Consider the following 72089-nt stretch of genomic DNA (forward strand, 5'->3'; position numbering starts at 1 on the left):
AGCGATCTTTAGTGGAGGCCAGGACAAGGGCAAGGCCAAGCGTGAGGACCAAGACAAGGGCCCCTCCACACAAAGGGCAAAAAGAACAAGAAGGATCGACGCTGACCGACCAACTCCTCTTTGGTCGTCGTGATCGATCGTGTGGGCAAGCAGCCCCAGTAGGGCTTGCCTGACCACTTCGACAAGCTCATGGAGAGCCCATGCACCAACCACGCCTACCCCGTCAAGCACCTCTACAAGGACTGTGAACTCCTCAAGTGCTTTCTGTGATAGGTCGGTGGACCAAAAGAAGGAAAGGGCAAGGAGGTAGCGACCAAGAAAGGAGGCATGGTGGGCAAGGATGGGGATGGCTTTCCCAACCTTAAGGAATGCCTCATGATCTTTGGGGGATCCGATGCCATATACTCCAAGCACTAGCACAAAAGTGCGCTACAGGGAGGCATGCGTCTCTAAAACTACCATCCCCTCCTTCCTTATCTAGTTAGAATCTCCGATCACTTTTGATTAGATGGACCATCCTTCCCACATTGCTAGACCGAGTCGCTACCTCTCATCGTCGACCCCATTATCCGCAAGAAGTGCCTCACCAAGGTGCTGATGGACGGAGGCAATGGCCTTAACATCCTCTACGTTGACACCCTCGACGCCATGCACATCCCTCGATCGGAGCTCCACCCAGTGAGCTCTCCCTTCCATGGCATGATCTTGAGAACGTAGGCATACTTGCTTGGGCAGATCAACCTGCCCATCATGTTTGGCGACCGAGCCAACTTCCGCTCGGAAGTCCTCACCTATGAGGTGGTGGACTTCCTAGGGTCCTACCACGCCATCTTGTGGCGGCCATGCTACGCCAAGTTCATGGCAATCCCCAACTACACCTACCTCAAGTTGAAGATGCTGGGACCAAACTATGTCATCACTGTGGGCAGCACCTTTTTGCACACCTACATGTGCGACCATGAGCATTACGAGCTCGCCACTGCCATCATCAACTCAATCGAGCTCCCTTAGCTTAGAGCGTCGTCAACCCTAGCAGTCCTAGACCACAACAAGCCAACCTCCTCGACTGCCTTCTGCCCACTCGAGGAAACTAAGGTAGTGGGGATTGACCCCACCAACCCAACCAAGACAGTGCGGATCAAGACCCAACTCCCAGCCAAATAGGAATGCGAGCTCATTGACTTTCTATGCACCAATCATAATGTCTTCACATAGAAGCCTTTTGACATGCTAGGCATACCATGGGAGGTCGCCGAGCATGCACTATGCCTTGTCCCAGGCTCAAAGCCCACCAAGCAACGCCTGCATTGCTTTGACGACGAGAGGCATAGGGCCGTAGGTGAGGAGGTTGCCAAACTCCTAGCAGCCGGATTCATCAAAGAGGTATACCACTCCCACTGGCTAGCCAATCCTATTCTTGTCAAAAAGAAGACTGAGAAATGGAGAATGTGCGTTGATTATACTGGCCTCAACAAGGTATGTCTGAAGGACCATTTTCCTTTGCCACGCATAGACCAGATGGTCGACTCCACCTTAGGATGTAAAATCCTCTCCTTTATGGATGCCTACTCAGGCTATCACTAGATCACGATGAAAGAGTTTGACCAGCTTGTAACTTCATTCATCACCCTGTATGGTTCGTACTACTACGTAACCATGCCTTTCACTCTAAAGAACACTGGTGCCACCTATCAATAGTGCATGCAGCAATGCTTCGTCGACTAAATCGACCCGCTCGACCAGCCTGACCAAATTGAGCGGCCAAAACCAATAATCACCATCTATGTTGATGACATAGTTGTCAAAATAGCTCAAGCTTGCAACTAGATCATGAACTTGACTGCAACGTTCACAAACCTCCGAAGGTTCAACATCAAACTGAATCCCGAAAAATGTGTTTTCGGGGTTCCAAAGGGGAAGCTGCTTAGGTACATCATGTCTGAACGTGGCATCAAGACCAACCCCAAAAAAATCATGGCTATCTCCAACATGGGCCCTATACGCAACGTCAAGGGCGTACAAAGGCTCACCGGCTGTTTGGCCACCCTGAGCCAGTTCATCTCCTGGCTAGGTGAGCGGGGGATGCCTCTCTACAAGCTTCTCAAAAAGATGGATGCATTCGTCTAGACTGAGGAAGCACAATAGGCTTTGGAGAGCCTCAAAGCGTCACTAACGTTGGCCCCAATCCTTGCCACTCCCGAACGGGTAGAACCCCTCCTCCTCTATATCGCGGCAAGCAACCATGTGGTGAGCGCTGCCCTAGTTGTCGAAAGGGAGGAGCCGGGACACCACCTTAAGGTCCAACGACCCGTATACTTCATCAGGGAGGTACTCACTGACGCCAAGATTCGGTACCCCTAGGTGCAGAAACTACTATACGCCGTGCTGATGGTGACCTGGAAGCTCCTACACTACTTCACCGACCATGAAGTCTCGGTTGTCACTTCATACCCACTGGGAGACATCATCTGGAACCATGATGTCGCGGGATGAATATCCAAGTGGGCACTCGAACTAATGGGCCATCAGGTATATCCCCCGCATCGCTATTATGTCTTAGGTCTCATGAATTTTGTCACCGAATGGACGAAGGTCCAGCTCTTGACCCTAGATGTCACCCACGAGTACTGGACGATGTACTTCGATGGGTCTATAATGACACCCGACTTAGGGGCTCGAGTGATTCTAATCTCCCTAGGCGGGAGCAGGCTTTGCTACGTGATCCGCCTCCACTTTTTGGCCTCAAACAATGTCATGGAATATGAGGCCCTCATCAATGGACTACGCATCGCTATCGAGCTTGGTGCTACATGGTTCTACGTCCGCGGTGACTCAGAGTTGGTTGTCAACCAAGTCATGAAGGAGTCCTCTTGTAAAAGCCCCTTCATGGCAGCATACTACTAGGAGGTGCACAAGCTCGAGGACAAATTCCAGGGGATCGAACTACATCATGTCCCCGAAAGGACAACGATGCCGCCGATTTTCTCACAAAATTGGTTGCCAGGCGGGTTCCATCTCTAGATGGGGTCTTCATCAATGACCTTCATGAGCCATCCACCTACGTCCTAGAAGGTTTGATCCAAACACACCCCAATGCCAACCTAGCACCCAGGGGCTCTGACTTCAGTACCTCCATGACGACGTCGCCCACCGATGTCGCTGTGGTAGCACTCGATCAAGCCGATTGGTGAGGGCCGCTACACGCCTACCTCCTCAAGGAGGTTCTCCCACCCGAAAGGACTAAAGTGCGATGGATCGCTCAATGCACCAAGATGTTCTTTACATTTGGTAATGAACTTTACAAGTGAAGTCCATAAGGAATACCGACCAAGGGAAACAACTCCTCCTCGAGGTCCATGCCAAAATCTATGGACATCACATGGCCTTGAGGTCGCTAGTCGGAAAAGCCTTTCAACAAGGTTTTTACTAGCCCACTACATTGTTAGAGGCAGAGGAGGTCATCCGCAGGTGTGAGGGATGCTAGTTTTACGCTCGGCAAACTCATTTTCTGGCACAGGAGCTCCAAACCATCCCTATCACCTAGCCATTCGTGGTCTAGGGCCTTGACATGGTAGGACCCCTCAAAAAGGGTCCAGATGGCTTCACTCACCTACTCATAGTGGTGGACAAATTCACCAAGTGGATAGAGGCGAAGCCCATCACCAACATTCACTCGGAAGAGGCGGTCAAGTTCTTCCTCGACATCATCTACCATTTCAGCGTTCCTAACTATATCATCACTGACCATGGAACTAACTTCACTGGGAAGAAGTTCTTTGACTTCTGTGATGGATATGACATTAGGATCGATTGGGCCTCGGTCGGACATCCACGTACTAATGGTCAGGTTGAGCGGGCCAATAGCATGGTCCTCCAAGGACTCAAGCCATGCATCTTCGATCGACTCAATAAGTACATCGGGCGATGGGTTGCAGAGGTCCCAGTGATCCTCTAGAGCCTAAGAACGACCCCAAACCAATCCACAGGGTTCACACCCTTCTTCCTAGCCTACGGACCTCAATCATGGTGCCCCTAGAGTGAAGGCCTTGAACTGAGACTAAGTCATGGAGGCTTAGCAGGACGCGGTCGACCTACTCAAGGAGGCTCACGAGATGACCGTCATCCGCTTCACTCGCTACCAGCAAACTCTCCATAGGTACCATGAAAGAAAAATCAGAGGGAGGATCCTCGAGGTCAGAGACCTCGTGCTCCGAAGAACCCAATCAACCATGGAGAAACACAAACTCTCTCCGCCATGGGAAGGACCCTATATGGTAACCAAGGTGATCCAACAGGGCGCCTACCGACTGAAGGATGACAACAACAACGTTCTCACCAACACTTGGAACATCAAATAGTTACATCGTTTCTTCCCCTAAAAATTTGGTCTTACCGCTTTCTTTCATTCAATGTTTTGCTCCTACAAGCACCCTAGCCCAAGCCCTCTCGGCCTGAGTCACTCGGGGGCTCCATGAGGGTGCGATGCTACCTCTCTTTTTTACTATCGTATAGTAAAATACTTTTTATCCGAACGAAAGGGTAGTCTGTTCCTTTAATTACCCTACGTAACTTTGTTTTAAACTCCTGACCGATCACACCCTACCATGACCTATGGTTATGAGTAGCTGACCCTCGTGGGCCATGCCTGGGTTCTTAAAGTTGCAGCCTACAGGTTGAACAGACAGGTGCAAAAAGGAAAGGATAAAAACAAAGCTATGCTAGGATACAAACAAAGAATGGACGGGACATGCTTCCCCTTATAAGTGATTCCATCACAAAACAAAACTAATGTATTCAGGAATACAAAAAATTGTTCACACAGGGGCTCCCCCATAAACTTATCCTTTACATTTACTAACTACTTCTACTCTAAATTCTATTGTGACTGACCAGCGACATCGGCTGACAGCTCGATCGATAAAGATAAGGGTTGCTCGCTCTCCGACAAGGCGATGTTCGGTTCGGTTGGAGGCAGGACGATGCTCGCTTTCGACCTAACCTCCACTCCATCCATAGGCTAGATGATGTCTTCTTGACACACACCTTCTGCCATGCTCGCACGGCAAGCCTCCATCACCCATTGTGCGAAGACTTGCTCGGCCACCATCTATGCGTGATGGCATCCACGCTCTAGCCATCGGCGTACCCTATGTAGATGGTGGCAAAGTCCAAATCTAGGTGGTGTGTCACCAGTGAGGTCAGCACCCCCGATGTCCCATAGAACATCCTGTTGGAGATGAGCACCTGAACCTCATTCGGGACCTCCTCCAGCTGGATGGCGGGTGTGTTGGTGCTCGGCGCCGACCCAAACACCTCAGAGACAACCACCTGGGTGACATTGTGGATCTGGTCAGGCTCCTCCTTGAGAGCATGTCGCTCTTTAAGGGACTTGGCTAGCGCCTCCGTGCTCTGACCGATCACCGCTCTAGAGAACCAAGTTTTCCGCCTAGTTCTAGAAAAAGGATGACAAGTTCAGAAGCAAAGGAAAAACCAAGGCATCAACCATAGGTGGAATAGGTACATACCGAGGTGGGTGTTCTCAAGGATGGAGAGTCCTTCCTCCTACTGGGTCACCTTCTCCAGTAGTCGAGCGTTCGACTCCTCTGTCCCAAGCACCCGCCCTTAGAGCACGAGCACTTCTCGATCAGCCTCCGACCAGGCCTTCCACTCTGACTCTAGGGCCTCTAGGGATTTCTGGAGCACTGCCTCAGTCTCCGTCACATGGACCATTGCCATCGTGAGCCCCCGCTCAGCAACGGTCGCTCGTTCTACAGTATAGCAGATCCATCGCCCGTGCTCCCATCGCCTTAGCGGCTCGGTCTTGGGACTCATGGTGGGCAGACTCTAGCTGGTGCTTGAGCTTGTCGATCCACCATGACATCGTGGCTTCCCGCTCCATCCGACCATGCTCCTCATGAAGGAAATGAGACTTGTGGATCGACGTCGCCTCTAACTCCTGTAAAGCAAGAAGCAAGCATGCTGAGACAACTAGTGGAAGACCAAGGAGTTGAGGACAGACACTAAAACACAAAAGGCTTACCTCAGCGATGCGTGGTAGGTTGATTGAGACTGTCTGAAGGATGAGCTCAACCCACTCCGAGGCCTTCTTGAGTTTTGCCTTGGTTTGGGCGAGATCGGACTCCATCGATAGTCCTCTCTCCTCCAAGAAGTGCCAGAGCACCACCTCCACCCCATCGCGCAGGATGAACCAATCCTTCCTTGGGTCGCTAGGGTAGGGCCACACCAGCTTGTAGGTCACCCCAACCTGCTAGAAGATCCAGCCACCATAACATCATGCGATGACCGGACCACCGCCATCTCCTATGATGGTGGGATGGCTGGTGGCTCCACCCTTGCCCCTACCTCACTGGGGTAGGGGATCTCCACTAACTCAACCCTGTAGCACACCAGTGGATGTTCTGCCTCTGGCCTGTTCGCGTCACCTCCTAACACCTCTAGCTCTGACCAGGAGGGCGAGCCGTGCGTCCCTCTGCCAGGTGAGGCAGGAAGCTAGGTCTCCCTCCTCTCTTCCGCCATAGCTGGTGCAGGAGGGATCACAAGGGTCGCCTCTGACCTAGCCTCTGTCATCGCCATGGGGATCACCACCATCACCACCGCTACCACCGTCGCTGTGCTCATGGCCGACCAGGAGGGCGCAACCCCTAGAAGGGAAGGATGCACCATCGCCATCCTGCTTTCCCTACCACTTGACGCAACTCACTGCAGGCTAGGTCTCTACTCCTCCTACACTGGAGGTGAGGCGATGCTCAATCCCATCAATCCCTTTCTACTATCAAAAAAGTATAGGTTAGTCGTGCTCAAAGAACTCAACTGTGAGATCAAAAGAAACATAGGTACATACATAGACGAAAGGGGCAGGGCCCTGAAACCCTAACCCGCTGGCAACAAAACCGCTCATGGGTCATGACACGCGCCCCCTAGTATCGATCGAGGGAGGAGTTGACCCAGTCAGTTCCCGATCGACCCACGAATGGCCGCAACCATCGGCTCATGGCGCACCCACTAGAGCAACTGATGGGGCATCTCCCCATTGTGGCTTATGTGCATGCCCTGACCCCAAAGATGCGGGGGTATGGGCATGCTCCTCCGACCGGCTGGCGCGCCCCGCCACGCCCGGAGCAGCAGGGGGCAAAGGCAATGATGCCTCCAAAGGGCACAGTGACCATGCCCGCTTCACCTCTCGCTCGATCATGGTGTCCAAGCTTGCGTCATGCTTCCTTGATGCGGGAATGTTGCCGCACCTCTCCGCATCCTGCCCACTACTGGCAGACACAGCCATAGGCACATGATGCTCCACCAAGGTTGCAATGATGCCCTAGTCTCCGTCATCCTCGAAGGTGCTTGCATCGCCACCCATCTCCGTGGGCTCCTCTGACTCAAGCTCCGCCTCCACATCACTCTGATTTTCACCAGCCCGCACCCACCACCTGATCTCCTTCTCCTTCTTAGCTCTCTTCTTCTTTTTGGCAACTGCTGCCTCTTTCAGAGCGACTTGCTGAGCTATGCCCTTCAGCCCTATTTGAAGATGCGGCCGGGATTTGTAACTGGAAAGTCCCTACAAAACGGATGACTCAAAGTCAAAATACAGGAGAGCAAAAGGAAAAGACATAGAATAAGGAGAGAGGGGAGCATACTAGAGTGGATAGCTTCACGGTGTGGAGGGGTCTAGGCTTTCCTTCGAGGGACTCTTGGGCCCTCAGTTATAGCACCCAGTCGAGTCAACTCCAGACTTTGTCCTTCACCAACTCCTCCGACGGCGCATAGTTGGGATCTGTTGGGCCAGAGTACATCCACATCGGCCGCCTCCTCTCCATCAATAGGGTGACCCGATGGCAAAAGAAGGTGTGGAACACCCATAGCCCATCGAGGCCATGCTGCACCAGCTTCTAGAGCTACGCCTCGATAACCTCTAGCTTGTTCTATCGACTAGAGGGACCCCATGACCAGCTCTCCCGTCTCTCTGGCCTTTTTCTAGTGAATGGCATGAATGGTGCCTCCGTTGGGTTCCTAATATAGAACCACTCCCCATGCCACCCCTGATTGGAGTCATAGGGGGAGTGCGTGGGGTAGGAGCCCAGCGGCCTTGACTTCTTCTACAGCATGAAGCCCCCAACTAGCGTAGTCTTGAGCGGCTTCCCCTCTGACAAGGCTCGCCCGATGAAGATCTATTGGAAGAAGTCCACAAGTGGCTTCATCCAAGGAAGGCCTTGCAGACGGTGACAAGGCCAACGACGTGCAGCACCCTAGCTGGATTGAGGTGCTATAGGTCTAGGCCCCACTCATTGAGGAGCCCGAGCAAGAACCAGTGCACGGGATATCCTAGCCCATGCTCGTGGAAGGCGAGGAAGGAGACAACCTCATCAGACCGAGGTCACGGAATAGCCTCCCCCAACATAGGAGCCCTCTAGTGTGCCACCTCCTTCGGTGGAAGCAGCCCCTTCTTGGTGAAGGCGGCTAGCACTGCCTCATCTACATTGGATGGCCTCTAGTTTGACATTGTGCTATGGATTCATGAACAGATCTATGAGTTCTCCTCTCCCTTGCTTTACCCTATTTTCTCCTAGGAACCGCCGTGGTGCGTGAATGGGCTTGGCGAAAAGGAAGAAGGAGGAGAGGCAGTAGTTGGAGAATAGGTGAAGGAATGGGACAAAAACCCTCTCCCTTCCCCTATTTAAGGAGGAGACGCAATAGTTGGAGAAAGGCGAAGGATTAGAGCAAAAAATCCTCTCCCTTCCCCTATTTAATGCAGATAGGCATGCGGTGGGACGTGTCCTGACTGATGGGACATGCCCTGCCCAACAAAACAATGCCTGGTTAGATGGGATGTCACCTGGGCATGGCTCACCACTACCGCATGACGAGTGCAGGAAACAAGGCGCAACCGCACGCAAACGGCCCTCCACCTTCCCAGGTAGGGCTTGGAAGGGCCCACCGATAGGATCTCCATCAAGGAGAGACCAATGGGCTACCTGAGTTGATTGGATGGCTCAAGCAACTACCAAGAGATAGGTATGGGGCAATGGGATGCCCCATGTGGGCTACTCTGACTCCATCATGAATGACGGACATGGATCCCATTCGGACATATCCGATAAGAGCTCCTCAAACCCATCAGTCAAGTCATCAAGGTAACTTTACCAAACATTCTTACTTTATTTTCTGATGCATGATCAATCATTCATCCATTCTCATGCATGCATTCACACATTCATTCATACAATCATTCATTCCTCCCATACATCCAAACCATTGCATATGCAAATTAATGTATCACAACGCTTCGTGTTGCATCACAAAGCGGTAGTTGCTTCATTCAACATGAGCAACGACCGACTAGGGTTCGAAGGCCGGTCCATGAAGGGCTCGAGGCCACCTCATGTCAAATAGAGCTAGGGGAGAAAATAAAGATGAGCCCCAGCGGCCCTCGCCTGATCTGCTCATAAGTGAACAGGGTCATCTCAACCTTCTCGTTCGATCCTAACCTCGAGCCATGCCCACAGAATCTCCATTGAGGGGAGGCCAATGGGCCACCTAAGTTGGTCTCTAGAATAACCCTAGCATCTGCCGGGAGGTGGGTTAAGGAGCAGTGGAATGCCACATGAGGGCTATGCCAACCCCATCACGAACGACGGACCCAGATTCTGCTCAAACACGCCTGTTAGCGAGCTCACCAAGCGTGTCACTCGAGCCATCGAGGCAAGCGACATTAGCTCAGCCCCTCTAGTTGCAAAAACCGTGGATGGGGTAATGCATGGAACTAAACCAACCCCTACCAAACCCAACGGGGCTTAGGGGCATAGGTCGCCCAATGCCGACTCAAGAAATCAACTGACCGCGTAGGTCATGGGTAGGACAAACATAGGCAAACACCCCAAATGGTAAAAAAATAGGAGTCTACGGCCCCAGGAAAGAGTGCCAAGATACTTAGCCTCCAACCGACTCACCAGTCGGATGCAGGCTCGGGGGGCTACACCCACTGGGTACGCTCACGCGCACCCGCTGGCAAGTCGAAACCCCCCAGACAATTCTACCCAAATTGCCAAGGGGCTCGGGGGCTACACCCACTAGGTGTACTCGTGTGCACCCACTGACAAAACAAAAAAATCCCCCACATAATTCTACTCGAATCACCCGGGGCTTGGGGGCTCTTGTCGGGTTCATAAACCAAGGGTCCCTAATGAGCCCACTTCGTTGCAAAAGCTCGGTGTGGGGGATATGACCCTCGGTATCCATAAGACAAAACATGGGCCACACCATCAGAGGTGGCCCATCCCACAAGATCAAGGCATGCACGGCACTGGTCGACGTACACCACAAGATATTGTATAGTACCAAATAGGATGCTTTTCTTGTAACCCTACCCTCTAGAGTATATAAGGAGAGGCAGGGGTCCCCTAGTGGACATCGAGCTACCTCATATTTAATACAATACACCAAAGACACAAGACATAGGGTATTACATCAATCAGACGGCCCGAACCTGTCTAAATCGTTGTCTCTGTGCCTTGTGTCACCATCCAGTTCCTATCACGTGCACCTCCACCGATCAATCTACCTTCGTGGGATACCCCTCGTAGGACTGCTGGGCATCTTTTGTCGATAGTTGGCGTGCACCGTGGGGCTCGTGCGTGCTGATCCCTAGCGAACTAGATGGCGTAACTCAAGATCAACATCCTTCATGGCAACTCAGTGGATCATGTCGACATCCTTTGACAACCATGGTGCACATCTTCATACGCGGATTGACACCACCAAGCTCTGACTACATCCATCCTACTCCAACACAAGATCAACTTCGTTCCAGTTGTCAAGCGAGCCGCTAAGCGAGCTGCCCGCATCGTCGACCAGATAAGGCCATACGATGCCGACCAGACTTTCTGTCTAAAGCTAAGTCATGCTTTAATATTTTTCTAAATATTCTCTAATCTTCGTATATCACCATAATGTTTCTCCGAGCTGCTTTCTCCATGTTTGCACTCTGAACAATTTTCTTTCATGTTGATGTTGATGTTTGGATGTCCCAGAGACGACCCTGTCTTTGGCTCCTCCCTACATGTGCACGAGCGTCTACCCTCTGCATTGTGGGTGGTCGACAGTGGCTCCTTAGCAACACTTTGTTCTTCCTACACGCACACGGGCTCCGCGCTCCACATTATAGTTAATGGGCTAGCTAGGGCTAGAGACTCAGCTACACACTAACTGGTCAAGCGGTTTATATTACATATAAATACATCTCCAGAATAACACTAAGTGTTCACACCAACTAATCGTCGAGCTGCATATGCTATTTTATCACCATTGCTCATTCTTCTCCAGTGTTCATATATTTTTACATCATGTACTACCCGTTCTACATATTTGTATTGCAGGATCATCGTCTAGGTGATCGAGCAACCTGGTGCTCGGACTTCTCTACCGATCAACTGGTCAAACCGCTAGGTTCATGGACTTCGTCGCCGACTAGTTGATCAGACTGTTCGCTGGTCATTTTCTACTCAATGTTCGCTTCGCTACCGACTAGATGACTGAACTGTTCATCGCTCATGCTTCATCACCAGCTACACCGGGGACTCCTCGGGGCTCAGACATTGCCAACAACGCCGGGGACTCCTCGGCGCTCGGACATCGCCAGCTACGCTGGGGACTCCTTGGGGCTCGGACATCGCCAGTTACGCTGGGGACTCCTCGGCGCTCAGACATCGCTAGCTACACCAGGGATTCCTTGGTGCTCAGACATCGCCAGCTATGCTAGGGACTCTTCAGTGCTCAAACATCCCTGAAAGGACCTAGGATGCCATCTAGAGGGGGTGAATAGGCATTTCTGAAAATTAACACCTTTAAATGTGGAAATAATTAGAAAAGGGAGTTTCCAAAATGGAAACTCCAAATTAAGAGTAATACCACCCCTCACAAGTTAGCCACAGAGTAAACAAGGTATAAAGAATATATCTAGAAGCTACAACCCTGCAACACAAAATTAGAACAGAGAATAAATATTTTCAGTACTAAGCTCTAATACCGAACGTGTCCGATATGAATACCGGACGTGTCCGGTATACATGATTTCTGTAGATCAGCCCCGAACTTGCTCCTTTTGAGCACGACACATCGGAACTCCCGACTGTCGAAACCTTCGACTCAAGTCGGAACTCCCGATGAACCAACCCGAGAACAACAAGAATTTTATCGTTGCTGGGCACATATCGGACACGTCCGGTATTGCCGGATCAGCAAAACACAGGTTAGCACTTTTGTCTCTCAAATACTCAAAACTCACATGAGTTGGCTTGAGCACTTATGAAACATTATCTATCAACATGATGCATCCCTCTTAACAGTACGACATTCCTATTAACTCAAATTTAAAAGTATAACGAATTTAAACCTTTTGAATTGATTTCTTTCAACCGAAGCTATGTATTCTGATCTTCATCAAGTGAGGATGCCAACATGTCAACTTTGATCTTTTTTACTAGAGCGTAGCCATCTTGAGCACATGACTTGATTCCATTCACCAAATTCTTCAATATTCCCAAATGTATCAAGTCACTTCCATCAAACATTCCAATAGTGATTTGATCCTTCACAATAACATGACCATCATAGCTTGATTAGTACCCCAACTAAATGCAAGTACTTCCTTCTTCACCCTAGCTAGGTTCTTCGGCCGCTAAGCCGTCGCTTGCCCTTCACCCTTGCTTAGTACCTCGAAGCCTTTCCTTGCTATCTTCACCATTTCAAGCCATCAAGTCACATCTTGTGTTGAATCAACCATTCATTTGTATTGTTATCTTTTTCATTTCAATTTAGCAAGCTTCAAATATGAGACCATTCCATATGCAATCCCTCATGTCTCATTAATTAATTCTTACGAGCTTGCTTTCACACAGTACATGGAAATCCCACAATAAATAAGCCTTTGCATGAATTCCATTTGCATTGTTGTCTTGTGCTTGAACTAGATTATTTATACAACAATACATCATTTTGGCTTTCATTAAGTACCTATGAGATAACCTATTACCTATCCACACTTAGCAAATGGGTTAGACCTTTAATCACATTGTCATTCAATCATCCAAAGCCCACTAAAGGGCTAGATGCACTTTCAATCTCCCCCTTTTTGGTGATTGATGACAACTTGATTAAAGCTTACAAAAGAATATAAACATTTAAACTTTTGGGTTCAATGATTTATGAGACGCTCCCCCTTAATATGTGCTTATGATTAGAATTCACAAAATGACCTCAAATGTCAATTGCACATACTAAAACATATAGGAGACTCCCCCTAAATCATTGCAACCGTGGGGTGCATGTGTGTGTGACAAGATAAAACCGTGATGCATATGACAAGATATATGACACAAGAATAAATATAAAGGCATCACATCAAATATTTTCATTCTAGCATGCATAGTCCTTATGAAAATAATACAACACATGTATGTCACACATAGCACTCATTACACATTTTCTCAAGTCCATAGGCCACTAAAAAATACATAAAGATCATGTCTCAGGAGATACATAGATAAAGCATAAGTGAGTCTCATCTCTCATAGGATACAATCTATCTCAAATCCAAGATACATCAATGAAGCTCAAAAACAAAAACTACAGCCTGTAGTACATATCTTTAGGTATAAAGATAAGCAAATGAAACAAATATCTTGAAGCTTTAATCAGTCTCTCTCCCCCTTTGTCATCTATCACCACAAATGTCCAACAATGACAAACTAAGGACAAAAAGGGGCTGCAAGCTATCTCTAAAAGCTATGATTACTCATCATCATCTTCATCTCTACTAGCATCCTCATCATCTGAGCATGTAGCACCGGCTGGACGAGAACCACCCACACCATATGGGTCATAGAAGCTACCCATGATGTCACTCCACCAGTCTGAAGCATACTCGTCTGCAGCACTAGGACGTGGCTGAGAGTAAGTAGGCACCCAAGCCTATAGTGGTAAAGTGGTAGGGTGTTCTGGAGCCTACTGCTACTACTGCTGTCGCTGAAGGAACTTAACAAACTCTATGTCATACCTACCCTGCTGCTGCTCCTCAGTCTTAGGCTCACTAGCTGCCACATCTAAAAGTGAAGACCTAGGAGGATCAAGTTCAAGTCTAGAAGCAATTTGCTTCAAAGTCCGAGTATCCTTCCTCCTAGCCTCCCTCTCCATCTGCTGATAGGTCAGTATGTCCTTGCACATCCCAAAGATAGCACTGAACATCTTGTGAAAAGGAGAAGGAGGACTGCGGTGATGTGAAGAAGAATGTGAAGGAGCATGTGATAAAGGAGAAGCTCATCCAGCTGCTGCACCACCTGTAGGTGAATCTGCCTCTAGTGCTACTACTGCTCCTCCTCCTAGTCCTGCTAGAGGTACCCCAACCTTAGGCAAGTCTGCAACAATCTTTAGGGCCTTATGTACCTTGTCATACTCAAAGGTATGCCCTATGACCTGCTCAATCATGTGCATGATGTAGGGAGCAAAACCATAGCCCTTGAGGGGCCTCTTGCTGACACTCCTGATCTTGCACCATATAAAATCAAAGATGCTAAAAGGTCGTGCATCAAGTGCCATCCTATGGAGCAGGTTTCTAGAGTAATCTGCAATGTTTCCCTTATCTCCACCCTTGCAATCAATGGTCTTCCTGAACATCCTATCTAGGTATCTATAAGTAGGGTGAAGACCTAGAACCTTCCCCACCGCTCCTCTCTCACCCCTTGGTGGGTACATGTAGGCAAGCTACTCTGGAGGCAACACCTGCTCTATGTGGATCCTATCTTTCTAAAGATCATCATCTGAGAAGCCAAGTAGAGCTACAAAAGCATCATAATCAACACTGTACCACTGGCCCTCAAGCATCCAGTGCATACGCCTCTCATCCTCCTCAACATATAGGGTGGCGTAGAACTGAGCTACCACCTTTGTGTTCCAGTCATGCTAGAACTCCATAATCTCATAAACCCCTGTATGCTCACAAATGGCAATAGCGTGATCAATGGAGGCCTTCTGCAAATCTCTAACGTACTACCAGTCAATCCACTGAGACCTGGCAATCACTAGGTTCCTAGCGAGGATCACACTAGTGTAGAAGTCCATATGAAAGGCTGTCTAAAATCGATGATCAAACTGAATCCTTGACAAGCCCCTTGGATCAATTCTTCTTTCATCTCTGGCCCTTCTGGTCATGCCTTTACCCTGATAGTCAGCTCTGGCAACATAAGAGGGTACACTAGGTGGATGTGGCTCAAGTAAACCATAGTGCATACCCTGACCTAGCTGGTGCTAAGCTAGAGGTACTTCCTGCTCCTCCTTAATCTCTTGCTCATCATCTGAGCTGCCACCATCTGAATCTCTGTTAGTGCTTTTCCTCTTCCTGGTACTAGGCTCCACTCTATACTCTTCTGTATCTATATCAAAGGAAGAACTGTTGTCTCCCTCTTTGTACTGTGGAGCACCCCTAGTAGCTCTGGAGAGTCCCCTGCTGTTGTCCTGCTCCTACTGACTAAATCTGGGGTGCATATCCTGTCTTGCCTTCTTATGTTTCTCCAAAGCTGGATCATGCCTTTGCTTAGACCTAGGCTCTTGTCTTCCACTCATAGCTGTTGTCCTGTATCCAAAGATTTGCAAGGAATTTTAGATACACGCCCAAACAATTGCTTATTTTAGTCAAAATATGGAAATAAGAATAATTATCCTATGCTTTGCAATCACCTCAACCAAACTAGGTCACAAGGTTCACAAAACACAATAGACAATTAAACTTAATCCTATGAATCAACCGCTGAGAAGATTGAAACAAGAGAGCAAAGCCTGCTCTGTTGTCCCATACCGAACACGTCCGGTATGAGCCGACAGCAACCCTAACCAGGGTCCTTCACTCAATCTTCAACCAATCAAATTTAAACTCTAGGCATTGCTTCTAGATAGGTAATGTAGCATCTCTACTGAAGGGATTTTAAAATCATGCCCTAACCACTTATATCGGATGAGGTCCGGGATTAGGGTACCTTGAGAGAGTGAATGAGGATGCGATTGGAAATCCAAGTCCCGGAGTCTTCAATCTTGATGCAAATCTCCTCTAATCCAATCTCCCTCTCTTCCTTTTTATGGTGGAAACTTGAAATCGCCAATGAAGGTCGAGGAGAGGCGACTGGGTTGGTAGGAAGAAGAAAAACCTAACTTGGCCAAAGGGGTATCGGCCATTTTATAACCCCGCTCATACCGGACACATCCGGTATGCGTACCGGACACGTCCGGTATTTGCGGGTTGGCATTTCTTTTTCCAAATTTCATTCACTTGATTCTAATCCCCTTCTCTATCATTTCTTGATCCAAAAACATGTATGTCCTTGATCCAAATGAGGTGTAAATACATTTCTTATCCAAATGCCATGAGTGTCACTTTTCTTTTCCAAATATTTGGCATATATAGATTTTGATTACTTGAGAGAGAGATATTGTGAGACATAGTAGATTGTGGACTTAAGAAAGCCATGTCATGTGTGATTAACCAATCAAACAATCAAGGAGAGCTATAATTATCACATGACAAGGCTAGGTCACAAAGACCAAGATTCAAATAGTTTTTCAAATTTACACCACCTACACATGCTAGTTATGGGTTTTGAAAAACATCTTTCCTATATCACACAAATGCACATTCTAACATATAAAGGCCTTAGATGCACTTACAATGCATGTATGTAAACACATATCTTTGCCTTGAGCCCACAAGAATTCCACTTAAGAAGATATATAGCATGATAGTCTTTATGTTGACCTTAATTGTCAAATAATCATGCTAGATATGAAATCAATTTTCATCCAAAGGACTACAAAGAATACTAGATAAATTTGTTAGTCCACAATGGTGCAAAATAGAAACTTAGCTCCCCCTAAATAAGTGCTTCAAGTAATTTGAATGACTTTCAACAAGCACTTTTATTCTATTAAGAAATTGGGAGCCAATTTTCCATTTGACCATAAACCAAATAAATTGACATATTTAAAATTGAGTTCAAGGGATGCTCACAATCCACTTAGATTTGATAAATCATAAGCTTCTGAGTAAGTTAAGGATATATAAAAATATATGGATCAAAGACTCAGTTGCAATCCAATTAGTGTTCTGGTTCCTGTAATACCGGACACGTCCGGTAGGTGCAGGACAGAAACAATTAATCTGTTGCTTGTGATTATTCGTTTAGCTCTATTATTTATTGTATACCTGCATCTCAACAAATGTATTGCTCTACTAGAGAGCTATTAAAAGCACCATATGGCAAACATGATAATTATCAAGTAAAATTAATTAGTCACTTTCAATTTTTCACAAATATGCCTATTTGTGAGACATTGAGCACAAAACAAATAAAGTGGCTATCCTATAAGGTTTAGGTACTTGTTACCAATGGTGAAGATGAAGTAAATGATATATTCATTAAATTATCTTTGAGTCAACTATATATGAGATTATGATAAGAATTGGTTGATAGATTGAGTGAATATTATCAAATTGCTTGCTCAACCACCCCGATGCCTTCATCTCATCACCAAGTACCTACATCATTAACCTAAGCACACTTTGGTACCCAACCCTTGTTGGGTCCTTTTGGGTTAGTCAACAAGTGCTTAGGCACCCAAATGGCTTTAGAACTAGTTTGTGGTGAACACATCACCTTGCAAGTGCTAACTCCATTTGTGGTTTTCCTAAGCATATCATTATAAACAAATGTGTTTGGCTTAGGAGCGTTACCATTTGGGCATTCATAGCTCAGATGCCCCTTTCTTCTACAAGCATAGCATATGCGGCCTTTGTTTGCTCTATGCTTGCTTTGCTTGTATGGACATCTATCAACCTTGTGGCCTATCTCATTGCATCCATAACATCTTCTTGTTGCAACTTGGGCTTCCTTTCTTGCCTCTTGATACATTGGGCATTTCTTGGTAGGATGTCCCAATTTCTTGCTCATGAGACAAGTGCTTTGTCCATCACTTTTCTTTTGGTTGGCCAACTTGTTTGAGGCCTTTTGTTCGACTGCTTCACACTTGTCGGCCCATTTCTTATGTGGACACATGGCCCACTCATGTCCATATAATCCACAACCATAGCATAACCTTTTTCCATGTTTCTTGCTCTTGGTTGTGTTGGCCTTGCTTGAGATGTGATTCTTTTATTGGGTTTTGGAGGAAGCAAGGTTTGAACCCTTCTCAAGCTTCTTCACCATGTTATCACGGTTATCTTGAGAAGGTTGTGCTTTCTTCTTACCCTTCAACTGAATCACATCTTTCTTTAATCTTTCCATCTCTTCTTTGAGCTCTATGTTTTCTATGAGATTTAGCTCAATCAAAGATTGGCTTGCTTAAGGAGCACATTCATTAGTACAAGAAATATTTAATTGAGATGGTGTACTAGTGAGTGAATGTGTGAGAGGTTGAGAAAATTTTACCGATGTGATCACAACCTCATGAGCCACCTCAAGCATGATGTTTGATTCTACTATTTCATCATGAGAGCACTTTAGATGAACATAGTTTGCTTGTAGCACATTATACTTGCTTGATAGTTCATCTAGCCTTGCCTTGAGCTCAAAGTTTTCCTTCTCTAGTTGTGAAACACTAGAAGAGGAGTTAATAACTAAAGCATGCTCAAATGACAATTTTTCATACCTTTCACTTAGAGCCTTTAGTTCTTCCATCTTAGAGATGAGAAACAATTCTTGGTTTTGAAGTGATTGCCCTTGCTTCTCAATCTCTTCTTCAAGTTCATCATTCTTTTCAACTATCTTCATGATAATGAACTTGTCCTTGCGGTTGAGATGATCAAGGTTGTAGTTGTCTTCAACTTCAATATCACTCTTATCTTGATCATCCACTTGTGCTTTCTCCTTCTCTTGATCTTTCTTGTTACTCTTGTTCTTGCTTTTCTTGGCCATGAGACACAAGTGATGAGTATCATGAGATACTAAGGTTGACTCATCACTTGGTCGCCATTGGGCTTGAGCATCGTTGCAAATAGCTGCTTGCTGCTCTGCTGCCTCGGCCATACTGGACACGTTCGATAGGCATACCAAACACGTCTAGTATGTGCAGGCAGACAACAAGTCATGTGCTGCTTGCACTTCTTGATCCGGCTCGACGCTCTTGAGGTCTTGTGAGGCTTCTTCGCTGCATGAAGACACATTGGACATACTTTCCATTGACTTGATCTCAAGTGCATCATCACATTTGGATTTTCCATATAAATCAAAAAGTCTAGTCCAAATGAGATGAGCACTCTTTGGAGGTGATTGTCCATTGAAAATTGCCTCATCTTGAACCTCTGCACTCAATGTACTCAAAATAATATTAATAGCTTGAGCATTGAGTTGCACGCATATCTCTTCCTCTTTTGACAAATTTTTGTAGTTGCTCCAATCAACTATAGAAAGAGATATGCTTGCATCCACAATATGCTCAACAAGAGGACTAATATCTCTAAAAACATTGAGTACATGAATTGACCAGGGTAGAAAGTTTGAACCATCATTTTGGAGAAGCACCGGCTTCAACTCGATAGGCATCGACATCCTTTTCTCATGGTGGTGAAGCTTTAGGTGAGAACCTTACTCTGATACCAATTCAAAAGACCTAGGATGCCGCCTAGAGAGGGGTGAATAGGCGTTTCTAAAAATTAACACCTTTAAATGCAGAAACAATTAGAAAAGGGAGTTTCCAAAATGGAAACTCTAAATTAAGAGTAATACCACCCCTCATAAGTTAGCCATAGAGTAAACAAGGTATAAAGAATATATCTAGAAGCTACAACCCCGCAACACAAAATTAGAACAGAGAATAAAAATTTTCAGTACTGAGCTCTAATACCGGACGTGCCCGATATGAATACCGGACGTGTCCGGTATACACAATTTTTGAAGATCAGCCCCGAACTTGCTCCTTTTGATTTCTATCTTCAAACCAAACTGCAGGCACCTACTAGAGATGACAATATACACAGAGAGCCTGCACAAGAGCTGGAGCAACACAAATATCAAATGAAATGTGAATTGAGACACGATATTTGTTTTACCGAAGTTCAGACTCGTTTGAGTCCTACTCTCCGTTGAGGGGGCTGTGGGCGACCTAGCGAAGGTCAACCCTAGAGGGTACCATGAAGGTCACTCTAGCCGGAGTCTTTTCTAACTCCTTTTCCTCCTTCCACTAGTTGATTCCGAGGCAGCAAAATTGACTGTTACAAACTTTCCAAGGCACACCACAATCTCTCGGGTGCTCTCCGGTGATGCCTAACCGTCTAGGACCGAAGAGTCCAAGAGTAACAAATGTGAATCATGAGATTGAAAATATGCACAAGTACTCAAGTGGTTGGATTGCTCTTTTTTTGAATTTCACTCAACCCATAATTTGATTTGGCAAATTTGATCAAACACTCACTAAGAGAGGGTTGGGAGAGTTGGCAAAGCTCAAAAACATGCTAGAGGATTAGCAGAATCACCAGCCTCCAAAGGTGGAGGCTTGGGGGTATTTATAGCCCCTTGGAAAAACTAGTCGTTTTATAGCCGTTGCCATACCGGACAGACTTACACTGCGCCAACGGTAACTAAGTTACAGTGATGTTGTGAGGTGTCGGAACTCCCGATGAACGTCGAAACTCCCGACCATCGGAACTCCCGACTCATGTTGGAACTCCTGACCCTCAGCATATTTGAAAACTAAGTAACTAAGTTGAAGTATGTGAGGTGTCAGAACTCCCGACTCATGCTGGAACTTCCGACTATCAAAACTCCCGACACACATCGGAACTCCCGACCCTCAAGACATTTGAAAACTAGCCGTTGGCCTCTGGTTGTCCATACCGAACACGTCCGGTATGACCAGGATAGTGAACCATCTAAGTTAGTTAAGCGTGACACGTTGGAACTCCCGACCGTCAGAACCTCTGGCTCAAGTCGGAACTCCAGACAAACCAACCTGAGAACAACAAGAATTTTATCGTTGCTAGGCACATACCGGACACGTCCGGTATTGCCGGATCAGCAAAACACAGGTTAGCACTTTTGTCTCTCAAATACTCAAAACTCACATGGGTTGGCTTGAGTACTTATGAAACATTATCTATCAACATGATGCATCCCTCTTAATAGTACGGCATTCCTATTAACTCAAATTTAAAAGTATAACAAATTTAAACCTATTGAGTTGATCTCTTTCAATCGAAGCCATGTATTCCGATCTTCATCAAGTGAGGGTGCCAACATGTCAACTTTGATCTTTTTTACTAGAGCATAGCCATCTTGAGCACATGACTTGATTCCATTCACCAAATAGTTGAATATTCCCAAATGTATCAAGTCACTTCCATCAAAATTCCAATAGTGATTTGATCCTTCACATTAACATGACCATCATAGCTTGATTAGTACCTCAACTAAATGCAAGTACTTCCTTCTTCACCCTAGCTAGGTTCTTCGGCTGCCAAGCCGTCGCTTGCCCTTCACCCTTGCTTAGTACCTCGAAGCCTTTCCTTGCTATCTTCACCATCTCAAGCCATCAAGTCACATTTTGTGTTGAATCAACTATTCATTTGTATTGTTATCTTTTTTATTTCAATTTAGCAAGCTTCAAATATGAGACCATTCATATGCAATCCCTCATGTCTCATTAATTAATTCTTACGAGCTTGCTTTCACACAGTACATGGAAATCCCACAATAAATAAGCCTTTGCATGAATTCCATTTGCATTGTTGTCTTGTGCTTGTACTAGATTGTTTATACAACAACCCATCATTTTGGCTTTCATTAAGTACCTGTGAGATAACCTATTATATGTCTACACTTAGCAAACAGGTTAGACCTTTAATCATGTTGTCATTCAATCATCCAAAATCCACTAAAGGGTTAGATGTACTTTCAATCCCTAGCTACGCCGGGGACTCCTCGGCGCTCGGACATCGCCAACTACATCAGGGACTCCTCGGTGCTCGGACATCGCCAGCTATGCTGGGGACTCCTTAGTGGTCGGATTCTTCGTGCAAGCATTGCCAACTAAGCTCAGAACTCCCTTGTTGGTCGGATCTTGGTACGTCTCATCGGTGTGCTATCAAGTTGCTCCATGCTGTTTAGATCAAGGTGCTGATCTTGGGCAGCATGTCTAGAGTCTTGATACACGCATGTTAGATGACGTCGACAAGCTTTCATATTTCTTTTCTTTGACCCTGCTACAAGATTCATTCTTCATCTTCCAGCAGGCTTGGGGACTAAGTGGCTACACTTCATCTGGTGGTGAATGTAGTGCTTATTTCTTGATTTACCCTCCTTATTGATGGAGTCTAAGTGGCTACACTTCTTCTAAATCGAAGAATTTTTAGATTTTGAACTTGAGCTCCTTACATCCTTATGGCAAGCCTAACTTGGAATACGCTGCTCGGCGATAGTTCACACTACTTGGTGACGGTTCACGCTACTCAGTGATAGTTCACACTGCTCGGCGATGGTTCACACTGCTCGGTGATGGTTCACAACTACTCAGCAACTCATCACGGTGGTGGGACCCTGAGTTTGACTGCTTGGCTTTGTTCGCACATGCTCGGGACAAGCTCAAGACGGCGTTGCATAACGGATACAAGGCGCTCGGGGACTAGCTATGGGGGATATGACCCCCGGTATCCATAAGACAAGACATGGGTCGCACCATCAGAGGTGGCCTAGCCCACAAGATCAAGACGTGCATGGCACTGGTCGACGTGCACCTTAAGATATTGTATAGTACCAAATAGGATGCTTTCCTTATAACCCTACCCCTCTAGAGTATATAAGGAGAGGCAGGGGTCCCCTAGTGGACATCGAGCTACCTCATATTCAATATAATACACCAAAGACATAGGACGTAGGGTATTACATCGATCAGACGGCCCGAATCTGTCTAAATCGCTATCTCTGCGCCCTGTGTCACCATCCGATTCCTATCACGTGCACCTCCACCGATCAATCTACGTTCGTGGGATACCCCTCGAAGGATTGCCGAGCATCTTTTGTTGACACTCGGCTCAGCAGACGGCATTACAAACGATGCACAACTCCTGGACCGGCCCAAATACCTAATGACAGACCAGAAGAATGATCCAGTCTCTGACCGGAAGGCTTCCGACTCCGACTGACTTCTCCAGCCGGAAGGCCAGGCCAAGGAGGGGACGACACTCGCTTCCGACTCTGACCGACTTCTCTAGCCAGAAGGCCTGACCAAGGAGGGAACGACGCTCGCTTCCGACTTCGACCCGCTTCTCTGACCTGAAGTACACCGAACCTCTACTTACAGCTCTTTCTCCGACCGGCGCGGTCGGAGCCGACTGGGAACGACCGAACGGGGACGCCTGCTCGGTGAGGACCCAAGAAATCAGGTGGAGCAGATTAGGTAAGGTGCTCAAGTCAACCGCAATACCGAGGACCGTACCCTACATACATGCAGGACAGTACTGTCGGGTAATGTCAGAAGGGTACTTTATAATCTTCCAGACATATCAGAACACGAACAGTGTTGTGGGCGCCAATATTTATCCTATAGTATGGTAGGCGTCGACATTTGCCATACCAGAAGAACACGATGGAGCCTGCCATATGCATCTGGACGTCAACAGTATTATGGGAGCCGACAAACCGTCTTGTACCCGACGGTGTGGGCAATAAGACTAGATAGCACACACACTCTCTTTCTCTCACACTCTCTCTCACTTGTAAGGCCGTCCCCTTCATCTATAAAAGGGGATACGCCCTCTCCCAACAAAGACGGACAAAAAACGGATCATTATGACTCTCCCTCTGCTAGCTTTAGACATTCCGAGCACTCGAACAGCTTCAAGGCTTTAGAACTCTAAAGCTACACAGAGCATTCGTTCTAATACTTAGCGCACGTAGGAGCTCCCGTCACTCTCGACCCTTCGGTCCAGAGTCCGACCAGACCTCTAACACCCCCCATCTTACTCCCACTCGTTTGTAACCCCACAGCAAACTTCGAGCACTTGGGCTTAGGAATAAAGTCACCGATCGACTCAAACTAGAAGTAGGGCACGTTGCCTGAGCCAGTATAAACCCTGCGTCCTTGAGTGCTAGGCCACATCCGATCACAACGTACGACAAAATTATAAATATTTACATATTAATCACTTTTCGCACCGGCACTATCGGACTTGCTCTTCTGGGTCAGGTTAACTAATCAATGCATTGACGACGGTACTTGTACTATCAAAAGAGCAAGAACACCTAAATTCTCACCCAACAAGACCAACTTTGAGCAAAAAAAAAAAGAGTTGGAAGAAGAGGTGGGGCGAGCCGACACATTGCACGATTTGGAATTAGAATGGGTTAAGACAACAACATTCACCCTTCCAACTCTAATGGATGGGATTGGAATGGGCTAAGACACCAACACACTCCCCTTTAACCTCCCCCGCCAACCAATAGCGCTTGTCGGCGCTCTAGGTTGTCAATTGTCAATGATGGCTCATTGCCTGTTCACCTCTCATCCCAACTCATGCGGGGCTTCTGACTACTTATTTGAGCCTGCTTCCATACCGCTACGAAAACAATACGGTACTAATCAATGATATCATAAGCACGCGGAGGAGTACATATATATAATATATAGGTACGTGATTGTAGAGCTGTAGCCGTACATGCAGATCAATTAGCGAAAGGTCCAAGTCCATGCATAAGGCCCAGACCGACTATATTTTAGCAAAAGAGCAAGAACTCAGCCCTAAATCCCACGTCCGCCCACTCACAACCACGTGAGTTCACTATTGGGCCTTTTAAAAAAGGTTCACTATTGGGCCAACGTGTCATTAACGTAAACGGAACCACGATTTTTTTTTTCGAAATTTCCAATTATTAATTCCCGGGAAACTCTGCTAAACTCGTTCTGTCGTCTCGCTCTCCACATCCGTCCATCCTCCAACTCCAATCAACTCCCCATGCTGCAATCCGCGGCAACAAAAAAAAAGGCGCCTCCTTCACTAGAAACAGACTTATAATTTAATCAAACTGGATGGAGATGCTTCGGCAGACTGAGTGTTTGGTTGGTTAGGTTAGAAATTGTCTACTTCGTATTTTTCTAGAATTATTCTAGAATTTAATGGTGCGTTGTCTACTTCGTATTTTTCTAGAATTTAATGGTGCGATTCTTTTTCAGTGGTAGGCGACGTGTCCGTCGACAACGAGGCGCCTGTGGTGACTTTACCGATCTCGATATTTACCGGTCCAACTCAAATTTTTAGAGGTACTCATATGAGTAGGGTGTGTGTGCATGTGTTCATAGAGGTGGGTGTGCGCTCGTGTATGTAAACGTCTGCGTCTGGGTCTCGCAAAGAAAAAACTAGAGATGCTTTGACTTTAAAAAAATTAAAATAACTTGTAATTTGAATGGAGGGAGTGTACTTTCATTACAAATCTTGCTGTAATTGTGCTGTGCGCGGCTCCCATAATCATTCATTCCATCCGAGAGGTTGTTAAAGGTCGTGACATTAGCTTTTTTTCAAGTGTGCCTAGTGTTAAATGGTGACAAGCGCATTTGAACCTAGCTAAGTTGGTTGCTTAAAACTATTGGGAAAAAAATCATGTGTTGAGATTCAGAAAAAAAAATGCGGCATATATCAGGCCTTCCTCCACGTCCATCACTGGCACTACTAAAAAGCATTTTTTTAGGAACGGTCAAATTTGATTTCTAGAGGTGATTTTTGCGACCGAGATGCTAGCGTCGAGACGTATGGCTCCCATGACTTATCCGAACGTAGCTCCCACCAACCAACTGTTAAACGATTGCACCAATTGTGGCTGGCGTCGTGGGCCACCAATGGGAGCCCAATCTCATGTTGTTCGTAGTAACAGAACAACGAAGCGTTATCCCTGCCCTGCTTGCGTAACAAAGAAGGGGAGACCGCGCGCATCCCCCGGCACACCCTGTCCATGGGCCCCGTTGCGTCCCCTCAGTAGTCTAAGAAGGATGCAAGGCAGCATAGGACGAGAATAAGACACTGAGACGAGCCAGTAGAAGGCGAGGAGGGAGATACAATACCCAATCTAGTTTTAAAACATCTGGATGCAACACTTGCAACATACGTATACAGATAGATGAAACACTTGAAAAACACTTGAAATAATTGTAAACATACGCAACATCCAGATAAAATACTTAGAACAAATGTTGAAACATATGCAACATCCATATAAAACACTCTTGCAACATACGTTTGAAAAAATAGATGAAACATTGGGAATAGATGTTTGCAACATACGTGTACAACCATTGCAACATATGCAACATCCCTGATATACTTTTGCAACATCCATATGAAACATTTGTAACACGCCTCTGAAACATCCGCAACACTTAAAACATACGCTTGCAACATGCATTTTTACGTTTTTTTCTTCCGAACGACGCAGAGCAGAGCGCGAAACGGCTGGTTCTAGCTAGCCGGCGGCTGAGGATGGTGGCACAGCCTAGCAGTGGCCAGCTACGCCTGCGCCTGGTTTGGGCCCGGCCAGCGACGACCCCCTCTTCTGGTCGCTTGGCCACACACGGCGGCCGGAAGGAGCCATCGATCTCAGCGAGGTCGGAGAGGATGCCCACGAGGAGCGACGGGGACGGCGGCGCGGTAGCAGGGTGCGAGGACGGGGAGCAGCGCGCGCGGCGGCGGCCCATTGAGGTGGGTGGTAGGGAGTCGATGTGGGCCGAGTTGAGGAACGGATGCAGAACGTGTGGTCTCATACAAACAGGCAGCGACTGCGTTTCTCGTTTGGAGGAAGAAGAAAAGGAGATGACGTTCGGGCCCCGTGTAAGAGGGACGAAGGGAATAAATACAGTGGTCGGTTGGGCTGCTAGCCATTTAGCTAGGAACGAGCGTGGAGCGGTCCATGTGGTTACCGTTTTTGCAACCGGCTCTACCCAAGCATTTCTAGAAATCTATAATCTCTATATAGTAGTAGTTCATACCCACGGGCTCTCATGCAGCCAGTTATCTATATCTAATAATAAAGAGGTAAATTTTTTTTGCCATTTTTTCGTTCATCCAGTTTTTCGTCCACTTCTCCTTAACTATCGGACAATAGAGAGTTTTTTTTTCTGTCCGGACTTATATATATAACATGTGTTCATATATGTTAGAATAGCTTTTCTCTGGCGCGATACAAAGTCCGATTAAACATACTGGGTCATGTATGTGATCTAGACTTATAAGCTACTAAATAAATGTTTCCCTCCACGTCTGGAATTTGGAGTCCATCTCCATCACCATCACGGAGTCCATGAATATTTCTTTTTTTTCCAATGTGATTGTTACTTGTTTCCCTTTAGCGCACCGTGTCCGACTTTTTTTTCTGTAAATTTGTTTTTTTTCTTACGCTTCTACACGGAGTCTGGTTTCATAACGTGCCCTTTTTTTCCATTTGCCACGTCATATATGTTTTTTCTTAAAAATATATGAAACAAAAAATAACTGCAATCAACTCTTTCCATTACTAATTTGTTGATATAATTACTATTAAAAATTAAACTTATTTTTATTAAAATTAGATTAATCGATGCTCTAACTAATCAAACAATTGGATAATATTGAAAACTGAAGTTATGTGTTATGATATATATCTATGATGAATAAATATTTTGTCTTTACAGAAAAAATATACTAAGATTGTATTTTAATTCGGTATATAATATTGGTAACATTTACTTATATTATGGATATCATGGTGATCATAGATAAATATAGCTTTTAAATTTTATATAAAAATAATAAAACATAAATAGATATGTACCATTTTCGTCATTTTTTTCCACAAATCTGTTGCAACGCACAGGCATATTTGTTGTAACATTAAAAAGATCAAATTTCTCTCCACCTAATAATTTTCATCTAACCCAGCCCAACCCTTGTTCCGAACGGCCCAACCACTTGCTCACCTTTTGGTCGTCACTCGCTAGAGGCTCGCGCTACAGGCTTGCTTCTGCATGCCCTCGTCAGAACTGTCCACACTCCCTCATCAGAATGACCCAACCACTCGCTCACCTCTGAGTCTGTCGACAGAATATCGTCGGCAATCTTTTGAGTGATATCCCATGAAGGTAGATTGATCGGTAGAGGTACGCGTAATCAAGAACAAGAAGGCAACAGAGACACAAGAGTTAGACAGGTTCGGACCGTCTGCATGACACAATACCATACTTTTATGGTCTATTGATTTGTATTGGCTATCGTATGATATTGCATGTGATCAGATGCCTTAGGCTAAGCCTAGGATCTATATGGGGATGTCGACTCGGTGACCCCTGCCCCTCCTTATATGCTCTGGAGGGGTAGGGTTACAAGAAAATTATCCTATTTGGTATTATATAATATCTAATAAATCATATCTTCTTGTAGTCTTATGGTGCACATCGACCAGTGCTGTGTGTCACACACCTTGATCTTGTGGGCTGGGCCACCTCTGATGGTGTGGCCCATGTCTTGTCCTGTGGGTACTAAGGGTCATACCCTCACTGCTAGTCTCTGAGCGCCTTGTATTCTTTGAGCAGCGCCGTCTTGAACAAGTCCGACCAGTTTAACTAGTGACCTAGGCGGTGAAAGGCAATGCCCACCAGTTTAACTGGTTAGGAGACCTCGGACTTAGTCAAGTAAGGCTTGCCAGAAGGATGTAAGGGGCTCAAGATAAAATTTGAAAATTTTTCCCCTTAGGAAAAGTGTAGCCACTTAGACTCCGTTAATAAGGAGGATAAATCAAGAAATAAGCACTACATTCATCGCCAGGTGAAGTGTAGCCACTTAGTCCCCGAGTCTGCTGGAAAATGAAGAATGAATCTTGAAGTAGGGTCAAAGAAAAGAAGTCTGAAAACTCGCCAACATCATCTGACATGCGCGTATCAAGACCCTAGACGTGCTGCTCAAGATCAGCACCCTGATCTGAACAGTATGGAGCAGCCTGATAGCACACCGATGAGACATAGCAAGACCCGACCACAAAGGGAGTCCCCAGCTTAGTCGGTGACTCTTGCACGAAGAATCCAAACACCGAGGAGTCTCCGGCTTAGTTGGTGACTCTTGCACGAAAAATTCAAACACCGAACAGTCCCCAGCATAGCTCGTGAGCCCCCAACATAGCTGACGATGAAGTCTATGCGATGAGCAGTCCAACCAACTGGTCGACGCAAAGTGAATGCTGAGTAGGAGTGCGTGCCGAGCAGTCCGACCAGTTGGTTGGTGGTGAAATCCATCCGATAGGTGGTCCGACCATCCAGATGATGATCATCTTGTCCAGTCACTAAGCGTAAGCTCATTGACCGAGTCATGCCCTTGCGAAACAAATATGTAGAATAGGTAGTATATAATGTAAAAATAAAATATATGAACTCCGGAGAAGAATTAGCAATGGTGATAAAATAGCATATGCAGCTCGGCGATTAGTTGGTGTGAACACTTAGTGTTATTCTAAAGATGTGTTTATATTTAATATAAATCGTCCGACCAGTTAGTGTGTAGCTGAGTCTACAGCCCTAGCTAGCCTATTAATCATAACGCGGAGTGCGGAGCCCGTTTGCGTGTAGGAAAAGTAGGGCGTTGCTAAGGAGCCGCTGCCGACCACCCCTAACGCAGAGGGTAGGCGCTCATGCACGTGTAGGGAGAAGCCGAAGACAGGGCCATCTCTGGGAACATCTAAGCATCAACATGGCTGTTCGGGGATTTGCCTTAGGCTTAGCTGCGTGTCATCTTTAAGATGGTATACATGAAAGAAAATCGTTTGGAGAACAAACATGGACAAAACAGCTCGAAGAAATATCATGAAGATATATGAAGGTTGGGGAACATTTAGAAAAATGTTAAAGCATGACTTAGCTTTAGACAGAAATCTGGTTGATGGCGTATGGCGTTATCTGGTCGACGTGTATGAAATTACTCGGCCCTCAAGCTTTTTGAACTATCATCATGGCGGCAGTCACGGTTGTCATCATTGCGACGCGGCAGGCGATCGAAACGAGTCGTCTGTGCGATGTCGTCCTTATGTTACTGGTCAGTGACTTTGTCCCTTAGGGCATCCTGATGGATGGTGGTCGTATCCCCTAGAGTTTCCCGATCAGCTTCCGATAGATCGGAACCGGAAGGTGGTCGACGCCGAACCAGAGTGGTCAGAGCCGATTCCGTGAGGGAGAGGCTGTCGGCGAGATTCTGGCCAACCTGATCGATGGATGCGATCAGATCGTCGTTGCCGACCTGCTTCCTCGAGTAGCGGGGCAATAGGTGGCAAGTTGTTTATGAAGACGGCCTCGGAGGCGGTTCTGAGATCGGATCTGCCGTTGTAGGTGTTGGTGTGGTTGGCGCAGAATCGATCTGCACTGGCTTGATGATCTCTCTGTCCCCATCAGCATTGATGACCCAGGAGATCGATCCGACCGTAAAGATCTGGCTGGGCTTTGGAGAGAACGAAGAGCCTGAAAAGTGTACCATCTTATTCGTCATGGATACAACACGCACACCCCTACCTGGCGCACCAACTGTCGATAGAATATCGTCGGCAGTCCTCCGAGGGGTATCCCACGAATGTAGATTGATCGGCAGAGGTGCGCGTAATCAAGAACAAGAAGACAACAGAGACACAAGAGTTAGACAGGTTCAGGTCGTGTGCACGATGTAATACCCTACTCCTGTGGTCTATTAGTTTGTATTGGATATCGTATGATATTGCATATGATCAGATGCCTTAGGCTAAGCCTAGGATCCGTATGGGGATGTTGACTAGGGGACCCCTGCCCCTCCTTATATGCTTTAGAGGAGTAGGGTTACAAGGAAATTATCCTATTTGGTAATATACAATATCTAATAAATCATATCTTCTTGTAGCCTTGCGGTGCACGCTGACCAGTGTTGTGCGCCTCACGTCTTGATCTTGTGGGCTAGGCCACATCGGATGGTGCGGTCCATGTCTTGTTCTATGGGTACCGGGGGTCATACCCCCATAGAGTCATCACTCGATACAGGCTCACTTCCAAACCCACTCATCAGAGTCCGCCAGTCTGGCCCATCCTTCTACATCTCCCTCAAAGCAACTCTAGTAGGGTCCCTACTTGAGCCCCCATAGCCAAATATGGATGCCCAGGCCAAAAACACAGCACCCAAATCCTCTCTCTGGCACCCAGGCCTAGAGGTTGCCCCCAGGCCAAGCCCCCAATGGACAATTTCCATTTGTTTCTTCCCCACGCGCTCGCCTTCTCCTCGCTTGCGCCGTCATTTGCCCCACGCGCAACTCCCCCTGCCCGCAGGGGCGGACCCAACACTAGGGCAGCCTTGGCCATGGACCTAGTCGTGGCCCATGTTTCAAGGGAGCAGGTCTTCAGTTTTGGCCCATGAAGCAGCCCAACACATGAAGCCCAGGGAAGGAGTAGGGCAGCAGGCACTCGGTGCTTGCTCGCTGAGTCGCTCGGTCTTCCATCGCTCGTGACTCGAGACCGTTGCCACTCGTCGACCCGCCCTCGCGGCCTCGCCCGTCGCCCATGCTGTCCAGCCCACCGTCCTCCACTCTGCGCTCCGATTCGGCTCCGCGACGTCACCCCTTCGCTCTAGGCAGTCTGTGGCGGCGCGGTTCTTCCTCAGCCGAGCACCGGTCGCCCACCCGCTACCCGCTGCGATGCTGCCGCTTGCCGGCTCCTTGCTTTTAGGGGAGCATCCAAGAAGAGCATCTGAGCGAGGTTTGGATCTGAAACTGATTTTGATTCCAAATTTCCAAGTTCCCAATTTTGACTCTTTGATTCTAATTTCTCATTATAGTGTACAAGAAGAAGAGGACAATGGCTTTAGTTTTGTATTTCTCTCGAGTTCCTAAGCAACAGGGAGATGCCGAACAACAAGCTACTCCATCCTCAGCACTAGATCTTATTATTAACCTTTACTTGATCATTTTCTTATTAACCTTTTGCCTGCCCCTTTTCTTATTAGGAGTTGTTATTGATGACATGGAAGTGGACAATGCGAATGCACCAAATCGTCACTAGACAATAGGTATTTATTTTCAATGTTCCATGATATTTCTTAGCTATTGTATCGTACTATTAACTATATAGATGCAGAAATTCTCTCGATTTGTAAACTTTGCTTGAGAATAATTGTTTTTGTGACATACATACATACATACATACATATATATATATATATATATATATATATATATATATATATATATGGTCCTGTAGACTGTACTATAGCTTTTGATTTTTGACCGCTAGGATTTGAACCTAGTCTTGGCCAAATCCTAGGTATGCCACTATTTGCCCGTGCGCGACTTCCCAGCGGTGACCGCGACTACCCTAGGGCGCACGCACGGAGTAGGAGGTCTGGGGTGGGGCTTCACCGACACGGCTTGTGCCGCCCACACTTCGGGGCAAGGCTTCACCCACGCGGCTCACGCCGCCCATGCACGGCAGGCTCTTGGCGGCGCACCTCACTATGACGACCGATTCACACGCCCTCCTGAGAATTCAAGTTTAGCCTATGTAAGTTGTGGACATGAAGGATAAAATTGGAGGAAATAGAATAGTGAGGAGGTTGTGCACATGAAAGACAAATAGGAGGAAATAGAATAGAAGAAAAAAGCGAACGGAGAGGAATCAAATTCACAACCTGTAGATTAAGAAACTCATCCTTTTCTACTGCACCGTGTAGTTGGTTTGTGTCAAGTATGGAATTTTGACTGTATTAACCATACTATACCAACGGTTCGATCGAGTGGACTAAGCAAACCGTTAATCGAGGGCTTTGCTGGTCCCTTCCTAACAACTATGTGCACCCATTGGCCTCCTCTCCCGTAGTCTTTGTGCTTGATCTCCGAAAAAATCGGCGCTTTACCTATCTCCTTCTTACAATATTCGATCAAAAATGATAGTGGGCAAGTCCCCTGACCCTAGCCTTGGCAGGTGAGGGGGGCCTAGCTCTGTTGCAGCCACCAAATGTGATCCGCGTCCAGTTTACCTCGGTCGCACATTCGATGGGCCTCTGCCTCCATAGCCAACTGCACTGTCGTTGTCCCCGCGACCCCATCTACCGTATGACGAGCTCGAGGCCACCATCATCGAGCGTGAAAGTCGAGTCAGACAGCTTCGTTGCAACGTACGGACACTTTTGCTAGTAAGAAACTAATACCGTCAACTTTTCTCCACCACATTGATGACGCGCTGAACCATCGGTGGCACTGAGAAAACCAAACGTTGAAACCCACTAACCCTTCCTCTACCCACGACAATTAACATCATATCCATTTTACCCTATATAATTGGACGTGTTCTTGCCCTATGGAGACGAGGTCATCGAGGCTGGCGTTGCTGCCAATGGTAGGGGCTGTGGGTGTCCCGTGTCCGTGTCCGTGTCCGAACGGCGAGGCCAGAACTTCCTCTGGACAGGGACGCTTCCTGCCGAGAAGCTCCCACGTTTTTTTATTTCGCTATAGTTGTGATGCGGCTCTCCGGCAGCTTTGGAGCGGAGAACACGGCGGCCATGGCTTTCATTCATGCACTTCTCGGTCTTTGCTTATGTACACGGTAATCTAACGATATGGTACACATCACCTCACAATATACTAGCAGCGTGTTGTGAACAAGACTGGGAAACAACAAATCAATTATATAGCCGCGCTCCAAGAGTTCCTCTCGTATACTTTAACTTTCTAAATTTTAACACGATTTTGGACAACACCCTTATACCATGAACTAGTATAAGTAAATTTTTATTTTTGTGATTTGTTATTTGACTTTGTGTCATACCATATTAAATTTTTGTCCTTCTCTGCCTATACAAATAATTGTAAATTATTCATTATCTTTGTGCTAACACAAATCAGATTTTGTAGGATTTGTGGTTTTGTCTAACGGATTTTTTATTCTCGGTACCAAAAATTATAGATTGCGCCTACAAAAATTGCAATGATTGAGATTTGCAATTTTAGTATAAAATATATGCAATAACCATCGCCTGAAAGAAAACTAAAATTCAGGCACCCGAATTTTAGCAAGCCCTATTTTTTTATACATTTTTATCTAGCTTACATGCATCTTGAAGACTATACGAACGTTTATTACTAATTCATAAGCGTTTCATTCGTTCCCATGAATAATTTCCCATTTGCATCTTCAATATTTTATAGGCCTCATGCTATTAACTCATCATATATTTTTTTTGATGTGCAGTAGCTGTCAAGGACGAGAACACATTCAAAAATCAGGATTTTTCCCCAAATGCCATGCAATCCGTAAGCTCTATACAGTGTATACTATCAAGTACTACAACACTGATGCGCAAATTCTTCTTATCATGGTTCATAAAAGTAATTATGGATGGCTCATGCTGTTCACTTGCATGATTGCGTACTTCTTTTCTCTTGGACATATCTAGCATCATTGGCTTATGTCTTCAAGTTCCTTCGAAACATTTCGTCACACGTTTTTGTTTTGTGCTAAAGTGGAAGTGCTTTTCTACAACCAGATTTCAGCTTATAATTTCTTTACAAAGTCCAGGGACAACGTGCGAAGAATTCAACTAGTAAGCAGTATGTAGGGACGAGTATGCGACAACCCATAGAAATAGATTTCAAGTCAGTAACCACAACTGTCCATTTCCATGATTGACGTTGCTGACCACCCATATAATCAAATTTTTAGGACAGTTGACATTATTTAACGCCGCTAGAATTCAATTTTTAGGGGTGATTAATGTTGTCAACAGCTCCTGAAGTATTTCAAATTGTGCATATGGAATCCATATAGAATTAGATTAGATGTCCAATGTACAGCCTTGCTCTCATGGGTCGGGTTAACTAATCAATGTATTAATTAATGAGCCTATTTTCATCGCTACTACAATAAAAGAGGAAGAACTTAGCCAAAACTACCCCCTAACAAGGCCAACTTTTTGCACAAAAAAACCTAAATTCTGACTTAATAAGACCAACTTTGACAAAAAAGAAAGAAAAAAAGTTGTAAGAAGAGGTGGTGCGAACCCAACGGTATTGTGCTCACCTAGCAGGCCTTAACTTTAAAGAGGCCCAAAGCTTTGAGATTATAACTAATCAATGACGAGCCTATTTCATCCGTACTCACTATGAAAATAACAACTCAACCCAAACTATCACCTAACAAGACCAACTTTGGCCAAAAAAAGCTAAGTTCTCAACCATGACCAACTTTGACAAAAAAGAAAGAGAAAAAAAAAGAGTTGGAAGAAGAGGTGGCTAAACAAGCCTCCTCATCTCACCTTGAAAAGGCCAGCTTTGGGACACCAATATTCCTTCAAACCTCCACTAACCCAAGCGCGCTTATGCACTCAAGGTCGTCAATACGGGCTCAGGCCCTTTTACCCCTCCTCCAGTCCTCCCAACTCCAATGTACACTCTGACGACTTATTTGAGCCTGCTACCACACTGCTATGAAAACAATACGGTACTAATGACATCATACGCGCGTGATTGGAGAGCTGTAGCCGTACAGCACTGCAGCTAGCAGCAGATGCGAAAGGCCCGGCCCGGTTATATATTTAACAAAAGAGCAAGAACTCAGCCCAAAATCCCACGTCCGCCCACTCACAACTACGTGTACTATTTTGTTCACTATGGGCATGATTGGTAGCTCTGGTGGAACCGTCTAAAGCGCCATCTAGCATCATATTATGCATTATTTTTGTGTTTGGTTTCCTGTGCCGAACGAAATCGATGTACCGAACCGTGCATTTGAGGCCCCTGGTGCAGGCTCGCAGCGTATGTAGAAATCGAGCTTCCCATGCGAGCCGGGATGGTGTGGTGCGATGCATAGCCCAGGACCCATATATCATACACTCAAAATTCACATCCATACATGCAACCAAACAAAATATCATCTCATACTGTATCAATAAAAAAACAAACAAACACAACTAAGTGCACAATTTAAACATGTATCTCACCATCCTAAACCGACTCCCCGTCCCGACTCCTCCTCACCAAAAAAACAACCAATCACGCTGCCAACGTAAACGGAACCACGATTATTTTTTTCCCCAATAATAATTCCCGGAAAACTCTGCTTAACTCGTTCTGTCGTCTGTCGTCTGGCTCTCCCTCTCCGCATCCATCCCTCCCTCCAACTCTCCAATCGACTCCGTCCCAATCCCAAACTACAATCCGCGGCAACAGAAAAAAAAAGGCGCCTCCTTTACCAGAAACAGAAGCAAGATTCCCGGATTGCGCCGCCTGATCGCCGGAGAATCGACCCGACCGAGCGGCTCCACCGCCCGATGGACCCGCCGCGGCCCGCGGGCGGCCGCTCCGGCGGGGTCGGCGCTGGTGGCTCGCCGGTGAGGTGGGACGACGGCGACGACGACTGCGGCGGCCGCGTCGAAGGCTTGGCGGTGAGTTCCCCCCTCCGTTCTCTCTGCCTATTTCGTCCCTATTAAGTCTGGTTGCGTGTACGCGTCCTTCAGCTGAGTTGGTCTTGCTGAGGAGCGTGGAGAACTGTAGATTTGATTCCTTCGGTGCATAAATTCTGCTTGGCGCGAATTTAGGATGCTCGAATTGATTATTAGGGCTAAGCGATGAGCGAAAAGTTTCAAGTTTTCAAGGGCGCGTATTGCTTGTGCTGTGGAAAAATCCAAAATTGCTTTGCTAGGTTTTGTCTTAAGCATGTGGCTAGAGCCTTGTTGATAGGAGTGGACTAGTTATGGTCTTTTTATGGCTGGAGTTCAAGTCTTAGTAGTACAATCGGTCATTCAACTTTCCCAGGCTGAGTTTCTGCCATAACTCAATTTTGCTTTCCTGATATAGGGGCTCCACATATTTGACGAAGAAGAGGCAGACGAGCCACCAGCCAAAAACAGCATGGCCAACAGCCTTGATACTAATTGCATTCCCATTGCTAACAGATGCAACACTGAAACGACTGAAACTTCTGTAGAGACGGAACCTGTAAACAGCATTAACCCGCTTCATGAGCATACTGGCATCTGGGTCCCTGTGTCTGTCCCGCCAATGACAACGCAGGTCCACGAGGAGTGGCACAGGGGGTTTGGTTGCAATGGCGGGTACTTCCCGGAAGAAGAGTTCAGCTGGGAGCTGGATGAAGAGAACTATGATATGACAATGTGGGATGTGTTTGCTGATATGGTTGTCGCGGCAAAAGATAAGGTGGTATCTGCCGCAACATATGACTTTGGGAGACGTGGGATGTCGGTGGTGTCCAACTTCTTTCTCCAAGAGGCTTGGAAGGATATGGCACAAACACTTGCGGATGCAAATGCTGGTATTGCGAACGAGCTTCTTGAGACCGAGCCAACTAAGTGGTTGCCTGACAGTGCTGCTACCTCTTGCATGCTCTGTGGCGTGCGGTTTCATCCAATAATGTGCTCTCGCCATCATTGTCGTTTCTGTGGAGGAGTATTCTGTAATGGTTGTTCAAAGGGTAGAAGCTTGATGCCTCCAAAATTTAGGACTGCAGAACCTCAGAGGGTTTGTGATGTCTGCGGAGTACGTCTAGAGAGTATCCAATCTCAATTGATGAATCAGATCAGTCGGGCCTCACAACTTCCAACTCGGGATGTCACAGACCTGAGTACCCTGAGGTCATGGCTGAATTTCCCTTGGGCACACACAATGGAATATGAGATATACAAGGCTGCAAATTCTTTACGTAGTTACTGTAAGGTATGCCTTTTTTTCTCCTTAATTATGGACTACTTCTATTACGATACCTTTTCTCGTTGTCTTCTTTTCGGCTACTTTAGTTCATGTAGTCTTCTGTATTCTTATTAAGTGTTATTGTGTTAAAGACTAGTGTCGACCAATATTTTGCACCAAATAGGCAAATACTAATATCTTGATAACACTACAACAAATGTAGTATTCCTACATTGGTGTTGATAAACTGATGTCAAGAAATCTTGTAGCGAAATGTGTCTCACAAGTCACAGGTCATCAAATATGGTTGTTTTCTGTTTGTATAGTCATTGGTTGGATGAGTGTTTGGACTAATTGAGTTGTTGTGGGTAAAATATGACATGGAACGCTGGCAAATTATTTTTTCTAGTGCAATAATACAACCTGGATATGTGATTAGTCTAATCACTGAAATGAACCAATGCAAAAAAAAAGCATATGCATCTGTAAAAAATCAATTTCTTAAGTAAATAACTGCTTGTAGTTCTCCAGTCTGCATTTTAGTAACTCTAGATAGATTATTTAAGCTCAACTTAGTTGTTCAGGGGAATTTTATTATTGGAAATGACTTAGTCATTGTATTCTTATGAAATGCTGGAAATGATGTCTGCCTGTGGGGCTGCTGATTGTTCTGTTAATTATTCTGAGCCATTATAAAGACAAATTCATGTATTTTTCAGGTGGGAGGACTGAAACCAGAGAAGGCTATCCCTGATACTATTCTTAGACAAGCAAAAGGTCTTGCTATAGTTACTGTGGTAAAGGTTGGGATGATGGTTACATACAAACTTGGCACTGGGCTGGTTGTTGCTCGAAGAGTGGATGGCTCCTGGTCACCACCTTCAGCAATCTCCACCTGTGGTATTGGATATGGGGCTCAGGTGATACAAGCTTTTCAAGTGTTTTTTCTACATGGAAGGACTTCTTATATCAATCTAGCATCATCTAACATATAAGATGTATGACTCTTTCAACAGGCTGGAGGTGAGATAGCTGACTTTATTATTGTTCTGAGGAACACGGATGCTATCAGAACATTCAGTGGGAAGGCACATCTGTCTGTTGGTGCTGGAGTTAGCGCATCTGCTGGCCATGTTGGACGTGCAGCTGAGGCTGACTTCCGTGCTGGCGATGGTGGTTATGCTGCATGTTATACATACAGTTGTAGCAAAGGTATGTTTCGAATTATTACCAGCTTTAGATTACTGGGATCCAAGAGTTCATAGCGATACAGTAATTCAGTAGATTTTCCAGGCACTATTTACAGTTAGAGGCAATATGTGAGACTGATTTATTTTGCTGATGGTATAATGAATACTCTCTCCATTTCAATTTTGCTGCCATTCTAGCTTTATCCTAATAAGTCAAACATTTCTATCTTTGGCCATGAATTCTTATAAATTCGTATAGTTCAACATCATGCAAATTATATATTATGAAAATTATTTCTCATGGTGAATCTAAAAAAATAAATCTTGTGATGTTAAACAATTTGAATTTATCGAAATTGATGTTAAAAAATAGAAAGGTTTGACTTTGGACAAAGCTAGAATGACAACTAATATGAAACAGAGGGAATAGTTTAGAACGCCCGTCATTTCGAAGTTTTTAATTGAAAAATTGAAATTGAGATGTGCTTTCTGTTGCAAACTAGAGAAGTGCATGACGTCTACAAAGTTTTGAGCTGCTTAATTTGCACACAGAAAAGGAGCACTATGACCTGTTTACTTTGACAAATCTTTCTTGTTTGATCTTTTGAGTGGTTAGTCATTTAAATATGTCCCACCAGAGAGATGAGCAGATGGCCAAGTTACAGGCTAACATGTCCATGTCTCACAAGGCTGATGTAGTAATGTGTGCATTACTATACTAAAGGCCTTATGATAAGGTTTAGGAAGGTGGGAGCACAATTTTCTGTCACAAGGAAAAACAAGACCAAGTTGACATGTCCTGACATCATTGGGGTGTGAAGTTAGCCAAATAACTGTACAGAAGATACTTTCAGAAACCAAAGTATGCATGATTGACCAACCTTTAATAGATATTTATGGCATCAATTGTTATAGCGGTGAATGTGAATCGTGCCATATCACAGAGCAACTTTGTTCTATGAAATCAATTGTTAGACTCTGAATTGTTGAAACTCTTGAGGAAACAGTAGTTTGTTGGCCCCATTTTAAGATTACAGTGAAGTGATGCATTACTTCATTCATTGCAAATACTTGTGGGTTAAGTTTTAACTAGTACACTCATTCATATTGTTTTAAGTAACCACTTATTTTGTATGCTGTCTCTTCCATATTAGGTGCCTTTGTGGGCTGTGCGTTCAATGGCAGCATAGTATCAACTCGAGATACTGAGAACGCACGATTTTACGGAGGTCCTGTCAAGGCATCTGATATCCTTCTAGGATCAATGGCGAGGTCGCCTGCAGCCTCTCTTCTGTACAAAGCTCTGTCAGAATTGTTTGACAAGATTGGAAAATAATCCTCTTTCTTGCAGACCCTGCCTCACCAGCTTGTAAATACATTCGAATTTGTGCCCTTCACGAATTGGTTGGAAGCAATTGTTTAACTGTACAGTAAGGCCATTCTTCAACACATCAAAGGCTCCATGCCTTCATCAGTGTTTAGTGGATACTATCAACAAAACCACTCTGTACATACTTGTACATTGGACTGACAATCGCATCAAGATGTGAAAAAAGGTGTTTATTCTTGGTCGTCAGTGTTGGGTGCATTTTCGCAACTCCGGGAAAACTGGGTACGGCCGTGCGGGCAACCCTGACGTCTGACGGTATGATTCGAATTACATGGGAAGTACAGTAATTTTGTAATGCTGTTGTGTAGGGATGAAAACGGACGGAAATTTCTGTTTCAATATTTTCTTTGGCGGATACGGGACTGGGTTCTTGGGCGGATATGGGACCTGATTTGGAAAAGCTGGGATCGGAAGCGAATTCGGGATATCTGGACATATGTAAACGGACAAGTATGGATAAATGTAAAAAATTAAGTTAGGATTATATATGTATAAAGTCATGTAATAATATACGCGTAACGTAAGAACATCGGTTTAATATTCACTTACATGTCATATGTGTTAACACCTTAACATTCATAATAGGTTAGTAGGTGTACTAACATAACATAAGGACATGTACTGTTAGACATGCCCTAAATATATAGATTGAAAATGAGATCAATAAAATAGAATAAATATGGGTTCATCCCGGACAAAAAGGGGATTCCGCAAGCCAAAAATGTGCTCAAGCAAAAGCTGGGGATCATAGATATGCCGCAGGGTTCGAACACTGTGGCTTTGGACAGTATCAAGGCCTTCTTTACTACGCCGTTGTCGCCCTCCAAACAAGAGGCCCTTCAAGCGCTCTTCGCTCCAGACTTCGATCCGGTTGCCATGGAGCTGAACCTCACTGGCTTCGAGCACGACGCTCTTTAGCCGCTGAGCTCAGGGCCTGCTGGGTTTGGTCCCTATGCTTGATCCTTCTCTTGGTCGCTAAGTATTTTCTTTTGTAAATCATAACTGTGTTATCTCTGTCAGTGTTTGGCTCGATAATCACAAATTGCCGTCCCAGCTTTAATTTGTAAAGCCCTACTTCTGCTTAATGAATACCATGCCAATGGCACGTTCGAGAAAAAAAAAAGGGGATTCCGCAAAACAACAAAAAAATGGCGAGAAACATCCTCTTCTGTTTCCCTAGACAAAAGTAGAAATCAAGTCGGGACGAGATGAATTTTTTGCACCCATTTTCATCCTAGTTATGACACCGGTACTCCCTCCGTTTTGATGTGTTCTATTAGGGTTGTCGTAAGTCAAGTATTTATGTATTTGATTCGATCATAAATTTTAAAACTCTATGTATTTTAGCAACACGTGAATATATTGTGAAGGTATTTCTTATAGTGAATCCAAATCTTATCTTTTTAACTTATATTTGTTTTTGTAGTTGATAGTCAATGATAAAAATATTTGATTTAGAATGATGCTAATATAATATGTAAGAAAAAACGGAGGGAGTATATATGTTGGAGCGATCTTGCTTCTGCAATTTTTTTTGAGAGCGTGCTTAGCACGTATTTTATTAAGAGAAGTTAGAATGGAAATACACGCCCAACATCATTTCATGGCGAGGTGTCATTGGTGATTGGGTGAACACGGATACAAGGCACCGCTAAAGGGTGGATTACACTTGGATGTAACTAACTAAGGCACTAATTGGGCGACGGAAGGAATCCAAAACACAGACGCTATGCTACCTTGTGCCGAGCACCGACGCCAGACTGGTGTAACCAGCAGCAACACAGCTACGCGCTTCCTCGACGATGAGAAGGGTGAGCTCCTGTGGAGTTCTTGAGATCCTGTCGAAGGTTCTGCGGTTGCGTTCCTTCCACAGGTTTGAAGACGTGAGCAATGTCGCCGAGTCGAAGCCCTTCCTAGCTGCTTTAGGCACCGATTTACGAGAGCGTAGCCACTAATCCGCCAGGGAAACATCGCCTTGAGGAGAGAGGCCCTGCAATACAGCACCAGGAAAAGGCATAGCCCTGTCCTTGAAACAACCCGTAAGGTTTGAAGCAAATATAAAAGAAAAATGCAGGAAAAATGAATTTGAGAAGCAAAGATTAGGTCGCCGCCAAGATTTGGAAAAAGCTTTATCGAGATCATGCTAATTACTGCTCACTCAGTCCTGAAAAGAACATAACTTTATAATATATAATACTGAGTTAAACAATTTATATTGAGACAATTCTCTCTGTGCCATTGAAGCATACGGTTGATCTATATGCCCTATTGAAAAGTTTATTGTGACTCCTATACTAGCTTTTGAATTTTTCTTCACTCTGATGCCACTTCCATCAAGTGGATGTTAACTCATTGGTTGGCACTGTTAGTGATCGAGTGGCGCATAGCGAATTGTCTAAAAAACCAAACGCCGCATGTATGAATTTTTATTGAATATTTTAGCTTCTAAAAAATGTTAAACGAAAAAATTTTAACCACAAAGTTTTATATCTCACCGATCACTTCAACTTTGATTTTGGGTGTGGCTCCATCCGAGATCATTTAAAAAATTCAAAAAATTGAATTTCAAAATATAACATCTTAATATATGTAGGGATCTTAAATGATCTCGAATGAAAAATTTATGAACTGCAATGTTTTAGATCTCGTCGGTCTCTATAATTTTCATATATTGAAAACATTATGAATTTTCATATAATTAGGAGGAAGGTGATGGTGAGGATCCAACAGAATAGGTCTAAGTGACAAACATGGATAGGAACGGTGTGTCCCAACATCCTTAACAAGCTAAATGCATCTATCACCCTTTCAAGGGTATGCCATGCTATTAGCAATGGAGCTGACAAATTTGAAGTTAATCATTGGGACAACAGGTTCACAGTTGACCTATAAGCTAGAGAGTGTTCTTGTAGGTATTGCCAGTTGTCTGGGTTGCCATGCTGCCATGCTATTTCATGCATCTTTTACAACACAAATGTGCTAGATGATTACATTGCAGCTTGTTATCATATTACTGAGTTCAACAGTACTTACTCTCACTGCCTAAACCCATTGGAGGGTATGCAGAATTGGCCAGAGTCTGATCTCCCACCCTTGAAGACACCTGGATATGTGAGAATGCCAGGCAGACCTAAAAAAGAAAGGAAGAGGGAGTCACAAGAACAACCAAAGGCAAAGAGACTTTCTAAGGTAGGGACAGTCATCAGATGCAGGAAATGTAAGAGGGCCACAATAGGTCCACTTGTGACAAGAGACATGGGGTTCTATCTAGCAGTAAAACTCCAGGAGGCACAGGTCATGCTGCTCCACAACCAAGTAATCTATCAGCTGATGCTTCTACACATGGCAGCTTTGTACCCACTGCTACCTCTAATGAAAGCAGTAGAGGAAGAGGGAAAAAAGAGCATCTCAGCGAAGCCAAGTAACTGTATGTGCTACTTCGTATGTTGTTTCCTTTTTTAATTTTGCCTCCAATTTTTTATATTTTAACTCACATGCAGAAAAAAGATCAAGTGCACTGCCACAGCTAGAGTGTAAATGCCTGTGCAAGCTAACATGCATTTACAAGCCAATGTTCCATTGTCCTAGGCAAGTTCTTCCGTGAACTTGAGTTTTAAAGGTGGAAAAGCATGTGTTACAGTCACTGCCGAGGAACCTCCAAGGAAAAAGCAATCAGGGAAGAAGCACACACAACCAAGCCAACTGCTGCTTCTCAAAGACCGTGCTGATCCCTAAGAGCATGTATTGCCATATTGTGATGTTAACTTGCATTGTACTATCAGACTTTTAAGGCTTTTAGGTTGTTGAACTTGTAATGTAATGCCAGACTTTTAAGGCATTTGCGTTCTTCACCTGTAATATAATGCCAGACTTTCAAGGCTTTCAGGTTGTTTATCAATTGCGGGTTAGTCTTCTGTCTTGTGTGAAAGTATGTGAGTTCTTGATTGGAGCCTCCATACAACAACGTCAAAGTAGCGATCAAAGCAACCAAAACCTGAAAGCCTTATCTTGGAATTCATAATCGATTCAAAGATAGCAAAATACATCTTGAATTCAATACATCTTCCATACTTCTACACCACAAACTAACAAGCATCCAACTACTACAATTGTCTTCCATCACAACTAAAAAAGCAAGAAACATCTACTTCATAAAAAGTACAGCAAGCACTAGAATCACATAGGCTGCCAATACAAACTTCAACAAATCTAGTTTCTTCTCTACCATCCTGCATTTCAACTAAACATCTTGTGTTCTAGCTGTTTGCACCGTTGGTGCCACATCATCTGTGCCTGCAAATCCTGTTTCCACCATGACTCTTCCTTGCTGCCTTGATGCTTCTACATCAACGAATGCTGCATCAACAAATGCCATATCTATGTGGCCATTTCCCTATCTGTTAGCCGTCCTCATTGCTCGCACTTAGTCACGGAGCTCAATAAGAACGGGTACAAGGTGCTCCGGGATTGGTGGATCAATCCAACGATAAAATTGGCATGGCCGCATATTGCTCTGCAACCGTGATTACAACCAAAACCAAGATAACTTCAATCATGATATCCAACAAAGAACCAAACCCTAAACAAGTCATCGATCGAACTCACCTGTGATCCAAAGCAATTGTAGAACCTACGGCTTGGATTAGCATTGGTCCACGATGTCCACTTTGCCGCCTTCGCTCCGCAATCACAAATCATGGGCGGCCAATAATCAAGATGGCCTCAGCGACACTTGAAGGGGACCACCGAAAGCCACCACGGTCGGACCTTCCTCCTCCCCTCCAGCTAATCGCGCTGCTCGAGCTCGCCATGCTATCGATCTGCACCTGCGCCGCACCCACACCATCACCCTCCGCCGTCGCCGTCGCCACCGTCGGGAGTTAGGGTTCGGGGTTGGGGAAGGAACGAGAGTGAGAGGAGGGTTTGGGGTTTGGGGTTGGGTCGCCAGACATGGAGACTGGGCCGAAACCATGGTCGTGGCGGGTTGACTGGGTGGAAACCGCGGTCGAATGGGCGCGAGGGCCAATTGTAACTGGTTTTGAGAGTTAAGAGACTGCGCGTGTCTGGTTTTCGAGTTAGAGGGCTAGAAATAAACTACAACCATAGTTGGAGGGCCAAAAATGGACTTTTTCCATTATATTACCATTTCTACAACTCAATACGTTGAAATAGCATTGTACATATACATCCCCAGCCATGTGTGTGTGCATGATCATATAACTACATCCATATATGTGCAATTACAATAACAACCCTTGTGAGATGAACATTGATACAACCATGGGTCTACCACCATCACATGCCAAATAATGTGTGTAGGCACAAGTATGATTGTTAGAAAAAGATAGTTTCCTCAAATAGATGTTGATCTACACCATTTTTTTTTTTGCTTTTTTCCTTTCCTTTTTTTACAAAATCTTGAATGGTTTACAACGCAAGCTCCTTGACGATATATGTGGTTATAGTTGTAAGGGAGTGATCCTCAGGATCAAAATCTAAATGAACATTTCTGTAACCATGAATCTACCATCACAAATGCACAACAATGAGCTAGTACAAGCATCTATGCATCTCAAGGACATTTTATCAAACAACTCAGTTACTAACCTTTGTGCAAATGGGTAAGTTGACAAACCATTGTATCACAATCCAAAATAAGTTACCAGCATAGCTTGAGAACTATAGATACATCATAATTCTTGTTTACTAACAACAGATGTAATAATCTTTTTTCCTTAGAGTGGCCGAGTGAGGCTGACATTCTAGAACCAAACACTACCCCTAGATGAAGTGTCTCCTCTCCATTCGTAAAGAGAGAGGTAGATCATCGAATTTCCACATGGAGGGGAGGAGCTTTATTGAAGCAAAAAAATGTTATAGCATACATCTGAACAACTTAATTAGCCCGATACAGCTCTAGTGGAAGTTGACATATTTCAGTAATGGACCATGAAGATGAAAGCCACCGTTATTTTTTAAACAAGCACCACAATTTCAAAGTGCTGTATCAATCATTTTGAACTTTCGACTAATAGATCGATCTTTTGAACCCAAACATTCGGTTTGTAGGCTCTTTGGTTGTGCAAATTTAAGAGCCAACCCATGAAAGATGCACACATCCAATTGGTCAGGTTTGATCCGTCGATTACCCTTGGTTTCAGTCAAACTAAACTGTTCCCTTTTCTTCTAGTGCAAGTGGCTCACTCTACCCGGTCCATCGAAATCACACGCCAAGTGTTTTTTTAACCAAAAATTCACCCCGGTTATTTTAGCACACTATGATTAGCTTCCTCTGATTCACTAGAGTAAAATTAGTAGCATTTAGTGTATTGCCAAATATTTCCGTTTGTTTAATTACTGTTACCTCTACCTTAGTGCATTGTTTGGAATTATTTTGATTCAAAGTAGAGTGCACAATTAAACATTGCTAAAGATACATAGAGAAAAGAGTACAATTAATAGGCTTTGCTCAACAAGGGGCGGTTCTATTTGAGAAATTGAGTGATGGCGCTGCAATATTTAATATGGATATTTAAAACAAAAAATGAATGTATATATAAAGTAAAATTGATGTCATGGCAAAAAAGATAAGAGAGAGATGAAATGAGTTTCGTCTAGATGAAACCCCATGGGCTCTGTTTCCAAGTCTGAATATGTCATATAATTAAATGCAATGAGAGCACTTGAAACACATAAAATTAAAACTACGCATTCTCAAATGTTGTTTCAACCATGAGCAAATCCTATTTACTGACATGACATACTTGGAACAACAAAATAAAACTATGCGTTGAGATTTAGCATGTCGTCAATTCAAAAGAGCGAGTGCAATCAAACATCACCAAAATGAAAAAGGAAGTACAGTTAATATGAGTTGTTCGCGAGACGTTATAAATTTGACCAAGGGCACTGCAGTACATTTATACTAGTTCAAATATAGAGGAGTTTTCTTTCACACAAAGTAAATACAAAAAAAAAATCATAAAATGCTAATATATATGAGGATCTATATGTGTGGACCAAATATATGTATCGTGTAAGGGGGTGTTTGGATCCCTTGACTAAAGTTTAGGAGGTGTCACATGAGGGTATCTCATGGGGTGTTCGGATACTAATAAAAAAAATTATAGAATCCGTTAGTAATCCGCGAGACGAATTTATTAAGCCTAATTAATCCGTCATTAGCATATGTTACTGTAGCACCACATTGTCCAATCATGGACTAATTAGACTTAAAAAATTTGTCTCGCAAAACAGTCTAAATCTGTGCATTTAGTTTCATAATTTGTTTATATTTAATACTACATGCATGTGTACAAACATCCGATAGGACAACCACTAAAGTTTAGGAGGTGAATCTAAACACCCCCTAATACTAAAACAGTAGTTAGTAATGGTATGCCAAATATTTCCATTTGATTATTATTACCGCTACTGCTACCTTATTACTGCAATTTTAGCATAGCTTCAATATAATACAATAGAGAGAGTGCATTTTTTTTATAAGGAAGAGAGTGCAACTAAGCCCGCTAAAGACAGAGGGAGTACAATTATAATAGGAGTGCTTAGCCTACGTACGGGGCGGTTTTGGTTCTATATATACATGGAAAATTGAGTGAACTATAGCGGCCGCGCAGCTCTCCGGCCCATCCGGCCATCAGCCTGATCCGCGCGCGCGTTAACTTTTTTATTACTGATTTCCTTTTGTTACCTTCTTGCTTTTCTGAGAAAAAAAAAATAGAGCTAGTCTTTTCCAAGGTAGATATACGTAGGCACACCGTTACGGCCGTCTTTTCAAATGAGCGGCTAGCTAGCGTCCATGTACTGTTGGACATCGCATCGGTTCCAACTGTTCCCGATCGAAGTTTCACTCGCTCCATCGACTGTTTACTGATCCATGATATGAGTGTGTTTTTAAAAAAAACTGCTACGAAAAATGGGGTGTTACCATTACCAGTTTTGTTCGCTGAGCTTTTTTGATGGGTCAACAACTTTTTTTTTTTTTTTTTTTTTTTTTTTTTTTTTTTTTTTTTGCATGCGAGCAAGTTTTTGGATCTACACATGCATTGTTTGATTTACAGGCTGTTTGGATCAGATAATGCTAGTTACTAATTGAAGCTAAAGATTAGTCTATTAGTTGAAGTTGGCTAACAATTAATTAGTTAGTATACAAACGAGCTCTAACTGTTTAGATCTGACATTCACTGCTAGCTCCATCACTACTTGTTTTTAAGAAACTGGCAGTGGTAGTATCTCTCGGCACATTACTGTCGGTTTTTGGCTAAAATCGACAATGATAAGACCAACCGACACTGATATTGGGTCATCATGGTCGATTTTGGCTAAAATCGATAGTGATAGTATTAGTGTCGATTTTAGCCAAGAATCGACAGTGATATTAGGTCATCACTATCGAGAAAAGTTTATAACTTTCTCATACGATGTCTGATGAAGACGAACTTTATATTAAGGTTGTAGTACTCGATGAGATCTATAACTTAAACTTTTTATTTGAGACTGTTCGGATGTCCAAATACACACTACAAAATTTTACAGAGTTAATACCAAAGTAGTCCATATACTCCATAGTTATAAGTGAGTGTTTAGTGGTAATTAAGGATCTCGGATGAAGAAATGACCAAAATAAAAGTTATAGATATTGAAAAGTTATGCAACTTTGTAGTTTACAAGTTTCTTATTTGAAGTGTTTATGATGTCACTCTATTTGATTCGTAAGATTTCATAGAAGTTAAACCAACTAAAGGCATATGTTGCATAGTCATAAGTGAGTGTGTAGTGGTACTTGAGATTCTCGGATAGAGAATCGACCAAAACAAAAGTTGTAGATTTCAAAAAGTTATGCAACTTTGTAGTTGACACTTTTTCATTTGAAACCATCTACATAATGAAAATTACGTTTGATTTCTCAAATTTAAAATTTGATTTTTTTTAAATGACCTCGTATGGAGAAATAGCCAAAATAAAAGTTGTAGATCTCGAAAAGATTTGCAACTTTGCCGTTGACAGCTTTTTCATTTGAAATCATTTATCTAAGGAAAATTACGGTTGAATTTTCCCACATTTGAAATTCAAATTCTTCAAATGAACTCAGATGGAGAAATGACCAAAATCAAAGTTGTAGATCTCGAAAAGTTATAAAACTTTGTAGTTGATAACTTTTTCATTTGAAATCGTTTAAGGTCCCAAAAACGCATTTTAAAATCAGATTAACATAAAATGGCTAGAACGAATATCTCATTTGGACACAAGCTTCTTATAGATGGAGTGGTTAGGGAACGAACACACCCGAGCACCGGTGGCCACGAAGGGCGCGAAAAATCACGTGACCGTGTGGATGGCCAATGAGATCTCTCCCGATATTATTTTTTTTTCCTATTTTTCAGCCCATTGTTTAGATTCTCTGGAAACCACGTCAGTCAATTTTTTAGAACCGGCGATAATGTGTACCCCTATCACTACCGGTTTGATTGTGTCGGTTCAAAATCCGGCAGTAAAGGGAGATTTTGAACCGACACTGATTTGAAGATCTAGAATAGTGAATTTGTTCGATTGAGATGATTAGATTTAATTTCTCTTTTTATTAGCCAAGTGTACGGTGATTAATTAGCCATTTGCTGGAAACTGTATCAGTTACGAGAATTTCAAGCTAAGCTAAGAACTTGGAAAATACTAGTCACAAGAAAAAAAAATAGTATTCCAAAATCTTTGAATGCTTTGAACCATGGTTCACTTATATACTACTACGTTATTTACTACTAGTGGGTCCAAATTCCCATAGGTTGTTCAAAACCACGAATAATATAATCCACAGAGTTTATTTCTTTTTAAGATAAAGACGCGACAGAGCACATTAATTCCTAAAGTGATGAAATTAAATGGTTCTTCATCAAATTAAACAACATTCGTTTCATAGCAGTAGCGGGCTAGCTGCTTGCTCCATATGTAGCTATACCACTCTAGTAGCCGCATCAGCTTATCTTCACCGGGGGAGTATCCCTATAAAATAAATTTAGTTCCTTGATTTAGGTCCTCGTATAGATTGGGGCCTTACTTGTTAGTCACAAGTATCTTAGAAATCCATATAGTCGTGTTCATATATATGTTGATTTCCTTACCAACATACTTAGCAACAACTTCACCAAGGTTGTTGCACTTCAACACATAGCAACATGACAAACTTTGTTGGGGTGTATGAACTTTTGGTTCATAGGCATATTTGCTTTTGTCACCCACATTTATTCCTTTGGCTTATGAGAAACCTGCTTCTGCCTGGGCATCTTCTTCTTGATGGGCTTGGATTGATCCAGAGACAGATTGATGACCTTCCCTTTTGTGGGGCGCGACATTGCTGCTCCCTAGGCAGCACTGCCGTGGTCTGTGCAGGCTGAACTGTACCAATCTGCTCCTTCATCACAAACTGCACACATTCAACATCATTTACTATTTTTATTCCATTGGTTTTGGCTCCTTTGTGTGCCCAAGGTCATCCTTGATAGATGGATGCCTTCCATTCATGAATTGTGGCATTTTTGGTTCTTCAACCTTCTTGCCACCATTTTGGGTCTTGCCATCCACACACCCTTTTGCTATGATCTCATTGAGCCTTGCAATTTTTTTTCTCATAGCTTCCATATTAGCAAGGTTAATGGAATAAACATTTAAATCAAGATTATAACACTTTCCACAACCTTGGCTAGTGGTGGGAGTAGAGGCATCATTTGCCTTGGAGGGATGTGAGTTGCTATCCCAAAGAATGCTATATTGCTCCTTAAGTTTTTTGTGCTTTCCATCTACGTCACAATACTTTTGCTTGAGAGCAATATGTGCTTTCTTTGTGATAGCATGAGCCCCTTGCTCTTTGGGCAAGGCCTTGCGCAAGGTGTCCACCTCACTTCTTTCCAATGCAAGAGCTTCCTTGCTAGCAACGTAGAGATCTTCTTGTTTGATAAGAGTGTCCTCTCTAGATGCTAGCTCTATTTAGACGCTCTCTAATTCCTCCATTAGTTTAGTGATGAATATTTTGGTCTTGCTATCAAAATTTTTAGTTATATTATTTATTTCATTATCACTAGATTCATCATCACTATAGTAATCACTTGTATCACTACTAGAGATGTCACTAAGGGGAGAAGGTTTAGGATTGAATTTGAGTTTTACCTTCTCACCCTTTGCCATGAGACAAACATGAGGGGAGTAGTAGTCATCATCGGACACGTTGTTGAAGAGCCTTGGTGTGGAGGATGGATTGTGAATAGCCATGGTTGCAACCTTCTCATCCTCCTCACTTGAGCTACTTTTGGTTGAATCCCATTCATGTCCAATATGAGTTGCTCCCATGTGCCTTTTGCTCTTCTTGTGGTTGGCCTTGCTCTCTTTCTTGCCCTGTTATATTTGTTGTCTTTTATCTCATAAGGACAATGAGCAATGAAGTATTCGATGCTCCCACAATTGTAGCATGTTCTCCTTTTCTTGTTGGGGAACCTTCTCTTCACTACCTTGTAGCCCTTCTTCTTCAGCCCTTTGTGGTACTTCCTCATAAAGAGAGCCATATCACTAATTTCTTCATATTGTTAACCATCACTTTTACTCTTACTTGATGATGATGATGTCTCTACCTCTTCCTTGATCTTCATGGGTGCCTTTGCCTTGCTAGTTGATGCTTCTTTGTTGGACTTGGACTTGCTAGTAGAGGGTTGCTTGGTTGATTTGTTGGCCTTGAGAGCAACATCTTTGATTTTGATGCCATCCAATCTTGCTTGCAACTCACCAAGCTTTCTTCTCTCAAGTGCTTCCTCTCTTTGCATGTCAGGATGTGCATCAGGATGCGTCTCTCTCCTGATATGCACGTATCTTGATGCACACCTAGTGGCGCACACCAGGAGAGCATGTGCCCTTAAGGGCAAAAAAACTATTTCCCTTTACCATTGGGCTCTACATGATGGGTTTAGTCCTTGCCATAGTTGTGCAACGTGGAGTATCTAAACCCTAGACACATACGGCCATGGGTTGTGCAACCGTGAAGTAACTCTAGACATGTGTGGGTTTGCAATTTGGTAAAAAATTGTTATATTTTATGTGCATGGTTGGATGTTTTTCCGAGGCAATAGCAACACACTCCTCACCAAAATGGCATTAGTAACGGAGACTCGAGGGGCAAAAGTGTCACCACTTCTACTTCGATGTGGAGTTACGGATAATAATTGTCTTTTAATATTCAACAGAGATCTATGTTACTATGCACGGTTATATGTAATACAAAACACGCACAAGCACAACGGTTTCATGTACATTCATGCGATAGAGAATCATGGCGACATGTGTGTATGCACATGCATTATAATGCGAAAAGATTATTTCTAGAATCAGATGATGTCAACTATTTTAAGCAAGAGTCAAATGGTTTACAATGCATGCTATTTGACTATAGCTATGGTAGTAATGAATGATCCTCGATCGTCATAGCAATGTCAAGGAACACTTATGCAACCATGAAGCTACCATCGTACTACATTCACAAACAATGAGTTTCAACCATCTATGTCATATCAAAGACATTTTACAAAACAACTCAATCATTACCATTTCTACAAATTAATACATTGAAAAAGCAGTGCATATATACATCACCGACAATTATAAGGAATTAACAACATAGCTCAATAATTTTGGGAACATCATAATTCTCATTGATAGGGTAGCCACGATTGTAACAATGTTATTGTGATGCATCATGTAACAAAATTTAACACCATGGTGGAGCAATCATGTGTGTGTGCATGATAATACAACTACAACCATTGTGATTTGAACATTGATACAACCATGATCTACCACCTCACATGCCAAATAACATATGTAGGCACATGCATGATTGTTAAAAAAGATAGTTTCCTCGAATAGATGTTGATGTACACCATTTCTTTTTGATTTTTTCCTTTTATTTTTTTACAAATAAAAAATGGTTTACAACACAAGCTCCTTGATGATATGTGTGATTATAGTTGTAAGAGCAGCTCTAGTGTGAATTTGAATCGAACCATGAACTGAGCTAGATGTTCGATTACCAAACGGAGCACACTGCAGACATCAAACCATGGGATGTCAGAGCAAAATTGACTCTTGTTTTTGGTTCACACCATGGGCAATAAAAAATGAAGCACAACTCCCAAGTCACTTGCACATGCAACTGAAGCAAGGAAAGTGCATATTTTTTTAATTGTTGTATGGACCCAAAAACCGATGCTTACATTAGGAAGAATGAACCATCCACGAGATCGATTTTGAATTGACATGTGTTAGTCTTGGTTTGATGACAGGACTGGAGGTTCCCCTAGGGGAATGATCCTCAGAATAAAAATCTAAATGAACTTTTCTGCAATCATGAATCTACCATCACAAAAAAAGCACAACAATGAGCTACTACAAGCATCTATGTCATCTCAAGGATATTTTATGCAATAGCTCAGTTACTAACCTTTGTTCAAATTGGTAAGTTGGCAAACCATTGTATCATAGACTAAAATATGTTATTACCACATGTGCGCCGCAAGAACCAACCGAGAAGGGCACTCCAACTAGCCATGATTCCTCTTTGCAAATCTCCTGCAGGGAATGAGCATAAGAGCCCCTTACAATCACTTGTTTGGAGCCGGCAAATACCGCTCAACGAACCTCCGTTGTCTCCAAGCCATCTAGGTGGTGGCAACCACCAAGAGTAACAAGAATCTCATAGCCAAATCGATCACTAGTGCCACTAGATGCTTCAACTCAATACAAATGCAGTAGGATCACTCCCAATCTCACTTTTGATGATGAAATCAAGAAGGAGATGAGTGGGAGGTGTTATATTATGCTCACAAGGGTGTTCACTATGTTAGGGAGCCAAGAGAGCCAGCCAAGGACCGACCACCATCTATTTATAGCCCCAAAGGAGCCATCCAACTGTTACACACATTGAGTAGATTTTGGGGCCATCGGACATGTCTGATGCCCTACATCGGAGAAATGCCACTCTTGTCCCATGCCCCACGAGATGCCATGTGGATTCGACTATTTGAATAGAGCCGTTAGCGCTCAACATCTCTCTACGTTGCTGTCTGATGCTCACTATCCGATGGCCTTCGAACAAATGCACACTCATTGTTCGATGCACAATAGAGAGGTTCTAGGGATGACTTGTTTGCCATCAAATACGTCTAAGGCTCCGCATAAGTTCATAGTGTCCGATGCCTTCTGCCAAAGCTGCATTTGATCTGACAGGTGGGGTCCATACAATGAATAGTCTAGTAAGACGTCCGATATGCCCCCTCATCTTTGTCTAATGCATCACTGAGAGCCCTTGAGGCTAGGGTTAGCCATCAGACAAAACAAGCATTTTTCTGATGCTATCGTTGTTAGTGTCCAATTGTCCATAATGAGATCCTCTAGCTCAATTCTTCCACCCTTTCTCTCATTTGCTACCTCCAAAGTGTTCTATCACTTGTGCACGTGAGTTAGCATTTTCTAAAGCATTTTTCAAAGGGTTTTTCATGTACTCACTAGGTCCTAATGCACATATAAGGAGTTAGTTCACCAGTGGCACTTAGATAACCTTATTGAACTTCATGTTCCCCTCTTAATAGTGCAGCTATCTATCATAAACTCAATCATGCACTCTTTGTGTCTTGACTAAGAAAACAAACACCCTATCTTATATACCTTTGCCTTGAGCCCATAGGGTTTTGTTTTTGTCTTTGTTCTTTTCCAAGATTTGAGCACTGGATCACTATTTGTGGCCATCACCATCACCATGTCTGCCATCCTTGTTCAACCTTGGATGTGGATCTAACCTATCTCATTAACAATACTAAAGTAAAGGTTCACAACTACAGATTGACTTATCACTATCGCCACTTTCACTATCATAGTGATAGAAGCGACTGTGTTATGCTTCCACTACTGGTTGGACTGATAGCGTGGCCTCCTGAGGAAGAAAATCGGCAGTTAAAACTTCTACCACCAATGGATTAACAATAGATGTGGCAGTGGTATTTTCTCCATCACATGAAAATCCAAGCCGACTGGATAGGCGTTCTGGCCACCGGGCCTACACGACCGTTTGGTCTATCGGTGGTAGTAAATTGAGCGAATTTTTTCCATCTTTAAGGTTGGCACATTGTTCCTCTCTCCTAGTTTATTTGAACCATTGCACGCCTCGCACAGCGCCACCGCCACCTCCTGCATGGCTGATGCATTGTTCCTCTGACAATTTGTGTGAACCATTGCACGCCTCGCACCGCGCCGCCACTAGATCCAAAGGCAAGGGTAATACTTTCGCATTGCACTGATGGATCTTTGTCAGATTATTTTCCTCTTTAGTGATCTCATTACTAAGGAAGCTCTCATCCTACTGCACAATGACGATCGCAGGCTCTTCAAAATGGAGGCGGACCCCAACAATAGGAACGCATTGGCCAGCCTCACAGAGGATGTTGTTCTGGAGATCCTCCATTGCCTCCTCGGCCGCTCCTTGTTATGCTGCAAATGTGTCTGTCGCTCTTGGAACTGCCTCACCTACAACAACCATAAGGTGTTGCCCTAGACTCTAGCCTGCTTCTTCTATGACGGCGAGAAACACTACTAGGAATATCCACTTCTATGATGATCAACTTTCGTCACTAAAGGAGCCAAATTCGTCATAATTTTAGTTTTATGACGAAAAACGGTTAGTCATAGAAATCACGTCACCCTTGCACATCTATGATGAATATGACAAAATCATCATAGAAGTGTCTTGATCTATGATGAAAAATAGACCATCATAGAACTATTTTAGCATGTGTGGCAGGGGGCTGCCACATTGGTGGGCGCTTCTGTTATAGATGCTTTCCACATGTACATACTATAGCCCATGTGTACATGCTATAGCCGGTTGCATTGGAGATGGTTCAGGTACGTGTCACCTTCTTATTGCACAACGTGGCCATCTCTGGTTCTTACATGTATTAGGTTCTTACTAGACCACGTGTTGGGTCCTAGTTGTTTCACATGTCAGTTTTCTATTGGCATAGTGTAAAGTTGTGGTTGGATCACGTGTCACTTCTTCATTGGACCATGTGTCGTATTTTTATTGGTCCACGTGGCCGTTTCTTATTGGACCACGAGTCACGGTGTTGTCCATCCAAGTTTCGTATTTTTATTCGGCCACGTTGCTTTATGACTTCCTTCCACGTGTCGGATTTTAATGGCCCACGTGTCGAGTCTAGGCTATTGCACGTGTCATGCACTGGTTCGTGCACATGTCGCATTTTTATTTGAACACATGGCCTGTCCTAGTTCTACCGCGTGGAGTACAATCAATACGTTATAGAAGTAATTCGAGATCATCACTACTGCATAGACTGACTACCGAATTATTTAGCCTAGCAATCAAATAACAACAATTACATTTCACATGTCAGCAACGAACCACTGATAGAGTATCACCACATCAAACCAACATACGAGTCCATGCATCAAACTGGCACATGAGTCCACACATCAAACCATAAATGTTCACTGCATCAAGCCACAAGAGTTGAAGACTGAGAGTTACCAGAAGAACTAAAGCGCATGTTTAGCTCACAAAGATTGTTGTACTCCTCCTGTTGCCATTTCTTGTACTCCTCAAGCTCTCTTTTAGTCTTTTCTATCTTCCTCTTCAGTTCATCCACTTGATCGATGAGGTCAGCAAAACTTTCCTGTTTAGCAGCAAGTTGTTCCCGAAGCATTCTCTCCTTCTATGTCTCTGTTCTGGTGGACCATTTTCTTCTTTAAGTCCTTAATCGTGTTCTGCTGCCATCCTCTTGTTCTCCTTCTGTTCACATTACACATGAGTTTTGCTTTATATTTATACAAAGCCAAGAGTAATAGTAAAACACAACCATCACTTACAAATTTTTGCATCTAGACAACATAGGAGCGAGATCCTGTAGCTTGGTGGCACTTCACTTTCGCACAGTTTCACTTGTTCTTCTCAGATATTTCCTATAGCTTCATTTGTGTTAGACTACAACACAAGTATACCATAGCAATACTAGATAGGAAATCAATGGGTTCACACACCTTGTTCTTAGCACTAGACCAAATCTTGACAAGTTCACACCACTATGCATCGTTCATGGATAAGACAGGAGAGGTCATACAGATCTAATTAGCAGGGACGCAATGAAGTATTTTTGCTTCAACCTGTAGCATGTCTATCGTACCGTAGACTGCATTACATTCCAGCAAGCTTCTTTTGTTGGTGAGTGAGCACCATTAACGCGTAGCCTTCGCTACACAGAGTAGTGTGAATGAAAAGTACATCCGTTAAAGTTGCTCAAAGTAGAGTTGAATATCAAGAGGGGATGCCCATCATACATTTAGCCTATCCACAAATCTTGTGCATAGACAGCGCCAGGCATCTTCCCCTTGTATTGTTTCTAATGCATCAAAATTGGTACTTCACTCCTAACTAATACGCCATCCTCTGAGGCAAACTTGGCAGCTTGCACTAGATCATGTGGCCTTCTGTTCCCCTCAACAACAGAGATGCCCATCCTCACTCCTCCTAGTGATTTGCTCATTTTGTCAAGCATAATTCTACAAGTTCGAGGCCTTGGCTTCCTCGCTCTTCCTAGTAATGGTACTACACAATTTTCATACATTCAGATTGTTAGAAAAGTTATACATGGATATCAAATATCTAGTGCAAATTGATTGATAGACATATGTAAGGTAATACCAACCTTGGCAACTTTCATCGTTTTGTAGGTGGGGGAGACGAGAATTTACTGAGAGGGCTCCTCTTCGGTAGGGCTATGATCATCTGGTCGTGAGGAGTCTCTCTTAGGGCTAGGTAGGGTGCTATCCCGACCAATGTCTCCAGTCAATTGATGAACTTAGAATTGATCCCTAGGTCCAGGTGTCGGTCATGATGGAGAATTAAGTTCGCCTACTGCTGCTACCTCCACCCTTTTGCTAGCGAAAGACCTTCGAGTACAAAATCCACGAGCAGCTTCTTCTGGTGGTGTTGATCTCACTCGCTTGGAGAGCCTTCACCCAGGACTCATGGCAGCGCTGCCTTTTGTCCTGCTGATAGAGCCTCCTCTATGGTTTCTTCGACCCAGACACTAAAATTGGAGATACAAACTTAAGCAGCAAGCATGTACAAATTCCATTGCTATCCAAATAAAAAAGCATTGCATGGCTACCTACACCCCCTCCCTCTCCAAACTCAATACAAGATAGAACAAGCACCTCAATTGATAGGGGCACTAGCTCATCTTCTAAATCTGAATCTGTTTCATCTGTTTCATCTGTATCATCAAATCCCTCAACTACCTCCTCTGGTTTAGGGATATATTCCAAATCTTCACCGTGTCTACCTTTTGTGCTTGATTTTTTTCTTTGGAGACATAGGTTTTGGGCCCACATGTCGTATTCCAAGTTCTTCTATCTTTCTAAGATTCCTTGCGATTTGTGTATCCCATGCTCATTCATAAGCAGTTAGTGGTTATTCATCTATATTACAAAGGCATTTATTAACTAAAGCTTCTACGAAATATCAACACAATAGAGCAAGAGTATGCAAATAAGCGCCTAACTAGTAACTATAGCTTATATGGAAGTCATTAATCCAATAAAGCACATATCAGCTACACTCAACTACAGGAAATATGTAACCCCATCGCTTTCTATATATCCTTGGTTCAGCTACTACAGTAGAGCACACATCATAAAAGGAATTTGGGTACCTCTGCCTCCGTGTTCCCTGGCTTTGCTTTGTCGTTGGCACCACCGTCTTATCATCGCGGTCATGGAACTAGTGCGGCCAACGTTGATGAAGGGGTACCAGATCTGGCTCTGGCTAGGGATCAGATCCGGTTAGTCATGACAGGTGCCGAGCTAGGTAGGGGATCTAGATCCGGCTTGTGCCATCGTCGAGGTGGTCCTTCTGCAATTAGCTCATCGACCTGCTGTCGACGAATTGAAGGGGATCTAGCTCTAGCTAGGGTTCAGAAATGTATGAGAGAGGGTGCGCCTAGAGAGTGAAGAGGGAGTCGAGTTACTGTTCTGATGGCGCCTAGGGTCTGGAGCGGGGTCATAGAGAGGGCGGCTGGAGAGTGGAAAGGGAGGCCATGGGACTAGGATTTGGAGCTGGAGGAAAGACGGTGCGGCTGGAGAATGGAATTGGAGGCTAGACGGCGACTCTTTGCGCTTTTATGTGGCCATCGCATTACCACAAATGCCCTTGTTTGAAATCGATGGTGTGGTAAACCTATTTTCCGCTTGGAGGCAAAAAGAGACACATCTAATTTTCGGTATGTGTTGGTGGGACTGCTCGTCTGCTCAGCAGAGACCAGAATTTCAGGCGGCCTTAGTTGTTGCCTTTTTGTTTTTTATAATATAAATAAACATAAAATTAAAAGCGGATGATAATAAATAATTAAAAGATCCATGAATTTGACACCTAAAAATTACAAAAAAAATAAACCTACTCGCTACAGCTTATTGTACTGCAAGTGGCGATTTTGTGTGTGTGTGTGACTACATCTGCAGCTGTTTGAACTAAGGCCTATAATTTGGAAGCAAGGGGAAGGCATGCCTAGGGATGGAAAACCATCAAAAAAAACTAAATGGGTTATTTAAATGATATCCCCATGGATTTCCCAACCTGAAAAAAGTAGTCATGGATTCTAAGGTGCTTTGAGTCTTCAGAGAAGAGAAAAAAATTAAAGCATCCTCCTCCTGCCTAGCGCTCTTGTGATCCGCCGACTCACTAGTACTCTGCATCGTCCTCCTCCTCGCTGGAGTCATAGTCGGTGCTGTACTTTCCATCACTCAAGTATGTCCCCATTGTCGTGAGCCTCGAGCCGGTCATCAATGCCGTCTTAGCGAAGGTGAACGTGGACGACAACATCCTACACGCCCACCTCGACCCTTGATCTGTGGGATGTATCAGTAGTACAAGTCATGACTAGGTTTGGTCTGTGGGACATCAGTATGTGAAGTCTTATTTGCATGCATGTCTGTGTTAACTTTTGTCGAACATTGTATTAGGTCAGTTAAACTTTGTTGAGCGATGCGTAGCTCAGGTCCTTTGGTCATTTGGTAACTGGTTATAGTAACGGTGTTTGCCCTTTCTAATCGGAGGACGTGGGTATATAGATGTTAAAATTTTCTAGACCCTAAGACAGTCTGATCCTACAAAATATAGACGATCCGAATCACTACGAAATACAGGGGCCATCCAAGTAGTCCATAGAACCCAACTACCAGGGGCTAACAAGTAGTTCTAATCTATAGAACCCAACAATTAGTTCGGGATACAAATAGCTATGGACTAATAACACAACTAATTAGCTGATTTTTAGTTGGCTATTTTTTAGCCATGGCTAACTAGTCATAGTCCATCCCAACAAGGCCTAAGACAGTCTAATACTAAAGAAATCTTGATAGACCGGATCATAGTTTTGATGAAACAACAAAATACAGATCCTGTCAACTCTTATGCCGTATATGTGGGGTCATGGGTGCACAGCCATGCGCGCATGGGTCATGGGGTGGTACATGACCCACAAACTATATAACAGCAGAGATAAGGGATGAGAGGAAGGCTCTCCAGAGCTCCTGCGTTAGTTCCATCACAAAGTTTTTTCCCTCCACCCTACTACTGCGCATCTTTATTCTTCATTTTTTTGCATATTGTTTTCTTTTTTACACAGATCATGGATAACTATGATCATTCTTGGGACATGTCTATGTATCGCTATGTCTTCCATGAGCTTCGTGTTCACCGTGGCCTATAAACAAGGGTTGTTGTGCTTGTAGTGCATTCTAACTTTTACAGTAGGTGGTACATTGCTTTTGTAGTTGTTCATCAAGTTCTTGGCCATCGAAACTACTGTCTTGCTAAGGATCATCTAGGACCCTATGTGTTTGTTGTGGTTGATTCAAATGCAGATCTCTAGACATTGCTTTCATACCACTATGAATTCCATGGTGCAGAAGTATTTTCTCATTGTATCCGTTATCTTACAATCCATCTGAATGATCCAGAGATTGGTGGAGTTCATGCAGTTCCTTTCAATTGAGTAGTAGCAACATGGTTAGATGATGTTAATGTTTAATATATATGGCATTAGAGATATTCCCTTGTTCTCTGTTTCTGAAATAGGTGTGATGTTCAAGTATCTCATAACACTGATGTTCTGATTTGTGTTTTCAATGTTCACTTGAGACAATTGTGATGTTCTTTAGTTTATCTTGTTGTAACAATATCCATGTAAATGCACTTTTGCTGAACTTTGTATTAGGTGGGTTAAACTCTGTTGACCAAATATATATAGACAAGTACAATATTGACGAAATGACATTTACCTATTTCTTGTATCTATGGCATTAGAGATATATCCTAGACAAGTACAGTAATGACGAAAGGAAGCTTTTGAGCCTGTCATCCATCTTCATCGCCATGGTGCTCGTTCTTCAACTTCTTCGGTGGTAGCACTGGCGATGGGATAAGGCCTTGAAGATTGGCTTTCTTATGCATTTGGGGTGTAATAATGGCTGCTTGTCCTTGGTGCTTGTGGAAGTTTTGCGAAGATATAGGGAGGATCACTGCCTTTGGTATGTCCAGGGGTGACCCTCTCTTCTATTTTTGTGGAGTCAGACACGCGGGTAGGTCTCCTTGTGCTTTCCGCTGCAACCCCTGCCTACTCGGGGGATGCAAGTGGAAGCTTTGCAAGGTGGGTGTCACAAGCAGCCTACGACTACAACTCTATCATTTCAAACTCTGCTCCATGAACCTTCTTGGGTGGTGTTTGTGGAAGTTTTGCAACATTGTAGTCAAGTATAGATTGTTTTATGTACTCGATAAGTCTTTGTTATTGTACACCTAGTAGTCTTTGATACACATCTTTGTTATTGTACACCTTCTGAATATAAACTACTAGACATATGAATAAAGATTTACTTTTTTAACGAAATGTTGGCTCATGTCGTTGTGGTACTCACATTCTTATTTTTATTCTACTCCGGCAGTGGGCGACCGGGTGGACGAGACCCTTCAGATGCGCCATGTGGTGCAGTCAATTTTGTCCGTCCAACTTCCAACGTCATTTCTAGGAGATGCGTGTGCCACTAAGATCATGGGAGACGTGGCCTTGACTTAACTCCTACTTGAAAGTGGACCATGACGCCTAAGTGTGGGGGGGGGGTGAATTAGGCAACTTAAAAGTCTAACTCTAAACAACTGTCACTTTTTCTATCCTTAGCAAAACCTATGCAAAAGATAAATTATCTAAATGTGCAACTACGGTTTTGCTAGTGTGTTGCTATGTCTACCGCAAAAGGAGTTATGTAAACAATGTAAATGCAGAAGCTAAAGAGTAAGGTAGAGATATGCAAACTCCCGTCGACGACTCTGGTATTTTTACTAAGGTATCGAGAAGCGCGCAAGCTTCCCCCTAGTCCTCATTGGAGCCCCTCATAAGGAATCCCTCACAAGGGCCAAGCTCCTAGTTGGGTAACTCCATGGATAGCCCTAGGCCTTGCCCACATGTAAGTGGGTCTCTGGTGTGCCTTTCAGTAAGCCTCCCTCGGACCGCTCCCTGCCGTCTTCACTATCAAGCTTTCAGCCAAACCACCACGGGCCTTATTCCCTTCAGTACACGGTGGCGGCCACACCACAAACACGGTTGGTGTGATCTCGTAAGACTACAAGCCCCTCCAATGCACAACAATGGTGCGCGCAAGCACCGAGTGGTAAGAGGTGTGAAAACCTCACTGAACAATAGGACTAAACCTAGAGCAAGCGCATAAGCGGTGGTCTAATCAACCAAAGCACTTCGCAAAGCACCTAAGCTAATCACCTAATAAATCACTAAGCACTATGCAAGTAGAGATCACTAAAAAGGTGTATCAACACACTTGGTATGTTTCCTCAGCTCCACTATCGTCAAATGTCCGGTTGGGGGTCTATTTATAAGCCACACTAAGAAAATAGCCATTGGGGACGAAACTCAATTTTCTGCTACTGACCGGACGCTGCTATTATCCTGACTGGACGCGTCCGGTTGTGCCGACCGTTAGAGCTCATGATCAACTGATCAGACACTGATGGCGTCCGGTCATATGCCACTAGATGTGTTCGGTCGTAATTTTGCCGCTCTAGAACCTCTTTGGACTTGATCGGACGCTGCAGTTCCTACGCCCGGTCGATTTGCCACCAGCGTCCGGTCAGTGCTGAGTGTGTTGCCATGATGATGAATAGTGTCATCTGTGTGTTCGGTCACTTTCAGTCCTCAGCATCCGGTCACTCCTGCTGACGCCTACTGTTGCCGAGCCTCTTGATCGGACATGTCCGGTCGCTATAAGGCTAGCGTCAAGTCACTCTGTGAAGCTCGTTTCTTCGCAATCTTGCATCTGGCTTGGTTCCTATCTTCGTGCTTGGACTTTGCTTGATATCTTGGGTCTTCTCTTGTGCTTCTAGAGTCTTGCTTATGGTGTTGATCATCGGATCATCATGTCACCTTCGTTCAAGTCACGTCTTGCACCCTATTGAACTACACAACAATCACTTGCGAATTCATTAGTCCAATTTGGTTGTGTTGGTCATCAAACACCAAAATCCAAAGTAAATGGGCCTAGGCTCCATTTTTCTTACAATCTCCCCATTTTTGGTGATTGATGACAACACGACCAAAGCAAGCAAATCATAAAAATTTTGGAATTTAAAAACTATCTACTTGCTAGGATGCAATGCAAAGGGCAAGGTTATATGATGCTAAAAGATACCAATTGTAAAAGTAAAAGATACCACATGTAAAACATCTTTGAAAACTTGTCTTGCCCTTGCAAATGTCCCCGTATGGCATTATGGATTTAAGTCTTGGCTTTTGGTCCTACAAATTCTACCCATTACATAGACTAAACCATAATCCACTATCCTTCCTTTCTCGGACCATTACCACTTGTAAATTATTATGATCGGGCTTGCTTTTGTTCCTACAAATTATCCCCCTTTGAAATCAAACACCAAAAAGGAAGACATTAGTAGCGCAAGGAAGGGTCAAACTTTGTGATCTTTTGTATGTGGAGTGGAATAGGTCACAAAATTTGACTCTCACATTACATAGACTAAGCTCCCCCTAAATTTATGCATACATATTATGGAGAATGTAGTTAATGCATAATTGGCAAATTAATGCTCAAGGGAGTTTAATATATATAATGCATGGAGAAAGCATATAAATATCAAAGTTAAATCAACATGATGATGTAGGTTTAGAAATACCACATGTGGAAACCAATTTGATTTATACCACTTGCAATAGGTGGTGGATATTTGAAGTATGATGCTTAACTCCGGGGACTTCATTTTCCTTGCAATGAGACTACTACACACATGATAAGCTTGAAAAGGTGTTAGTCTCAAGGCATCCAGCTTGTAACCTCCCCCTAAATTGGTGCACACAAGTATGGAATACTTGTAGGAGACATGCACATTGATTTTAGAATAAAAATACCACTTGAAAGATGACATCACATGAATGTGAGAATCATTTTCGAAAGTGATATTTGGGAGAAATTATCTACAATTTGGACTTTGGCACATACTAAATGGACAATTGTAAAACAAGCTATGTATCGTGCTCCTAAACAATTTAAACCATGTAGGTTTGCTCCATGGGTTAAGAATGAAACCGAGCAAGCCTACCATAAGATATACCTAAAGTATGCAAGACAAATGATTAAGCATGCAAATGCAAACCTAGGCATGAAAAGGAACTAGATGCTTTTTGAAATTGCAAGAAATTAAATCTAGTTACCTAACATGGGAAGGGGAATTTGGGTCCATAGTATTCACTAACCCACTTGGCAAACTACATGATCCAATGTGATGCACCCCATGAAATGCACCCATGCTTTGCCAAGTCTCCAAATTCCCCAAAGTCCATCGGACTTCTCACTTCCCTTTTGGGATCCAAACCTTCTTGGTGCTCTTCATATTTGAAATGATCTTTTTTGGCACCCAAAAAGCGTTTGACTCCATTGTTGGCTTCCTTGTTCACCTTTATGGCCACCACCTTGTCATTTTTGTTCTTCTTTAACAAGTATGGTGTGGAGGCCTTCTTGTCCACCTTGTTGGTGTAGGTGTTGGAGAGCTTGCTTGTTTCCTTTTTGTTTTTCTCTTTCCTCTTAGCTCCTCCCCCATTCTTCATCTTGCACTCATAGGACTTGTGGCCTTCCTTGTGGGACACGTAGCAAACCACGGTTTGTCCTTCATCAAGCTTCTTCACTCCCTTGATGGTGTTATCTTGATGAAGTTGGGCTTGCTTTGTCTTGCATTTCACTTGAGTCAAGTCCTTGGTCAGACGAGCCACTTCTTGCTTGAGTTGCTCATTCTCCATTGCAACCTCTTGTGTGCATGTATCTACAACTTTCTCAACACAAACTTGGTTGCATAAGGGTGAGTCTAAATATAAATCATTGCAAGAAGTAGATGCATCCTTTTTAGGCATGTCAAAAATTGAACATTTCTTTTTAGGTGCCTCGGTGGAGGTTGTACCGATGGCTTCAAGATTTGCAACTTTATTAGTTAGCTCGTCACAATGTTTGCACATGATTTCCATTTTAGCAAGCAAACTTTTATAAGCATCTTGTGAGCTAGCTAACATTTCTTTTAATTCTTTATTTTTATTTACAAGTTGCTCATCATTGATTGTGCAATTATTTGTGTTTACACTAGTCTCAAGTTGCTCAATTTTAGTAGATAGCTCCAAATTAAGATTGGCAAAAGTTTCATATTGTTCAAGCAAAGTAGCATAAGCTTGTTGTGAGCTATCTAGTTTTTCTTTTCATTTTTCAAGTTTCTTTTGTTGACTAGTGCAAACCTTAGCAAAGTTAAGATTTTCTTGCATAATTTTATCATAAGAAGGTAGCTCATCATCACTATCACTATTATTGTCACTATCACTAGGGATAGACTTTTTGTTACCTCATGCCATAAGGCACACTCGTGAAGTGCTTTATGATGAGTGCTTGTACCCTCACCTCTTGTGATGGTCTTCTTCTTCACTTGAAGAATCATCCCATGACCTTATTGATGTGAGGGTTTTGTCCTTGCACGCCTTCTTCTTTGTCTTGGGTGTGGGCTTGTTTAGACAAACTTCCACAAAGTGCCCTAACTCACCGTATCCATAGCATCCTTTCTTTCTTTGCTCATTTCTTTGATTGGTGAAGATGAAATCTTGAATTCAGATGGGCACACCCTTGACATTGAGCCTTTGGATCATCTTCTCCACTTTGTTGATAAGTTTGATTGATTCTTCATCAAGGTCGGAGGTGGAGGAGGAAGATTGATCATCATAACTTGAATCTTCATCATCATCATCATCATTATCATCCTCATCTTCTTCTTCATCTTCACTTGAGGAGCTTGAGCTTGAGCTTGTCTCAACTCGATTGCCTTTCATCTTCTTTTTCTTACTACATGCAAGAGCTTTGCCTTCGCTTGATGGAGATGCTTCTTCTTGACCCATCTTGCATGACATTTTAAATGCCACTGTCTTACCAATGACTATGGCTGGGGTCATGGTGCTCAAGTCCTCCATGTTGTGAAGGATGGTGATGATGCTTGCATATTTCTTTTGTGGTAGCACGGAGATGATCTTCCTCACAATGTCCACATCATCTAGCTTTGTTAATCCTATTGAATGGAGCTCATTGATAATTAGATTCAAGTGAGAATACATATCATGAACAAGCTCATCATTATTCATTTTAAAGGAATCATAATTTTGTTTAGCTAGACAATGTTTTTGCTCACGGTAATTAGTTGTGCCATCATGGAGCTCTTGGAGTTTTAACCAAATTTTATGTGCCATATTTAAAGTGAACACTTGGTTAAACACATCTACGCTAAAAGATTCAAACAAGCAATTTTTAGCTCTAGCATTGAAATGAATTTCTTTTTCTTCACTCTTTGTGGGTTTATCGGGATTTTAATGGGTTTCATCCCATCACGAGTGACTCTCCAAACACCCAAATCTATCGCCTCAAGGTGACAAGCCATTCTAGCTTTGCAATAGGGGAAGTTAGTGCCGTCAAAGTGCGGAGGCCTAGAGGTATCCATCCCAACCACTCTAAATAGCGTCGTCTCAACGGCGGTGAAGCCAAAGGTCTAAATTGAGCCAACCGGCTCTAATACCAATTGAAAGTGGACCATGACGCCTAAGAGGGGGGTGAATTAGGCAACTTAAAAGTCTAACTCTAAACTATGGCCACTTTTTATATCCTTAGCAAAACCTATGCAAAAGATAAACTATCTAAATGTGCAACTACGGTTTTGCTAGTGTGTTGCTATCTCTACCGCAAAAGGAGTTATGTAAATAATGTAAATGTGGAAGCTAAAGAGTAAGGTAGAGATATGCAAACTCCCATCGATGACTCTAGTATTTTTACCGAGGTATTGAGAAGCACACAAGCTTCCTCCTAGTCCTCGTTGGAGCCCCTCTCAAGGAATCCCTTGCAAGGGCCAAGCTCCCGGTCGGGTAACTCCGTGGATAGCCCTAGGCCTTCCCCATGCGCAAGTGGGTCTCTGGTGTGCCTTTCGGCAAGCCTCTCCCGGACCGCTCCCTGCCATCTTCATTATCAAGCTTCTAGCCGAACCACCGTGGGCCTTGTTCCCTTCGGTACACAGTGGTGGCCACACCACAACGTGGTTGGTGTGATCTTACAAGACTACAAGCCCCTCCAATGTACAACAATGGTGCACGCAAGCACCAAGTGATAAGAGGTATGCAAACCTCACTAAACACTAGGACTAAATCTAGAGCAACCGCATAAATGGTGGTCTAATCAACCTAAGCACTTCGCAAAGAACCTACGCTAATCACCTAATAAATCACTATAGCACTATGCAAGTAGAGATCACTAAAATGGTGTTTCAACACCCTTGGTATGTTTCTTCAGCTCCACCATCAGCAAATGGCCGGTTGGGGTCTATTTATAAGCCCCACTAAGAAAGTAGTCGTTGGGGATGAAACCCACTTTTCTGCTACTAACCGAATGTTGCTACCGTCCTAACCGGACGTGTCCGGTCGTGCCGACCGTTAGAGCACGCGATCAACTGATCGAACGCTGATGGTGTCCGGTCATATGCCACCAGACGCGTCTGGTCATAATTTTGCCGCTCTGGAACATCTCTGGACTCAATCGGACGCTGCAGTTCCTACGTTCGGTCGATTTGCCATCAGCGTCTGGTCAGTGCTGAGTGTGTTTCTAGGATGATGAATAGTGTCATTGGTGCGTCCAGTCACTTTTAGTCCTCAGCATCCAGTCACTGCTGCTGACGCCTACTGTTGCCAAGCCTCTTGATCAGACACATCCGGTCACTATAAGGCCAGTGTCGGGTCACTCTGTGAAGCTTGTTTCTTCATCATCTTATGTCTGGCTTGGTTCCTACCTTTGTGCTTGGACTATGCTTGATATCTTGGGTATTATCTTGTACATCTAGGGTCTTGCTTATGGTCTTGCTCATTGGATCATCACGTCACCTTCGTCCAAGTCACATCTTGCACCCTATTGAACTACAAAACAATCACTTGCAAATTCATTAGTCTAATTTGGTTGTGTTGGTCATCAAACACCAAAATCCAAAGTAAATGGGCCTAGGGTCCATTTTCCTTACACTGCTCTCGCTTGGTGCAATCTTAGGGAAATCCAACGGACGCCTAGCTCACCTATATATCCTTCGATAAAAGGGGGTACCAAGTACGATTGCTTTCTAAACTCATTACACTTAATTACCACTGTTGGTATATTTAATGCACACAGACAAATTTGCAAGCGCAAGAATACCGTTGTAGCTTTCACCCGAAAGTATTCCAAGTATCATATCCACAGGGAAACGTGTGAGACTAACTATAGTCTAACTTAACAAGGGATAGCGACTAGGTTAAGATTTAACTTAACTAGGAGTAGCAACAAGGCTAAGGATAAATAGGAGCGTAGATAGGATAACTGAGGTTCCCTAATTCTAACTTGGGTAAGTTATGCCTTCTACTGTTCAACTAGGGACATTACTAGGGAAAGACACTAGTAGAGGATGCTTTCCTTTGTAACTAGGTCCAACTTGGCCTATAGATGGGAGGTGGACTACAAAGGATCAATGATGCTATATAGTACGAGGCTATATAGTACTGATGTCACAACTGCGATCTACCACCAATCCGAAATGCAGGGTGCATCCATGTTTAACCTAAGTCTAAGCACCACGCTTACACTCACGATTAACACAATACTCCCCATGGAAAGAGAATAAAGCACTCAAAAGAGAGTCGTGGTCCTAATGAACAATATAAACAAAATACTTACTTGAATCAGAAGTTGATTACCAGAGAAATCTCAGAAGCAAGCTCAATTAGAACTTAATTCCACCAAGGTACAAGCTATAGAGATAGCACCAATAGGCCGGCATCTCCTCCAAACTCTTCTCTCACTCTCTATCTCACTATTTCTAATTATAAGACTAAATCCTATAGAGAACTAATCTTCTCTTGATAGGTGGCTTTGATCCTGACGAGGAGAATATGAATTAGGGTTTTAGGATAACTCTAGGGAGGGTGGTAGGGGCTAGTATATATATATATACTAGAGCAGCCAACGTGAGCCCTTGGATCAAACCGACTGAAAGGACGATGTAGATTAGATCTCAATGGCGGTGGAGAATCGACATTTGAAGCGGAGACTGATAGGTGGGTCCCATGGGCCAGCCGGCCTATAGGTGGGGCAAGCTAGCCCCACATGTCAGCTCCTTAGGGTCTGCTTTGGTGGGTTGCCTTCCAGAGTGTTCTAGAGTCTTCCCACGTTGGTTTTAGTGCGGATAAACGTGATTTACTTTGATGAATAGGTCCTCCTTGATAGTCTTCTGGATAAACCCTGCTAAAAACACAGATTCATCAAAACTCATAGAATTTATTAGTTTAAACCCCTATACCTATGTTTGGTGATGGAATTAAGTATAAATACAGGTTATGTTGATGGTTTATAATTGATGTTAGTGACCATCAACAACCACCCACACACCCCATCCTTTAAATCTCATCCAATGGCAGAGCGGCAAAAGCATCCAAGGGAAGACTCACTGAAGGTGTGGGTGTTTGGAGGTCCTCCCCTCCTTCGTGATGGGAGTACGGGTCCTCCCCTCCTTCGGCAAGCACAACAAGACGGTGGTGCACAAAATAAAAAAAATCAAGAAACACGAGTTGAGAAGATTTCTTTACAAAAAGGCCCTTGGACACCGTCATGGAGGATGTCCTCTGCATTCATGGTGGCCATGATGGCGGCCATGGTAGTGGTGAAGTCACTGACCAGCTCGGCCCACTCTGATGTAGACTAGGCCCGATCTTCCGAAAGGTATGATAGCGTCGATTGGTGGAGACTCAATGTTCATGATCTAGGCTTTGAACCAAGACTGATTCGAACCCCCACAACTGTTACACCACTGCTCTGTTGGTTATCAACCACGCAAACATGATTGACCTCGCCGAGAAGGCTTTTCTGCAAGCGAATCGAGAACACAAGCAAGAACGGGATGAACGCAATCTGAAATTGCAAATAAATATGAGGCTTATGATAACAAGAAGGAGTTCAAGTCTTTATTCAAAAGGACTAATCACCACAGGCGAACAAGATCAAGAACTAGGGCCCTGGTTCACAGCAAGCAGTCTTGGTGGTACAGTTGTAGCAAAACAATGTTTGTTTCACAAGGAAATCAAGATCTAAACAAAACCCAAACTCTAAGGAGATCGATGGCTGATATTTATAGAGTCTTGGGTGTCACCCCTAGGATGTACCCCCTAATGGGCCCAAACACGATACACGGTCCAACAGACCAAAAGACGGTGTTGTAGCACCCTGGTAGATTCTGGACGCTAACTTGTTTCGACGATTACCGTTGATTCCAAAGGTCTTTGGATGTGACAACACTTGGATTGGCTTCCTTATCAAATTAGCTTTCCAACCATATGTGGATCATTAAAAACAGAGTCTAGATGCGTCCTAGGTGGCCAGTTTAAGGCAGACTGGTCCTAGAGGCCAAGGCAGACTCGAACTTGAGTTGCTTTAGGCCTCCACCTTGGGGACTCGAACCAAATTAGCCTCGGGTCTCCTTCTTGACTTGGACACCCTTGCTGGCCTTCTACCCCTCCATACCATGTGCCAAACATGGTCATATACATGGGTGCCATGTCCTCATCATCCTCCCCTTCTTGATGAAAAGCCATCCTCGGCGTCGATTGTGCTTGAAACAGATCCTGCACAACACAATGGAGAACGGAGTTGCGAAGACAAAGGGAACTAAAATAATTGTGAGAAGGAACGTGACCATGTTTCTAAGTTTCTAGCATGTCATCTCGCATAAAAATTTCAGCAAGCATGTAGACTCCATGATCCGAATGCACACGATGTATGTCAACATTATCCTACAAAAGATTAGAACTAACCAAAGACAATGCAGGAATAGATGGTCTAGCAGACATAGGTAGCAACCAACAATGCTCCCCTTCTTGGAAGTGAACTTGTTTCTTTGAGGAACATGAGAAAATGTTTGAATTATTATGGCTGCCCTCTAAACAGTCATAATCTTGTACAACAAAAGGAGAATTCATATTACTATGAATTTATACTCGATGTATCATATATTGTCCCTTGTTGTTATATTTGCCAATAATACGATATGTGTGTTTAGAAAACCAAGGCAAATCAGCATATTTAAAAAGGCTC

At 43.8% G+C, this 72089-nt stretch overlaps 1 protein-coding gene across 2 annotated transcripts; it reads left to right on the forward strand.

Moving 5' to 3' along the window:
• The first annotated feature begins 36184 nt into the window (after positions 1-36184).
• On the forward strand, positions 36185-40732 carry LOC136463051 (uncharacterized). 2 transcript variants are annotated; one of them, XR_010760888.1, is made up of 6 exons: positions 36185-36436; positions 36849-37724; positions 38417-38617; positions 38714-38909; positions 40042-40499; positions 40586-40732. XR_010760888.1 is itself a non-coding variant. In XM_066462093.1 (5 exons), exons 1-5 carry the CDS (start codon positions 36323-36325, stop codon positions 40221-40223), a joined length of 1569 nt encoding a protein of 522 aa, XP_066318190.1. In that variant the 5' UTR covers positions 36185-36322; the 3' UTR covers positions 40224-40726. The 2 variants fall into 2 exon arrangements, 1 of the variants encoding a protein (XP_066318190.1); XM_066462093.1 differs by having other exon boundaries at positions 40042-40726.
• The last annotated feature ends 31357 nt before the right edge of the window (positions 40733-72089 follow it).

This window comes from Miscanthus floridulus, chromosome 7, assembly GCF_019320115.1.
Source record: "Miscanthus floridulus cultivar M001 chromosome 7, ASM1932011v1, whole genome shotgun sequence".
Taxonomy (NCBI): Eukaryota; Viridiplantae; Streptophyta; class Magnoliopsida; order Poales; family Poaceae; genus Miscanthus; species Miscanthus floridulus.

What these genes read in the sequence shown, in the direction of transcription:
- LOC136463051 (XM_066462093.1), top strand. Translation starts at nt 36,323, where the DNA reads ATGGACCCGCCGCGGCCCGCGGGCGGCCGCTCCGGCGGGGTCGGCGCT. An exon ending in GCCGCGTCGAAGGCTTGGCG is followed by an intron (nt 36,437 to 36,848) that starts GTGAGTTCCCCC and finishes TTCCTGATATAG; the next exon opens with GGGCTCCACATATTTGACGA. An exon ending in CTTTACGTAGTTACTGTAAG is followed by an intron (nt 37,725 to 38,416) that starts GTATGCCTTTTT and finishes TGTATTTTTCAG; the next exon opens with GTGGGAGGACTGAAACCAGA.